At 39.1% G+C, this 72,089-nt stretch overlaps 2 protein-coding genes and 1 pseudogene across 5 annotated transcripts; 1 reads left to right on the forward strand and 2 right to left on the reverse strand.

The window, feature by feature from the left end:
* The first annotated feature begins 6,974 nt into the window (after window positions 1-6,974).
* LOC147549112 (potassium transporter 7-like) lies at window positions 6,975-16,133 on the forward strand. Of its 4 annotated transcripts, none has more exons than XM_086669835.1 (10): window positions 6,975-8,028; window positions 9,467-9,701; window positions 9,822-10,070; window positions 10,478-10,528; window positions 11,509-11,769; window positions 12,583-12,635; window positions 13,083-13,197; window positions 13,386-13,640; window positions 14,412-14,934; window positions 15,224-16,133. In XM_086669835.1, exons 1-10 carry the CDS (start codon window positions 7,774-7,776, stop codon window positions 15,744-15,746), a joined length of 2,520 nt encoding a protein of 839 aa, XP_086525961.1. In that variant the 5' UTR covers window positions 6,975-7,773; the 3' UTR covers window positions 15,747-16,133. The 4 variants fall into 4 exon arrangements, with proteins under 4 accessions (XP_086525961.1, XP_086525963.1, XP_086525962.1 ...); XM_086669837.1 differs by having other exon boundaries at window positions 7,289-8,028; window positions 14,571-14,934; XM_086669836.1 differs by having other exon boundaries at window positions 7,289-8,028; window positions 9,473-9,701.
* Window positions 16,134-18,280: 2,147 nt separating this feature from the next.
* On the reverse strand, window positions 18,281-30,554 carry LOC147549113 (beta-galactosidase 10-like). Its single transcript, XM_086669840.1, has 20 exons — window positions 30,430-30,554; window positions 29,822-30,390; window positions 29,586-29,681; window positions 29,369-29,481; window positions 29,178-29,244; window positions 28,892-28,984; window positions 27,300-27,443; window positions 26,615-26,703; window positions 26,088-26,193; window positions 25,859-25,946; window positions 25,625-25,743; window positions 24,771-24,935; window positions 24,063-24,301; window positions 23,025-23,134; window positions 22,344-22,453; window positions 21,618-21,725; window positions 20,664-20,774; window positions 20,357-20,565; window positions 19,634-19,970; window positions 18,281-18,776 (listed from the first exon to the last, which is right to left on the reverse strand). Exons 2-20 carry the CDS (start codon window positions 30,020-30,022, stop codon window positions 18,663-18,665), a joined length of 2,619 nt encoding a protein of 872 aa, XP_086525966.1. The 5' UTR covers window positions 30,023-30,390; window positions 30,430-30,554; the 3' UTR covers window positions 18,281-18,662.
* A 35,336-nt stretch (window positions 30,555-65,890) lies between these two features.
* On the reverse strand, window positions 65,891-68,216 carry LOC147549114 (uncharacterized; annotated as a pseudogene).
* Between the last annotated feature and the right edge of the window lie 3,873 nt (window positions 68,217-72,089).

Genomic DNA, 72,089 nt, shown 5'->3' on the forward strand with positions numbered 1-72,089 from the left:
GTTTGGCTATAAATATATTATCTATCTCTGTCTGTTAGTTTTATGTTTTGTGGTTAGTCAGATTCAGTTCGATCTGGTTTTCTTTTACTTGGTTTACTTTGGATGTTGGTTGTTGTTTTTATATAGCTTTTCTTTGTGTTAGCAGCAGCTTTCATTAGTCCGACTAATAGAAGATAGTCGTGCCTAGTCTTTTGTGGTTGGTTCAGTTCTGTTAGTCAGTTGGTGGTTTTAGTGGGTTTACCTAGTTGCTGCTTTGCCCTTTCTTGATAGAGGATATAGAATAGCCTACTTTGTAGTTGTTAGCTGTTAGTATATAATTATACTCTATTCTCCTTTATCTTCTTCCTGCTTGTCCACTTTTCTTGTGCTCTGGTTATTAGCTCTGTTTTTTTTCTCGTTTTTCATCTTTGGATGCCTATAGACAATAGTGGGGGTACTTTCATATTTTATCTTTGTCTGGGCTGTTGGGCTTTATTTTAGCTATTTTACTATGTATAATAACATCCCCACCAATGAGAGCCCTACCATCCTAAGTTGGAATGTAAGGGGAGCCTCCTTTTTCCTCACCAAAAAACATATTCTTAAGCTTATTACTAAGAACCAGCCCGATATTGTCTTTCTTTCCGAGATAAAAAACAAATCTAATAATATGAACAAAAACATACCCATCAGTAAACTTTATGCTAGCCATTTTGTTGATCCGATTAACAAAGCTGGTGGGCTAGCCCTTTACTGGAAACATCATCTTAACATCAACATCAAGTTTTCTGACAATAATATTATTCATGCGGAGATGAACACGACTAATTCTGCCAACCCCATTATGATTACTGATTTCTATGGTTCTCCCTACCATATAAACGAAATTAAACCTTGGAACACTCTTAATCAGCTCAACTCGAATATTGACAACCTCTGGATAGTGATAGGAGATATGAACTGCATTCTGGATCCACTTGAAAAACGCGGGGGTTCAAGTGTTTCCAACTCCCACATGCCTAAAATCATGGACATTATCAACAATCTTGGATTACTGGATTTGGGGTACCAAGGTAAGCCTTATACGCGGAGCAACAATCAGTTTGGAGAACATCTCATTCAAGAAAGGCTAGATAGGGCAATAGCTAACCTCCAGTGGCTTCAACAGTTTCAAACTTATGGTGTTACCCATCTAGAAGTTGTGGGCTCATATCATCTACCCATTTTTCAAGACAACAAAGACCTCAGCCAGCTTAGCCCTAAACCTTTCAAGTTTATCCGCACTTGGATGACCCACCCAGAGTGCCATAGCTTTATTGCTGAGAATTGGATTAACAACAAAAGGATCCAGGACACTAACAATATCCAACAAGATCTCAAGAAAATTAGCAAAAAGCTTACGAACTGAAACAAAAGTGTTTTTGGTAACATTGATAATAATATCAACCAGATCATTAAGAAACTTCAGAATAGTAACACCAAAGAGGAGTATATCCATCTTAATCACAAACTAGAAGAACTTTACCAAGAAAGCTTATGGAAGGAAAAATCGAGGAACAACTTTATTTCCCTAGGAGATAAAAACACCAAGAATTTTCACTCCCAAGCCATTCAACGTAACAGAACTAACAGGATCAGTGCCATCAAAGATAAAAATGGAGACTGGAAGGAAGATATATAGGATATTCAAAGCATTTTCTATTAATCCTAAGGAGGACCCGTCTATTCTCAACCTCTTCCACTCTGTGATTACTTATGAACAAAATCAAGAACTGCTAGCCATCCCTAGTAAGGAAGAAATAGATCAGGTTATTCATAGCCTTAAGAAGGAAGCTGCTCCAGGTCTAGATGGTTACCCCCCTTTTTTCTTCCAATTAAATTGGGAGACGGTGAATACCGATATCTACCTTATCCCTAAAACACCCATTCCTCAAACCCCTGCCGACTTTCGTCCCATCAGTCTTCTCAACACTACTTATAAAATTATCACCAAGCTGTTGGCTGACAAGCTTAAACACACTTTGAATCCCATCATTACACCGTTTCAAGCAACTTACATCCCAGGAAGATAAATAACAGACAACATCATCATGGGCCAAGAAATCATCCACTCTTTCAAGAAAATGAAAGGAGCAGAAGGTTATTTTGGACTCAAATTAGACATGTCTAAAGCTTTTGACATAATCGAATGGAAGTTTCTTACTGACATCATGAGGCAGCTGGGTTATGACGAGCACTGGATTAAGATGATTCACATGTGCATTTCTACTTCATCTATGTCCGTTCTTGTTAATGGTCGTCCGGGAAGTGTCTTCTACCCATCCAGGGACATTAAACAAGGCGACCCTCTCTCTTCTTTCCTCTTCACGCTTGCCATGGAAGGCCTTAGCCGCAAACTGATGTCGAACAATAGCGATAATAGATTCTTGGGTTTTCCTACCACTAACTCTGATCTAGAGATATCCCATCTTCTCTTTGCTGACGACTGCATTATCTTCGGGCAGAATACTATTGATAACATTCATAACCTCAAAAATATTCTCCAAGAATTCTGTGAGACCTCGGGGTAAATGATAAACTATACCAAATCCAACATCTTCTACTCCACGAACTCGCGTCCTGAATTTAAACGCCTCATTATGCGTACCCTCAAAGTCAAATATGCCTCCACCTCTGAGAAATACCTGGGTGCTCAACTTTTTATTGGTGCTAAAAAAACAAAAGTTTTCAACCACATTCTTGATCAGATCAAGAATAAGCTCAATAAATGGAATCACTCATTTTTCTCCCAAGCTGGTCGCACAGTGGTCATCTCGGCCATTGCTGCAGCCGTACCCCGATACCAGATGCAATGTTTTGCTATTCCTAAAGGAGTTAGCAAATGTATCCAGTCCGCTCAAAGGACTTTATGGTGGGGTAAGTCGAAAGGTATTTGCACTAAAGCCTGGTCATCTATCTGCCTTCCGAAGAACCTTGGAGGTCTAGGAATTCACATGCCTGATCTGGACAACACTGCTCTGCTCTCTAAGAAGGCTTGGAGGCTCAAAACTGAACCAAAAGCATTGTGGGCTAAACTTCTTAAAGCTAAATACTTTCCCCACTCGGATAAACCTGGCCCAGCGAAACCTCACCATTCTTGGAGTTGGGAAACCATCAGGAAACACTACAATCTCATTGATGACCTTGCCACTTGGGAAGTGCACTCTGGTGTTGATATTAACATTTGGGATGATAATTGGATCCCTGAAATTAATGGAACCGTGCCGAACAACAATCAATCCAGTCTGAATAAGGTAGCCGAACTTATTACTAACAACAACTGGAACAATGAGGCTCTCAATGCCAACTTTGATGTCCCAACTCAAAACCTAATCAAAGCGATCCCGGTAAACGACGAAGGTAAAGATCAACTCAAATGGAAGCTTATCAAATCAGGTAAATTCACAGTTAAATCCATGTACCATCATCTTAGCACTAACAATATCACTCACACTCCTAATTCGCCTAACTGAAATTTCACCTGGTCTCTTCCAACTATTCCGCGAAAAAAATCTTCATCTGGAAAATCTGTACTAAAGCTCTCCCTGTGAGAGATAGAATAGGAAAATACATTGACAATAACACCACATGCCCGAATTGTATGAATACCGAAACATTTGAACATGCACTCTTACACTCTGCAATGGCCAAAAACGTTTGGTTTAACTTTAATATAATATCTGAGAACATTACATCAATTTCAGATTGGATCTTCTCGTGGCAAGACAATACCCAACAATGTTACACTAATGATGATATTCATTTTGTTAGCACCCTTTGGATTTTATAGAAAGTAAGATGTGATCACTGTTTCTAGCACGAGATAAATGATCTTAACAAGATCATCAGAATGATCAAAGCATTTCCAAAAACCAACAAAAAACCTGAGAAAAACAAACAAAAACCTCCAGGAAAATGGCAACCGCCAACAGATCCTTTCATTAAAATTAATGTTGATGCATCCTTTACTAACGTAACATCCAATATGGGAATTAGCCTAATTGCACATAATGAAGATTCCAAATTTATAGCAGCCCGGCGAAACCCTCAAGGGCAAGAAATAGTGAAGAAAGTGAAGTTATAGCCATCTTACATGGCCTTGAATGGGCGAAAGAAAAGAATCAGAAGTCGATAATTATAGAAAGCGACAACATGAATCTCATCAAGCATATCCAGAATAAGAGACACACGGTGCAATGGAAATCTTTGATACATATCCTCAGAATTCGAGAAATCAGTAGAGACTTTGAAATAGTTTAATTCAAGACACCAGTATAGAACACAACTCGCATGCAGACAAGCTAGCAAAATGGGCAAGAAAAAATAATAGATGCAAAGAGTGAAACAATGTTCTTTGTATTTTAGTTGATAAATATTGTAATAACGTTTATATTAATTAACGTAAGGAAAATTCAATTAAAAAAAAGTCAAACTATTAAGTCAAAATATCATTCAACAACTTTCTTATGCTTCTTTTTTTAACCTCTTTCTCGCAAATGTTTTCAATGTAGGTTGTCTCCTCTGGCTCTGTGAAGGTTCAGATTGTTGAGTTGCCTGAGGGATTGTTGGACTATCAGGAAGGGATTTTTGAACCTTCATCATCTTCAACGTTTCCCGAACGTGTGTGTAGTTATTGAGATTAAGTGAAGTGAGACACCTGTTAACCCCATCCAACTAAAAACAAGTACGAATACAACAATTCAATATCACCACATATACGAATTAAAAGAACGAAAACAAATGATACTTAAGAAAACTTACAAAATAATTGGTCAATCCTAAGTATTGTTTCTGACCCGATTTCCGAAAGAGAGGGGTTTGTACCCTCAGGTGGAAAACAATACGAAACCAATCCAAGTAATCTACATTCGATTCCCATTGAGCTAGGTGGCACGATTTAGATCTATCATCAAGAGGGAGTATATGATCCTCCCAACACTTCCAACGCCAAGTACTCGGACAATAGTTCTTCGTTCACCTTTCCCCACCACCTTCTTCGGTCTAATAGGGTCCTTAGAAATTTTCTGAACCAACCCCAGTTCTCTTAAAACCCTGCCTGAGTTATACGACTCCGCGATGTCGTTCGCAACAATACATCCTGTGTGGAACGAATATTCGGGTGGCCGGGAGTTCCAAATCTTCATCCATGGGCCGATATGGGTCCCAAATGACCTATATAATATATTTGTAAAAGATATGGACAAAAAATTTGAAACTGAAAACGCAAACAGAAAAAAGTTCTTACATCTCTTTTCGTCAGATCGTCTAATTGCTCCCTGAGATTAGATAATGCACTATCTTGGGTGCCTTTCATAATGTGTTCCTCCCACTTGTGCATACGGGGAATGTCAGCCTTAGCAACGTATATATGATTGAATTCCGATAAATAAACCCAAGCTAAAGTGATCATCTATCCAAGCCTACGAATGCAAAGTAAGAAGATATTAAATTATCAAACTAAAACTGCACAATATATAAATATTAAGGTAGATGAAGTATTACCTGCAAGACGGTTAGATAACCCACCAACTGAGCCCCATTTGTCGAGGTAGACCCAAGTTGTCTGTAAAGAAATGCAGAACCCCATGAGAATTGTTGAACCTTGTCGAGGTTCTTCAAGAACTGTAGGTATATAGACGGGACCTTAAAACCACTTTTATCAGCAAAAAGTGTGGAACCAAAAAGATGAAGTAGCTATCCTCGAGCACAACAAGTCTTTCGATATTCAGTGTCTCCAGCTTTAGATCCACTAAAATTTTGTCTCAACCATTTCAACCAAACTGATCTTGAAGTACCCATTTCTTCTTCAACATAATCATAGTTTATACCTAGAAGCTAGGTCACCAAAACTATATATTGTTCATCGTCCTCCTCTGGTACACAAACCACATCACCTATCACCGGAAGACCACATAGACAATTCACATCTTCCGACGTGATCATCATCTCTCCAAAGGGCATATGGAAAGTGTTGGTGTCTTCGTACCACCTCTCCACAAATGCCGAAAGCAGGATTCGGTCCAACTTTTGGTACAAATACTTGCCAATGTGAGCCAGTCCCGTCTTCTGCACCATTTCTTGAACTTCGTTGCACTCCAATTCTAAGTCCCACACTTGCGCTTTTTTGATTTCATACATTGTCTCGTTAGATAGAGATCCAGTCTCAATAGCAGAAGCATGATTGTGTAATTTCAAACGCAATCTCTCATTAAAAACTAAAATAACAAAAAGGAAATAAACATTAACAAAAAAAACTAAATTCATTATTCTATGTCAAGACTAAACTTCTAGTTTATTCCAAATTAGGAACGCAATGTGTTTCTCGAACCCTTGAAGCAAAGATCGATTTGACGGACCTCCAAGATAAGGGTCTGATCCAGGTTCCTTCTGTTGCTTATTCTGCGTAGGTTCAGCACTACTAGTTCCTTCTCTCTCAATTTCTTCGGTCGGAACTGAAGTATTAACCCCCATTCGACTATGAACTGTACGAACCCTCTCGCTCCCGGTAGAACGAACACGCTCAGTCATGGAAATAAAGGAATAACTTAATGTGTGGAGAATAAACACTACTAAGAAAAACAAACTAGGGAATGAACATTACACTATCTGTCCGGACCGACCTATCTGAATATGTTCAGATGGGATAGTCCGACAGTTCTCATTACATAGTAATCTGATAATATTCGGATTGGGTAGTCCGAATCATTTCAGATTGGATAGTTCGAATAGTTTCGGAGTGGTTCGATTCCGAACTTACACATATTCACAATCGAAATTACCGCAACCCAAATCACTACAAATCTTCCATAAACATACATCATACAAGTACTTCCTAGTATTATGAACATATAAATCACAAATAAGCTTCCTTTACTTAGATGAATCGAAGAAAAACTAAGAATTTATTATCTTACCTAAAATAAAGATTCAAGGTCCTGGATCTGTTCTTCTACACCACAAATGAAGCAGTGTGTGCAAGAGAAAGGTCGAGAGGCGAAGGAACTTCTTCGAGCAAGAAATTTGGAAAGAAGATAAAGAAATCGAGTTTTCAAATGTTCGGGTTGTATCTCTTTCTCGGTAGAGCAGCTAATAGCGAATTTAGGGCAAATGATTTGGGCGCGAGATTTTTCAGATTTTGACTTCGGTCAATATATCTGGGGGCTGGGTGCTCTCGGGTGCCTTCTCACATCAGTACTGGGTGCCAACATATAGCGGGGGCTAACAACACTTTTGAACGGGTGCTATTAGCCTCTCCCATCAAATATATAGGTGAAGTCTCCAGGTTTTGAGTGGATCACGTCTCCTATCCGGAATTATTCTGGCCATGGTCGTAGTCCTCGGTCCACCATGTCTTACCGGCGCGGTAAATCAACAGCATCATCCATTTTTTACCTTGTCCAGCCGTGCGCCCATGCCAGCAGGACAAGAACCTCTTCTTGCAAGTTGGTCGTTTGATTTCAGAATATTTGGCTTATTGCTACATGTATTCATCGCCCCCTCTCTCTCTCTAGATTCCATGGACCCCGAACAAATTCTTCGTTAGTAATTCCACATTCCTTTCAGTTTTCACTCCCAATTTTGGGCCTTCTTCTACCTTTTATTCCCTTCCCTGAATTTTCTTCTTCTTCTTCAAGAAAGCCTAATTCTGTTTTATTTGAAATGTTCCTGTTCTGATTCGATCTGCTTGAGGTTCGATCTGTTTAATACAAGATTTTTTGTCTAATGAGGTGATATTTGTATATAATTAAACAATTAATGGCGGAAGGAGGTTATTTAGAGAGAGAAAATGTTGGATTAGGTTCTATGGATTCAACTGAATCTAGATGGGTTTTTCAGAATGAAGATGACTCAGATTTCGACGAAGATGAAGAGGATTTGCTTCACCCGATGAGTATTGATTCAGAAGAAGATGAAAACGCGGAACAAAGATTAATCAGAACAGGCCCTCGGATTGATTCCTTTGATGTTGAAGCTCTTGAGGTTCCTGGTGCTAATAGAAATGAATATGAGGTAAGTAACTAAGTACAGTGTTCTATTGATTTTCGATTTAATGGATGAATTTCAGTTTATTACATTACTCTATGATTTATATAAACTTGGGGATCTATTAACTGTAGTTAAGGATTTGGAGGTTTTCATTATCTCTCTAATTCACTGATTTTGGGATAAAGATGATATTGATCTCTGGTTTCTTAATTGTATTCCTCTTCTAAGCTACAATTAAGATGTGAAAACTGAACCAATCTTGGTAACCCTTGCTAGTTGCTACTTCATTTTTATATCTATAGTTCTTTTTCAGTTTTCCTATAAATAACTTGAATTCCGTGAAATAATTCGAGTTACATAATAGAGCAACTTACGGAACGTTGTAGTACACTTGCCTTCAAGTTAACCCCCTCTTCGTTAGCCCACTATAAATAACTTGAATTCCAAGTAAATTATATAGGTTTTGAAACCTTCCACTCACATTTCTTTGTATCTCTGGTTGGAGCATAAAATATAAGATTTTATAGGGAACTTCGCTAACAACTCATATAGAGTCATTCCGAATATAAAATCTTTGAAAGTCTTTGAAGGCTTGGATCGTTTTAGTTACATCACATGGTAAAACATTGCTAATTATAATTCTACTTCATACTTTTCGAGTGCATTTTTGTAACTATTCTACGGTTTCTCGACATCATTCAATATATTACTTTTCTCAGAAAAGTATAGGCTCGTTCGAGTACATTGTGACTATGCAGTTAATTAAGTCTTTTCCACCATACATGCCATTTGAAGAAAATGAAAAAAATGGAGAATAGATTCTCGATGATGATTCTCTTGAAGTAATAATAGTTATTTAAACGATACGTTTTTGTGGTCCTCCACTTTGGAGACATTGCAGAACTAGGATTCCAGGTTCTTATGTCTTCAAGGATTGAATTTGATAACACTAAGGTGTTAATCGTAAAAGAGCACTAGGTGTCGACCGTCAAATCCAAATTTCTTTTTGGGCTAAAAGGTAAAATTCGACAAGATTTGTCTGTTTTGGGGGTTTTATGACGAATTTTGAGGGTATTTTTGTAGCACTTTAATGTGTTTTCGTTTGGTATGTCAGAGCTATAGTGGCTATTGTACTTGTATATTTATATTCATTAGTATAAATGCTTTTCTAGTCAAGAAAATATGGCATGGTTAGACTCTGAAAGTGAAGCTATGACTCTTGTTTTGAACCCTATTTGTTTAGTTTTGTCCGACCCTGATCAATTCCTACACAGAAACGGAAACTAATGAATAGTGACCTCTATCTTCTTTTCTTGCTTGATAACTCTTCTTTCATTTGCTATTTTCTATAAGAAGAAGCAGTTACCGAGGTAGTGACAGAAAGAACCTATTCAAGTATGAGAATGTGTTGCTTTGCAAGCCACAAAGGAATAAAAATTTGGTCTGAATTTTTTAGATTTAGATGCAGGACTTCACTATGGGAAGGAAAATTATTCTTGCTTTTCAGACACTTGGCGTCGTGTATGGTGATGTTGGAACAAGCCCTTTATATACGTTCAGTGTGATGTTCAGCAGGGCTCCTGCTCAGGATAAAGAAGATGTTCTTGGAGCTTTGTCACTGGTTTTATATATCTTAGTTCTGATCCCACTGATCAAATATGTATTTATTGTTCTTTGGGCCAATGATGATGGTGAAGGTATGCGAAGAAGTTCCACAGCAAATACTTCCACACTATGTTTTGTGGTTATTATCTACACTCGTTTCTTGTATTAATAAATGGACGATATGAAACTTACTGGTTTTGTAACTAATGCAGGTGGTACATTTGCGTTATACTCGTTAATTTGTAGGCATGCTAAGGTTAGTCTTCTTCCAAACCAGCTACCTTCCGATACTCGCATATCAAGTTTCAGACTGAAGGTCCCATCTGCTGAGCTTGAGAGGTCACTAAAAATTAAGGAACACCTTGAGAATTCACTTGCACTGAAGAAGCTTCTTCTCATATTGGTGCTTGCTGGTACTTCTATGGTCATAGCTGATGGAGTTGTTACCCCGGCGATGTCAGGTCTTCATATATGCTGCTCTCTTTTGCCTTCTCTGACTCTGTTGTCTCAGACACTATATAGCAGTTAAATAAGTACTAGGTGTCAATATGATTAACATAAAAATGTAAGTAGTAGGCATTCAATACCATAACCTAAAAAAGGAAAAGTAGTCTAGGGGTTAGTTTTTTCTCTATGAATGTCACACTATTGCTATGATATACTTGGAGAAGAAAAAGTTTGAGTGATTATGAATTCGATGTCTTGGCTTTTGTCAGTTGATATGTGAGTATGAGTCAGTACCTTGAAAGTCCTAAAAATAAATGTCCTAGTTATGTAATTCCTGGAAGATTCTAGTTACACATCTATTATTCCCACAAGACTCGAGTCGAATTTTGATCTGATTTTTCATTTATTTACTGAAACGCAGTCATGTCGGCAGTGGGTGGAATAAAAGTTGGAATACCTGGAGTTCAGCAAGGTAACACCCATGTTCTATTGATTAGTTTATTACCTCACTAGTTATGTCATTGCCCCACTTTATCTATCCATCTTGCCTAATTGGTTTCCATGGTTGCTCCCCTTTAGAAATTTGATTTATTTGTTTAGCTACTATATGTACCAGCACAGTTTCACAATTTAATTTTTCCAAATTCATCCATCTCTTATTCCTCGATTTCCATTTATACTTTTCCATTATTTTGATTGTTTTATTATGGTTGCATTGTTTTTAAAATATAATTAACTCAAAAATAGAATGATAATCTTGTAACACTGAATGTTTTCTTCTTCTCAAGATGCATATGTGCAGTTGAAAGTTTCTGAAAACTTAATGAAGCTTGAAATTTGAATGCATAGGCCGGATAACAGATGTCTTGTTTCCAAGACAAGGAGCTATACAAAATTAGGCGGGGAATTGTGCGAGGAAATCGACAGACACCAGGATTAAATATTTAAGGCTACCCCTAGTGTCCAGCTTTTTTGTAGATGTTAATGGAAGCAGTGACTCTGCAAAAATCAGAAAGATATGAATAGAGGAAGCTATTAGCTATATACATGTGCGATAAAATAGCATCTAAGGGATTGTTGAATAAGATATGCATAAGTTCTACTAGATGCTTTGGCACACACCAAAATCACATCTCACATTTAATATTGAAGAAAGTACCAACGATTAAGATGAAGTTGAAGGTCCTAGCATATGGTCATATTTTTTCTATACGCTAACATATTGTAATTAATGGTCCTCTTAGTCATGTATATGCTGAAATCGAAATTTAATACCTTCTTGGAAGTTAACTGATGATTTATACCATTTTAGTTTCTCCCTCTTTTATACTTTTGGATATTTTTGTCCTTGTTTACAACATTAGACTGAACAGATAAAATCTACCAATTTAGTCCTTCCATCATGTATATTTATTATTTATTTTTCCTTTTTTTATTTTTTCTAATTTTCAGATCAAGTTGTGATGATTTCTGTCGCGTTCCTTATCATCCTATTCAGTGTACAGAAGTTTGGGACAAGCAAAGTTGGAATTGCAGTAGGTCCTGCTTTATTCATATGGTTTTGTGCACTTGGGGGCATTGGAATCTACAACCTTATGAAGTATGGCTTTACAGTACTCAATGCATTTAATCCTTTGCATATCTACTACTTTTTCAAGAGGAACTCAACCCAGGCTTGGTTGTCCCTTGGAGGTTGTCTTCTATGTGCCACAGGTAAGAAGCGAATCGAGAAATATTTTTTTTTGGTCATTAAAAAACTCATTTGGCTCTTTGTAAACGGCTGCCACATGAAAGTTATTAAGATATGGAAATCCAGTCATGCAGAATGCGAAATTCCTATGGTAATTACTTTGTAGAGCTGAAGGCATGTAGTCCTAGACAATTATGTAGTCCATTTACTTGTTTTAGTAAATGAAATGGAAGTCTCTTCTGTCCTTTTCCCTTTTGAATAGATTTTTTTCGAGTTAGTATGTCTGTGAAATAAACAATCTTGCAGAAAAACGAATACAAAAACATTATTGGATACAGAAACATTATTGGACATAAGTAAAAACACTTAAGTAGAAACCCTGATTCTAATTTTCCTCTTCATCTTGTAGGCGTTGGATTGGGTGGTGCCCATGTCTGGTTATAAGAATAACATGACTGAAAAGCCAAGGCAAACTATAAAATTTTTTTTGGTGCCAAATAGAATAGCTGAGAAAAAAAATTTAGCTTTTCTATTCACTTCTTTTTCTGCGTCATCATACTGATCCATGGTTCTTTCATTCAAACTCTCAGTGATAAGTCTTGATGTGTCATGATTTATCCCCCTCTAATGTTTTCAAGTTGGGATAACTTTTGCAGCCTCTTTCTTTAAACGAGTGGATTCATTTCCAACCATACGACCAATGTCTTGTTATCACGTCTTGATCACCAGATTTGCTTCTGATATTTGGAGATTTTGTACCAGAAATTAGCTACCAAGTGCATAAGATAGCATCCAATTTCCTCTGTTAGCGTGACTAATTTCCTACTGTATTTCAGGTTCAGAAGCAATGTTTGCAGACCTTTGCTATTTCTCGGTGAGATCAATTCAGGTAAAGGAACTACATGGGGATACCGAACATTGTCTGTTCCACAATTTTTTTGCTATATATATGATATGAGAAACTTGAAAAGGTGTGGAGTATGCGGGTACACACGAGGATGATGTTATGAGTTTATTGTTTGTCTGGAGATACCGTGGTTATGTGGTGCATCCACACAATAAGATCAACCCATTCTAAAGCCTCCGGCGAATATTTTTTCGTACCAAAAATGACTTGTCTATTTTTACCATTTGATTTTGAACCAAAACTTTGGGGGTTGGAGGATATTGAACTGGCTGGCTTAGGCCTTTCATCATCCTTTGTGGGCCCTATGACACCCTGATTGTTTAGGAACTTTTAACCGGGGTCGAGTATGCGTAATAAATATAGTTGGTGCTCCTTATTTTTTGTTTTGTTAACTCGCATTTGCTGATTGTTTTGTAATGATAATCTCAGCTCACATTTGTGTTTCTGGTACTGCCTTGTCTTACTTTGGGATACCTGGGTCAAGCTGCATACCTTATGGAAAACGAAAGCAACTACGAACATGTTTTTTTTTCATCTGTTCCGAGTAAGCTCTATGTGCCTATCTTGTTTCATTTTTAGTATAGTAGCCTCTGTTGTTTGCTGTGGTATAATCCACAAAACCTACAAATATGGTCATTGATGCTTAAGTGCCAAGTGACAGCAGGACATTCAGTAGTTAAAAGCGGAAGTGTTCGTAAAGAAATATTTATGAATCGTACTTGATATCTATAGGTGGTGTTTTCTGGCCAGTCTTCTTAATTGCAAACGTTGCAGCACTGATCGCCAGTCGGACAATGACAACAGCTACTTTCTCTTGCATTAAACAGTCCACAGCTCTTGGTTGTTTTCCTCGTCTTAAAATCATTCACACATCTCGGAAATTCATGGGTCAGATATATATACCTGTCATAAACTGGTTTCTACTGTTTTTCTGTCTGGTGTTCGTCTGCACCTTCGCAAGCATAAATGAGATCGGAAATGCATATGGTAACTCTAACCCTTGAGCACTTATTCTTTTATTCTTCTTCGTACTTCATATTCTTATGTCTTTGTTTTACTTTTTTACTATGCAAGTGAACTTCAATCATCATGTAAGGATGCTGGTGAAAGATTATTATCTGCATAGATGTCAATCATTTGACAACCAGACATGAAAATATAATTTTAGATAATTTTCTATTCCCTAAATAGATAATTTTGTTCTCTTAAATTACTAAACACATTTTAATTTTCTTTCCTTCCAATGTAGCAGCGAAACTTAACATGAACTAGTTCTTGAATTAAGAAGAAAATCTAACTACCTTATCAACAGCAATGCTATAAACAATGAAAATAACATTAGGGTAAGAAATTCTTCGTGGAGTAGTTGAAACTGAATGACAATCTTTTAAATCTTGATAAGAGAATAAGAAACACTAAAGTGCTTTTGAAGTTTAAAGCAATCAGCAAGACAGAACACCCTAACCTATAGACCAGACTAGGATAAAAGTGAATTTGTAAAAAAAAATCAAGATAAAAGTGAGAAAGTTTCTATGTCCTTTTTTCTTCCTTGAGCGCTGTGTACTCCGCAGGAAGTTTCTTTAGCGAAATACCAAGTTACTGTAATTCGATTTAGGCCTTCCTATCTAAACTACGGCTTTAAGAGACTGTTCTATTGGGGTTATTAAATTACTGTTTCTACATATGCATTTCCTGCTTTCTTTGCGTAGGGATGGTGGTAACTATTTTTTCTCTGATACTTAATATTTCTATTTAAAGGCATCGCGGAGCTCGGCGTGATGATGATTACAACAATATTAGTAACTCTTGTTATGCTACTAATATGGCAGATAAACATTATCATTGTGCTTAGTTTTCTAGTTTTCTTCTTGGGACTAGAATTGACTTTATTTTCTTCGGTGTTATGGACTGTTGGAGATGGGAGTTGGATTGTACTAGTTTTTGCTGTGGTTGTGTTGTTTATAATGTATATCTGGAATTACGGGAGCAAGCTTAAGTATGAAACCGAAGTCAAACAGAAACTTTCAACAGAACTTATGCGGCAACTAGGTTGCAACCTTGGTACCGTCAGAGCTCCTGGCATTGGCTTGCTTTATAATGAGCTAGTGAAGGGAGTACCAGCAATATTTGGCCATTTCCTGACTACTCTTCCGGCAATTCACTCTATGGTCATATTCGTGTGCATCAAGTACGTTCCAGTTCCTGTAGTACCTCAGAGTGAAAGGTTTCTTTTTCGACGTGTTTGCCTAAAGAGCTATCACATTTTTCGGTGTATTGCTAGGTACTTCCTCCAAACTATGTGAACCTTTTGTTTATTAATTTCATATCTAGAAATGGTTGATTTAATAGGTAACTGAGAATTTATGAAGATAACATTATTTGAGAACAACCTCCCATCTTGAGAAATAACAAGTCATGGGCTCTTATTCTCAACAATATCAGAGTCCAGCACGTATCTGCAGTCTAAAGCATTGGTTGCAGATTAGTGGAGTTAATGCTTGTAATCTTATTCGAAGTAATCACTTTTCTTACACCTCGCAACACTGTATAAAACTGATTAACATCGACAGGTATGGCTACAAGGATATCCGAAAGGAGAATCATCAGACATTTGAGCAGCTATTAATTGAGAGCCTGGAGAAGTTCATCCGTCGAGAAGCCCAAGAACGATCATTAGAGAGTGATGGCGATGAAGATACTGAATCTGAAGATGAAGCAAATTGTTCGAGGCTTCTAATAGCACCCAATGGAAGTATATACTCACTAGGAGTCCCGCTAATGGCTGATTACCACTGTGATAGACCCGTCTTAGAAGCGAGCACCTCAGCAGAGCAATCCGAAGACCAAGCAGCAGATGATGCTGACCAGAGTCTTGAAAGGGAACTCTCATTTATTAGAAAGGCAAAAGAATCCGGTGTTGTTTATCTTCTTGGTCATGGAGATATCAGAGCAAGGAAAGAGTCTTGGTTTATCAAGAAACTCGTCATAAACTACTTTTATGCATTTTTAAGAAAGAATTGCAGGAGGGGAATTGCAAATCTTAGTGTTCCTCACTCAAATCTGATGCAAGTAGGAATGACATACATGGTCTAATCTTCCATTATTCTGCTGATACGCAATTTTTCAATTACTTCAATATCAAAGTTCACAGAAGAATATGGTTTTCGAAGCTCGGAACGGCTCTTAGGTGGAAGAGTTCATTCAGATTTGAGGTGTCACAAGAAGGCCAGGTTACATTCATAGATTTGATAACAAGGAAATGGGTTGTTTTCGTTTGTCTGAATATATACTGTTGGAGTTAGCGCACAGAAGTCTACCACTTGAAGACTACTCCGTTTTGTTAAATGAGATGTGTTCCTGTATTGCATTTGATGTATCAGTATTTTTGCAGGCTTTGTTGAAGAAAAAACCTGCACAGAAAAGAACTGCAATTACAATATGGATGTTAGCCAATTCATAGTTCTTTATTTTGATCTAAAACCCATCAGCATTGCATGATTTTATTTCAGAGAGGAATTAAGATGAAACTTTTGAAGATATAGAGAGAAAGAGGGGATGCCATATTATAGGGTCTGATACAAAATTAAATATAGAGTTGATCATAGTTTCCTTCTGTGTTATCATAAGAAAGAAGATTGGGCACATCTTTTCACCCTGATTACTTTCCACCATCTTCCTTTTACGAATGGTTTAAGGAGATGGTTCATATAGATCTCAGCAACGGAAAAGAAGCTTCCCTTCTTGCAATCATCTCACGGCCAGTTTGGAAAGCCAAATGCAACTTCTGATTTTTTTTTTTTTAAGGGAAATCCCTTATTTGGAAACTTTACAAAGCCAAGTTGATTATTGGTCTAAATTGTCTTCTCTCATTACTATCACTAAAGTTAAGAAAGAAAGCAGCCAGCAACACAAGCCAAGCTACCAATTTCAGAATATTACATGTTTGATGTTTCTTTTATAACTTCATCACAGTAGACCGGTATAAGCAATATGGTACTTAATTAACAATGGAATTTGCATTGCAGGTTCAACCCAAACAAACTCAGAAACCTCTCCGATGCTCTAGTCAATAAAGGCATTTTTTAAGTTAAATGAATGAGTATGAAATTCTGAGTTTAAGAATTGGACCTTCGGCTGATTGTTTGAGATTCAGCCTGTGATTCTTGAAAATTTTCGCTTACTCATTTGAGGCGAGCTTGTTGCTTTTTATAGGCTTGATTGACCGACTGCCAAGAGGTGGTTGTGATGGGGCGGCGTAGATATCGTCTTGAGAAGAAATTACTATGACGCAGTCGTAAGATACTGAAATTCTTCTTTGGCCTTATCTCGTATATTTATGAATGTAAGTTCTTTTATTCAAGGATTTTCAGTATTTTGAGTAGATCGTGTTACCGATCTTGTGTATTTGAGGAGGAAAATAATTTAATACTTAAGATCCTAACCGCCTAATATATGGGATCGGTCTAAGAAAAACATGTGTTGAAGGGACAAAAATCATATTGAAGCAACAAAAATCATATCTACTAAACACCAAAACATGACAAATATCAAAACGAAAATGACCAAAACCATTGAAGCAATGATGAACAAAACCACCTTAAGTTGGTTGTTTTAATTTGAAGATGAACATGGTTGCTTTGCGGGAGAAAATAACCAAAAACGAATCTTGAATTCCAAAATAAAAATTGGTGGAGAAAAAAAATCAATAAAGAAGATGAACTATGATTTCGGTTGGAGAGAGATAATGTGATTTTTTTTATCGGAGAGAGTAATGAGTTAGAACTAATGAGAAGAAATCTAAAAGTTTCTAAAGGGTTGTGGGATAATTATAGAAAGAAAGAAAGGATTTGAGTTAATTCTTATTTGGCCCCTTATTTTGTGACCAGCTTCCTTCTTGCCCCCTATTTCTTGTAAATTCAAATTTGGCCCCCTTTTTAAGATAAATTCCTTAATTGCCCCTCTTACAAATTATATGTTTCAAAATAAAAAAACCCTCCCCTCACCTCCCTCCACCTCACCTCTCTCTCCACCTTACCTCTCTTTCTCCCCACCTCACCCTCTCTCTCCCCACCCCTCTCTCTGTCTTCTCCGACAAAATCGCCGGCCAGAAAATTTTCCGACCCGACAACCTGATCGGAGAAGATAGAGAGAGGGGTGGAGAGAGAGAGAGGTGAGGTGGGGAGAGAGAAAGGTGAGGATGGGAAAGAGAGAGGTAAGGTGGAGAGAGAGAGGTGAGGTGGAGAGAGAGTGAGGTGAGGTGGAGGGTTTTCTATTTTTATTTTTATTATGAAACATAATTTGTAGGAGATGTAATTAAGAAATTTATCTTAAAAAAGAGGGTCAAATTTGAATTTACAAGAAATAGGGGCCCAAAAAGAAAGCTGGTCACAAAGTAGGGAGCCAAATAAGAATTAACCACAAATGAAGTTATTATGGGCAAAACACCTAAAAGACGAAAAACCCATTTTGTGGCTGGATAGAACTCTAAACCCTTTCAGATTTTTATTTTGGAGTATTCCACCATGGCCCCTTGATTATTTTACTTGGAAAAAAAAAAACATCTCAAAAGGGGACGGAATGAATTTTGCAAAAGCTCTGATCTTGTAATGAACCACCCAACTTCGCCATTTTCTTTTTCTTAAAGAAATATTATGCTCTATATTCCAAATATAAGATAAAGTACTCCCAACATTTTCATCATACTCACAACATGACAAAAAAATAGCTTCAGTTTTGAAGCTTACAAGAATAAGACAACACATTTTAAATATGATTTTCATCTCTAATTTACTCACCATGTCATTTGCTTCTTGACTATTTAATACCCAGAACGGCAGGAGGAGATGGGTAAATGATAACTGAAGAAACTGCAGTCTCGAGCTATAAATTTTCTTCTGACCTTTTCAAGTAGGAGGCTAAACGATTATGCTAATTAATAAATAGAAGACACTATATATCTGGATATATCTGAGGGGTAATCAACCCTTGGTTGCTTCTTGAGCTGAAACATCAAGTACTGCATACAGCTTCAACAGCTAGCTTCTTTGTCAAGCCCGAGCATATGTTCATATTGAAGTTCTTCTCTGACAGTGGTACTTTACAACTTTGTTTGTTTAAGCAGACCTATGGATATTCAAGCAACATTTATAAAAAAGCACAGGAAGAAAAAGGAGGTATCCTCTAACAGGTTTAACTGCGAGGATAGACGAAATAATGATTTAGAGGTGTATATATAAACAATCTCAAACTCTAAGATTTCTAACCCTATCAGTTGGTGACTTGGTGTTTTACAATTAAAAGACTTTTTGGACTTCCCATACTGATGGAGGGGTATCTAAACTAGAGGGAATAAACAAATTAAATCATGTATTTACCATATAGAACTTTAGTTCATGACATTCTACTATTTCGGCTAAAAGAGGTCCACTGAGCACAATGAGTAATAGTACAAGTGTACAACTGTTTACTTCCCAAAACTAGGAGGTCATGGGATCAATACTTGGCGGCTGTGGTTTTACTGTCAGTGTATTAGTCCTCTATGTAGTTTATAGATGTAAATAGAGTAACTATCATGGAGTATCAAGCCTTTGCAGTTAGTTTCTATGGCCTTTTAAGGTCCATTTCCCTGGCAGTACATGTGCTTATTCCACCCTTTGATGTGTCTATGCCTTGTGATGTAAATAAGGATGTACTACAATGATCCTTAAAAATGAAAAAAGAGGTTACTAAAGTAGCTGACCCGTAGATTAAGCCCATAAGAGTTTTATGGTACTTTGGGATTACCATGTAAGGCCGTGATACTGTTATATGTAAGGGTCCATTCTTGTAGTTCTTTTGCAGTTATTTGTTTGCTATTATCTTCTTCTATACTGTTTTTGGGGTTTAACTTTATGGTTCATAGTTAATTTTTTCTTAAGTCTCTACGCATCTACACCACATATTGTCGTTACAAATTGTATTAGACAAATAATGTTACTTACCTTCTCAACAACAAGAAGCGAGTTTGGGTCATCGCAGGCTCCCTTGCTGTAAAATCCGCACTTTCCACTTGGAGTTCCAAAACTTGCAAACGTTATTTTGGAAATCGAAGTGTTATCTGGGCACTTCAGATGGAGAACTGCTTTGGTTCTATTATTTTCTTTCACGTCCTCATCCCAAGATTCAAGACCGATAGAGGGATAATCCTCTGAAATAAGAGCACAGACACCTTGCACAGTTCGTCGTGAAAATTTAATTTTAGTTGGATCTCCACCTTTTTCCTCGAAAACCACAAGAATGTTTCCTGATGGCTTAAACCATGACCTCGGAACATGGTACCTGTTACATTAAGGATATATGACATTACTAAACAAGTTAATAACTACAGTAAAATTCATATTCATTGGTGCACATGGATTAACATTTGCTTCCTATAGAATAGAGACATAAATTTATTAGGGCATGATTCCAGACTGCGGCAAAGCGAATATAAGAAGTTCCAAAAGTGGGTGTAGCAGCGGCAGAATTATAATTTCTAGCTCTTATAAATTGTTAGAGGAGAGTACCAAAATTCCTGAATTTTAACTAAGAACTCCGTTATGTGATCGAATACTTGTCATATTTCCTCAAAACTTTATGCATGCTTGTATTTTTGTATCAAGTCAAAAGTGATACTGTAAAAATAATTAGTATATATATGTATATGTATTTTTTTTTTATCATACCATCTTTGAGTTGGTTCACCACAACCAGTGCTGCATTTGTTTGGATTAAATTTACCCCTGTAATTGCATTCAGTGACACACCCGTATATCGAGCTTCTTCTTGGCCAGTATCTTCCAATTTCTTCTCCATTCAGCCAAGCTAGGCCTTTCCCCATACCTATCATGTCCAACCCAATTGGTTCATTTCCGTTTGGAGGATCCACAGTAGCCTGAGAAATGTTGAGAATTCAGCAAAATATGGTCCTGAATATGTAACCTTGCAAAGTATACAACAATATTGAGCTAAGAAGTCGAGGCATGTACTCACCTTATACCATGTGAGAGGCTGATTTTTCGGTGGATCTGAGGCTGACTGCCACTGCACATTGTTAAGACCATTGGGCTGGTAGATCCTAAGGTGCTCTCCTTCTAATCCAACCTGGGAGAAGAAAGAAGAAAAAACCAGAATGAACTTCCAAAACTCTCTAAAGCTGTTTCATAAAACATAATTTCCAACACGCTATTGAAAAAACCTGTTTTTGCTAAGTTCGTTACAGTTTTTTCAAACTCTAAAATCAATATGGTGAAACAACCGTGAGGAGCTACAAAAGACAGGGAGGCTAGGTTACATGTTACGACATCCAAGCCTCTCCAATTATTATACAAAATCGTCAAACAATTAGCAGAAGATAGGTTTTTGGACCAATGGTAGAAGACACCTTTTACATCCTCTTCTACTAAGTTGATACGGCTGTTTTCCTCCGTGATAATTTTGTTGTTTCTATCTTTCCAAATGCTCCAAATTATGGTTTTTGTAACCATGTTCCAGATTTCTTTGCCCCCTTTTTTAAACCTTGCCACTATTCAAGAATTTGGCTAACTGTCTTTGGGCTACAGCAGCTTACCTCGAGTGTACTAATAAAGTAGTTTGTTACTTTCTTATCTCAGTCGTTTATGTTTATTGTTTTATAACATCTAATTGAATCACAACTATAATAACTCAAGTCTGTACTTTTTTATTATTTCAGTCGTTCATGTTTATTGTTTTATAACATCTAATTGAATCACGACCATAATAACTCAAGTCTGTACTTTTTTATTATTATAATTTTATATATATATATATATATATATATAGAGAGAGAGAGAGAGAGAGAGAGAGAGAGAGAGAGAGAGAGAGAGAGCTTAAACTAGACACAAATTTGAGAAGAAAGCATGCTATTAGGTTAGATGTCTACTTCCGAACACCGAAAAAAAAGAAAATGTTAATGGATATAATCACCTTATAGGTCCAAGCACTTGATGACAAATCAATGGTTCCATTGTTGAAGCCTCGTAACTTCACACTAGTTGGTCCTGCTCCAACCCATTCATAAAATGGACCTGCATTCTGATGTCAAAAAAAAGCAGAAGGATCAACAAAAGTGAGAACAAGAAACACAGAATTAATGTTGTACTACAGAGAAGGAAAGGAGAGTGGCCAGAGAACAAAATCCTATATATATATATATATATATATACATATGTATTTTGTCAAGTAAGTGGGGAACGAGGGATTACATAACTCCATTGAGAGAGATGTCAAAAATAAATGCAGAATTTCTAGTTACCACATTGGTAAATCTCAAGAGTTACTAATAACAAATATCCGTAAAGAGATTGAAGTACCATGTATTCCCACATTACTTATAGAGCTATCTGACGGTATTCTGGACTCAGAAAGCAGGCACTGAGACACATTTGCTTAGTGGTTTTCTCTTAGTGACACATATTTGAAACCAAATACAGTATGATGAGGAGATTATACTCTAGCTGCGAACTCGTGATTAGTATAAGGAGACCAAACATGTTTTAACTTGGATCTGGAAGGTCCTTCTAAGCGTGGAGGGGCCTAGTGCCCTTGCACATGAAAAAGTTCCCATCACTATGGGTGCAAGAAACTCGTAGAAGCAAGGGGCCTTCAAAACATATGAACAGAGATATTAACTAGTGAATATCAAATACTTACTTGCAAGCCCACAGTCATGCAAAGCAGAGCAATTTCATTTTTGCCTGCTTTCAACTCAATTGGACTTTCAAATGTAAAAGCTGAACCGGAACCACCTCCAGAGGCACTACCTGTAATTGGATAGAGGAATAACCTCGGAAGCTTAATAATGGATTTATAAGAATTTACTGGAAATAATCATATACTAATATATAAAATAATGAGAGTGAGAAGATGCACAAGCAAATGAGAAATGAACTATGTTTCTTCTATGGCAGTTGTCTCAAGACCAATGTGAAGATGGTTTTACTCGTAATATGTTGATGTCACTCTAGGTCAATGCGTGGAGCTACGCACCTTATATTCCTCTAAGTAGAGAAAACTGAGTTTAATGTGCTTTAGAATGGTAGCATGTCTATATAGTTATTGTTATTATTATGTCCACCGAATTGTGGTTTGAATGTGCTACTGGATTTTGAACCACTATAAATGGGCTTTAATGTCTTCACTTCTTGTTGGTATAAGAAGTTTCAGCAATCACATATTACTTCTACAAAAGTTGAAAATAGAATATACCACAAAAAACTGAAAAATGCAGCTTTTGGGTTTTCATCGAATAAATGTCTTTTATAACCACAATACGAGAATGAATATGACAGCATATTTATAGTACTGCTCAGTTTAACAACTAGACATATATACCTTCAAGTTTCTGATTAACGAAAGCGTGGAGAGCATGACCCTTTGAAGAAACCACAAGCACTGGGTTGCTTTTGTTGCTCAAGAACCCCTCATTTTCATTAACATCCAAACTGTGAATACAAGGTTATTTGAAAACTTATAAGAGTGGTATTTCATGTGTATACAAACTGTGTTTATGATTTACTGGATATATTATGTGTATTTAATTTCCTAAATGATCGCAAGCTACAAGAACTAATATGTGCAAATCACATTCATTAGGAAATTTATCTAACCAAGTAGAACCACAGGAAAACATTCAGTTCAGGTTGAATTACTTAGTTTCATCCAGTGGGTGTTATTTCAATGTCGAGAGCAACAGAAAGAGATAAAATGGCTATACATCCTAGTATTTATCTGCGACCTTCAATCAATATAAAAAAGGGTGTTTCTGTTTACATATTTTACTCCTGCTTGCTTGATAGAAAGAGATATTTATTGATGAAAGTGGCAGTAATGGCTTCATGAAACCATTTCTTATCTTTGTGATTCTGCAAGTTTTACTCGTAAGCTTGAGAAGACTTTGCAAATCTGTTTCAAACATAATGAAATTGCTTAAAGCTACTCCTTGTTTTTCACTCTAAGTTGGAGGATATTTTTACATAACTAGTGGGTTATTCTATTCCTGGCCCTAGATATGCTTGATAAATTTATACATGGCCACATGGGTAACATTGATATTTACTTCTGATTTGGACAGTCACCCAGTATTATAATAATAAAAGGTAAAAGGTCTCGTGAGATCACGCTTTACTCTAGTTGTGTCATAAACCCATGCTTGTGCAATTACAATCTAAAGAATAACTAAACATAACAATCCATGGCCTCCTATTATATGAAAGGAGCGACAGCAAGTCAGCATCATATAACTAGGCTGGGCCTATATATAGTTTTCACATCCAACCATAATTTTTCAGAATAATACAGGGAACCGGATTTGTAAAGTTTAAACCAATCGAAATGCACTCTTTACTTTTCTTCATATATGAAAAGACTGACCTTGTTGTATACCAAAGATAATCAGTAGTATCTTTTGTTGTGTTAATGTGATCCACAAAACCATTTATAGAAAAGTCAGCTTCTCCCCAGACCCCCGCCTTCTCTGTAAATACATCCCATTTCAAACTGCTTGAGCCTTTACCTGATGGCGTCATTACTTTCAAAAATAAATCTGATAGCGTCACTGATGCTTGCAAACTTTCTGGCACCATTTCCACAATGGAAGTTTGGAAACCAACCTGTTGAGAATTACTTTTGTAAATCACAAGCAGCTGAACGGGTTAAAACTTATGCAGAAGAAGAAGAGTACTAGGAATCCATCTAAAACACCCTGCAAATATACTAATGTTTGCATGGGACTACGGGGATAACTGCATAAAATTAGACGTATAAGTAGACATGGATCAATTGCAACTCCAACGAACTAAAGTACCGAATATGCATTTCTCCATTCTTTTCTAGAAGGTAACATAGTCATGTGTAATTTCACTAATTAGGTTCATTGATAATTTTAGATGTCTAAACCAAAAGTACCAAATGCATCACAAACGCTTCTAACGTTGTCCCCGTTATGCTAGTATTTAAACTCATGGAGTCAATTTCTCTTTTGCTTCGTCAGAGTACGTATAATGCAATAGTTAAAGCAATAATAACACTTATTTTAGTAAAATTTAAGAAGAAACATATGTACTGTAAACTAGAAGAGACCTTTGCTGTGTTAAATGCAACATTCTTGCAGTCTGGCAAGATGCTAACTGACCAAGCTGGAATGTGATATGATACATTGCGAAAGGTCACTATTTTATCATTTTCTTCATCGTTGTTGGCAATGAATGCAGCGCATGCCCCTGAAGGTTCAGAAAATACATCCACCTGCAAAGAGATAGAACTTCAATCAACATTTGCACGAGCAGAGTTGACCTGGGTTAAAAATGAATTATGTTTCCATTAGACTATGTTGACTGAAATTTAGGAGAATTTTTTTTTCCGCAACAACAAAGGCTAACGTAGAATTCAACAGTTAACGATCATTTGTATCTACACAGTCAATATTTCAAGAGGAATCTGGCTTGAGTTTAGCATGTAATATATGGCTTCTTCGGCCTAAGCCTACTCCAAGAGGAGATACACTCTGAGGTAAATGCGTCAGTCCTGAAAAGTAAACACAAATACTTTTGCTCTTCTCTTTTACTTCGTAAGAACCCCAATTAGCTTATGCTCCAAACTATATTCAACCTCATACGTCAACACATTAAAGTTACGAATATATAAAATATAAATTTGTGGGAGAACCAACAACTTATAATCAAGATCATACTAATGAAATAAATTGCAAAAATTAATAATCTCCTCAAAATGTAGGTCCATCTCCATTAAATATATTGACAACCCTAAGTTGCAAATTTCTATTGAGATAAAACTCAATTTAACCAGTTAGACCAACAGAATCAATGCTGTGAATGAAAACTAGAACAAGACATACAGAAACATTAAAGGTTGAAAGATTAGATAAGCTTCAGCATATAATATGTATCTACAATTCAAAAGGAGAACAGATTCACCTCTTGAGAAGGACCAAGAGACTCAAGAGTTGGTTCACCATGAAGCAGTGCATGTTCGCACAACATTATCGCTTCATGAAGTTGCTTGAGGTGTCCCCATTTTGGTAGCCTAGCCATTCCTGTAATCCATTAACATATTTTTTTTACTTATCAAAATCTAAAAGCCTTTGCAGGTTGCTGCTTCTGCGAGAATTCCAATACACTTTTAAACTAAATGCCAAAGAAATTGCTAACCATATTCATCAACTGGTGCATCGTAATCATAGCTCGTAGTAATGAATGGCCCTCCTGAAGTTCGCCCAAAATTTGTACCACCATGATACTAACCAAACGAAAGAAGATTCAAATCATGTTTGAAATAGTAGACCAGGATAAAGAAACAATCTTATGCTACACTAAGTGAATAAAGGATATAAGTAAATAACAGGATATGTCTCGGTACTAAGAAAATATAATTAAATACCATGTAATAGTTATGCACACTACCGCCTTTTTGAAAGAAACGAGCAACAGCATAAGCAACATCTTCAGGTGGTCTATGAGGATCGTTGGACCCAAATGTCTTGAACCTGAGATGAAGAAAAACAAAATAATGAAGGAACGAAAAAGGAAAAAAAGTGATACTAGTGCGGCCGGCTTAAACATGACACTAGAAAAGCCATTAAATAAGAACAATAAAAGCATAAAAAGAAAAAGATCAACAAAACTTGTTGCTTCATACACAATGGATGACTATGTCACTTAATAGAGGGTCAATAACCATATGCTTGAAAGCAATATTTTTCAGCAGTTCCTTTCCTATCTAGTTCCCTTAATTATAGGTAAAAAAAACACAAGTTTGCTTATCGAATGACATGACATCTGAAAACTGTAAAAATACCATACTTTTTATGTTTGTGACCATTACCAACTGAATAAGTTATCAATGCCACAAAATTCAGAAAGTGATCTTGGAACATAATAGAAAATGACATTAGTGTGAAGAGTTACCATCCAGGCCAGTTCTCAGTCCAAATTTTTGGCTTGTTGGCAGAATTGGGATTGAATTGATCACAGTAAAAGGAATTGCATGTGTTGATCTGCAAATGCATCAGGAGAAGAGCATACACTAAGTTTCGAACGTTTTATGTGGGTTAAATTTGCAAAATCGATGTATGGCAGCTTTGAAGTGCAAAAGTAAATATGCATTTCCATGTATATGTAAGCCCTTCGTAAAAGACATTACAGATTATCACTTTTCAGTTCTGAAACGGAAGAATTCCAAGAAAACACCAGAAGCAATTCACTAGCATGAAAAGAAAATATTCCTCAACTTTGGTAGTAGGATAGTTTTAAGAGGGCAATAGTGCAATAAAAACAAGAAACAAAGTAACAAACCAGGGGTTCATTAGTGGGAGGAATTTATGTTTAAAGCTCATGGATATGAAAAATAAAGAGAGAATTGAGAGGAAGGCGCAGTGTCCTTTAGTACCATCCCAATGCCTGATAGGTTTCATTGCGCGTCTGATTCCTCACACAATAATACAGTTCTCACACGAATACTGCACTTTGACCATATTTTTCTCTCTTTCGAGAAATGTACTCTATTATGAAGCTCGCAGATTAACCCATCTTTTCAGCCCAAAAATAGTTATTACGACTACAAAAATAAAACAACTTTTTTAGAATATTTTACCACAGGATCCGGTGCATCATACTGCTGACACATAATCCAAGGTACACCTATATCTTGACTAACAGCCATGCTTGCAGCCCACATGGCATAGGGCTTGCCCCCTTGCCCATACACCCTTTCTATGTCTCCATATTCATTTTCTACCTGAAATCAATAAAAACATATTAGCTTTAACTTAAGAATTAACTTGCGCTCCTGGCATAAGAAAAAAAAAATGAATGGCATAACATAATCTAGAACACATGAAAAGTTACAAAAACAATTACATGCTTACAAATCCAACTAAATTAAGTAGCAAAAATAGATGAAGAGTGAGAAAGCACAAAAACAAGATGGACAAGCTTACTGCCCTACTACGAAATAAAAAATTTAGATGCAGGCTATAGGCACTTGAACAGGAAGAATGTCAAACGAATTGTTTAGGTGATGCGAGAAGTTCCTCAAACAATGTACATACTAACAAATGACGTAAGTTATCCAATTGTAATGCATGTTATCTAGTGTTCAAATAACGGACAAAGGAGTCGATGAAATCTGGATGCCTTTGAAGAATGATATGCTTGAAGGAGCAGAATGATTCAGGTTATAGGCAATAAAAGACATAATTTTGAAAACTTATAAATAGGAAATTAGTTGTTCTAGTTTTCTAATAATCTAAAGAAAGTTAGAAATGATCAATGGTTTGAGCTGGGAACGCTCTATCTATAGTGATCTAATCATCGTAGTCGTACATCTGTAATTTTCATGCATTATCTCTAATCATGTATGTTATATTTTTATTTATACAAATAATACTACAGCATTATTTTCAGTATATACGTACTCTTGCTTTGTTTCAAAAAGATGCACTCTAGCCTTTTCGATTTTATTAGTGTGCTATTGAGGTTTCTATAGCTTATTTATAAATTAGTAATTGCTTTTCAAAAAGGATCGTAATAGTTCAGGTCTATAACAGTTACATTTTGAATTATAGAGGGATGATGCGCAGGCTCGTGTAGTTCAGTGGGCAAGGCTAGGATTGAGGCCAACCCAACCAAACTGTTGTTCGTTCATACCAGGCTGGTCCGCCCCGTTCCATATCTTCTAGGGCCTAGTCCAGCTAGATTTACACGTGATCATACAACTTGAGGAAACAGACTTATAGACATTACGTCAAACCTACTTAAGTGAGGGTCTAGGACAGTCTGGCACGAAATTTAGGTTGACTTGTAGACACTACATCAAACCTTGAAAAAATGAGATTGCCCCAGTATTTGCATTAGAGAGGGCATAACCATTTCATCATCAACGATCATTGTTGTTTTTTCAAAAAAAATTTCCATGTTTCTTGAAGAAAGATGAATGTGCTTACAATTTTCTGGAACAGATGAAACTCCATATGTATCTTTAACTAGTTAGCATCTTTACCTAGTTATCATCTTGTTAGCTAGTTCATCCCTGATATGTATGCTACATACGTCTAAGCATAGATTGGATTTAGGGACTTGAAATTTTATGGTAAAATTATTTCAGTCAGTAGCATGATTAGATACTTCGGATCGTTGTTAAGTACTTTCACAGCCTACCGGATCTCAAAGTTAAGAAACACTCACCTGTGCCAAGATTATAGGGCCTCCCTGTGATGCAAAAAGCTTCTCACGCTTCATCATGTTTACTATATATGTAGTGAAGTTTTGCATGTGACTCTGAAAAGGCAAAACGCAAAACCACAGCCCAGTTAGGAATAATATTGATTTACCAACTCAAGATCAGAATGCTAACTTTAAAGATAACCGAAGATAGTCATTGGATAGCTAAATAAACAAATATAAGCTATTTGATAGATAACCCAAACATAGCAAGGAGGAAACAAGAAAAGAAAACCCTATCTTTACACACCTTGAAGGGTTCACTATCAGTTCGAAATGTGGTTCCTGGCACATAATGCAGCCAAACAGGTACACCACTAGGGTAGACACAACAACAATAATTCGGTTAGAATCTTAAAAGAAAGAATTAGGATATAAGAATTTAGAAAGGGAAAGTAAGATCCAGTGGTACCCAAATAATCCTAAATTCCAAAGAATTACCCAAAATTCCACTCAGCAGCAACAAAAGGACCAATTCTAAGCATCAAATACAACCCTTCTTGTTGAACAATCTTCACAAACTTCATCAAATCAAACCGACCTTCGAAATAATACTACATTTTTCCAAAAAAACATTACCAATTTTCAGTTATTCTGGATAAAAGTATCAATTCTGCTCCATAAAAATTGTCAAATATGTAAGTAATTTAAAACTCACATTGCCAGGAGAAAGTTCATGGCCATTCCAGAAAACATAAGTTTCAATCACATTAACTCCTCCTTCCTTTGCGGTCTTAATCAATCCAGGCCACATCTATTAACCAGTAAACAAACAACAAAAGAAAAAGAAACAGAGAATCAATTCGATCGATCAATTGATTAATTAATGGTAATTGAATCAAATACTGCTGAATTTCAGAAGAAGAAATGAGTGATGGAAGAAGTTAAACTTACTCCAGGTACACTACGAGGATAATGTATAGATGCAGAGAGAAAAAGTTTCCGTTTGCCATCGATTATTAAAGAACGACGATCATAAGTAACATTACTAGCTGCTAAAGATGATTCGAAGAAGAAAAGGAAGAGAATTAGTAGAGAATGTGAAATGGAGAAAGAGAAAGTGAGGTTTGTCTTTCTATTCCGTTCTTCCGCCATTTTTAGAGAGAGAAAGAGTGAACTTATCCGTTTATTAGATGATTTTCATGAATTAAAATGAAGAAGAAGAAGAAGGAGAAGTGAGGAGATTGAGTGAGAGTAGAAAACAGTGGATTTATAGTGGAAGAGAAGATGATTGGAGGTAATAATGCCACCAACTTATAAGCCAAGAAACACGCGTTGAAAATGTAAGAGAGAGAGAGAGAGATCCGGTAGGAGGATTTTTAGGGTTTCAGAGAGACCAAAGATGATCGTAAAATTTACAGCAAGAGAGTTATCCAGGATAGCTTAACTACGTTTTTGTCTTGTTTGTTCATTTACGCGGGGAAACAATAATTAATAAATTGAGGTGAGAGAAGAGAAGTACGCTGTGACGTTAATCAACATTTTTTTTTTTTTTTGCTGACAGGTGACGTTAATCAACATGAACAATCAATTATAACAAGTTTTTTTTTTGTTGAAGAATCAATTATAGTTAAGATTCTTGAGTAAATTGGACAAGATTAAGGAGAACATGTGAATCTAAGTCAATGGAAAAAATTAGTCGTAAAAAAGTGTCTTTACAAACAGTCAAAGACACTAAAAGTGAAACGGGAGCGGCTACTAACATTTAGCTCCCTGTCTCTATAAGCACCCGACCCGCTAAAATTATTGTTAGCTCCCTGTCTCTATAAGCAACTGATACGGCAGGGTGCCTACTAAGGGGCACCCGCCTAGCCCCTTCTTTTTTGATCTTTTTCTTCACATTCTTCTTCTTCATCTCTTCTCATTCTTAGAATTTTCATCAACACTTTATCATGGAAACAACCTGTTTCTAAATCCATCATCATCAATCAACAAGGAAGAGTTAGAGAGAACCTTATTTTAGAGAGAGAAAGAAAATAAAATCATTATAGGAAAAACTTTGATTTCAAATCAACCTTGATCCATGATGAGAAGTTAAAGAGAGAACCTTGATCCAAAACCACCAGTAAAAATACTCCCAAGAATCCTACTCACAGACTGATTTCAGACCAATCTGAAAGGGTTTCGAACAGGACAGTCTGAACCCTAAAGCAAGGGCTCAGACTATCCTGTTCGAAACCTGTACTGATCCGAGTCCGAAGCCTTTCTTTAGGTTAAGGACGGGTTGATCCGTGGCCAGATGACTTTTTTGCCTAGTTATACATGTGCCCTAGTCGGCACAAATGAAATGCAAAATATGACAAAATTGTCAAAATTACTTCTGCTTGTACACAAGTATTTGTTTGCAAAAGATTTTTCAATGGTTATAATCATTTTTAGCTCACATAATCATTTCGATCTTTTTGTTGTTCATTACTTGGTAAGTTTTCTTTAACTTCTTACCAAGTTCATCCACATTTTTTATTTAACTGAACAAATAAAAAGATTTCACTATCTAACTGAATTAAATTTAGCTTAAGCAAAACACCTAATATTCGATAGACACATGACTTAAATTCCTGTGCCAAACAACCCATAGAGTTTTAATCGTAACTGAAGTTGAACTAAGAAAACCTTACAAATGGTTGGTTGTTTTCTACAAATGATTGTTTGTTTTCTATAAACTGTCGTTTGGTTTCTACAAATTGTTGTCTTTATTAGAAAATCAGATATTTTCTGAGTTATGATGAAGTTTTTCAATATGTTTTCAATTTTGATTAAGCTTTAGTATTTATCTGTTTTGATCTATGTTTGATGATTCTTTTTATTTTTTTTGTTGTGTTTTGATATATATTTGATGTATTTTTGTGTACGTTTGTGATGTTTTGCAAATTATATATGTCTGGAAACATTTGTATGTTCGATATAGGCAGTTGTTTGTTTTGTATAAGTCGTAGTTTGTTCGACACAAATGATTGTTTGCTCGATATAAACAACAGTTTGTTCAATACAAATAATTACACATATAGGACAAACAAGTTATTTGGAAAAGAACGAAAAGAAAAACGAAAATAAATAAACGAACAACGGTTTGTTCAAGACAAACAACAGTTTGTTCAAGCCAAGAATTAGTTTATTTGAGAATGTTGTTTTCACCAAACATCAGCATGTTTCAACAAAAAAGTGTAATATAATATGAAACAAATAATTTTTTGTATGCACCAAACGAGTGTTTGCTAGTTTATATCATGATAAACACAAACTACTGTTTGATTTCAGCAAACATATGCTCGTATCAACAATAAAATGAAGTAAACTACTTTTTGTTTCAAACAAATCAAACATTAACCACACATATATTTTTCCTTCAAGAAAAAAAAAATCACACATATACTTTGGACACTATTGAAAATAATTGGTAATTCGTTGCTAGAACTAGAATCTAGACGAAAGAATTGATGGTGTGTTTGGATGACGGAATCATGAATCTGCGGATTCATGAGTCCTTGGAATTCATGATTCCACGGATTCATGAATCCAAGTAATATTTTTTGGTTTGTTTGGCAACTAATAAGAATCCTATGATTTATTATTATTTGAGTATTTTTAAACGTTTCCTTAGAAAAAAATATTGAATAACCCTTGTTCTTGAAACTTGTTTTTTCAGATATCGTTTTATTCGAGGAAATATCAGATTTTGGAAAAAAACGGGTTTTGGAGAAAAAAAATTTGAAGAAAAAATGAATTTCGAGAAAAAAAAAATGATTTTTCGGGAAAAAAAATGATTTTCATGGAAAAAAATGATTTTCGGGAAAAAAATGATTTTCAGGGGAAAAAAATGATTTTTTTGGGAAAAGTAATGATTTTTGAAGAACATAATATTTTAAAATAATTATTTTGTTGAATGAAATATTTTTTTGTTGATTTTAAGTTTGAAATTTGGATAGATTAATCCGAAATCCTAGCAAATCCCAAGGGATAGGGTGGGATTTTGATCCAATACAAATTTTGGAATTAGGAATCCTTAGGATTCAAGAGTCCTAGGATTCTTAGTAGCCGAATAGACCAAGGATTCATGATTCCTACCAAATCCCACTTTTGATAAGAATCCTACTTAAGAATCCTGCGACCAAACACACCATAAGATTTATATACAGGACTCACAGGTCATTATTAAGTTTCTTATTTAGTCGTGGTTTCTCAACTTGGTTGCCCAAACCTATCTGCCTTTGCCCCATAATAAAATCCTGTTCACAGAGCCTTCTAAGTTCTAACTAAACCTTTGTTCACAAAGTACTGTTAGAACTTAACAATCACTCATAATTCATAAAGCTAAACATAACAAAATATAGAGTTTGTGAAATTCACTCCAAAATTTATTGAACTTTGAGATGCTTTAGGCCCATACTTTATGGTAAACTCTTGGATATTAGGACAGTATACTCTCATCTCCAACTGTCTTGGAGTGTATTAAAATCCACCATAAAACTAAGCAATCGTTTTTCAGCCTCCTATTTGATAAATTAAAAGTTCCAACAATAAATGAAAGATCTATCTTTGAAGACAAATGAAAGATCTCCGGGTGAGGCGATTAATTGATTATGGGGAAAAAGGTATGGTCTCCTAGGACAATGAAATCCGAAGCCAGATCAGAACCAGAACATTTTGTTCAAGGAAGAGGAGTTGGGTTATTGGGCCCCAGCCTTGAAAAGATTTGCCCTATCCCTAGTTCAGCGCCCACATATCTTTTCCATGGATATCACATGTGGCTTGTCTACCGTGCTATCGAGCAGTCTCCCTACGGATGCCAACCCAGCTTGTGAATGTGTATTTATGACCATGTGGTATGGCCTTTTATTCTTAATTTGGTTGATGGCAATAAATCAATTTCTCGAGGAAGTAATTATGGATAAGAATATCTTTTAGAAGGTTTTAAGAATTCTCAAACACATGCATCATGCATGCTATTTTAAATTTATCTATCCTGAACATGCAAAGAAGTGGCTCCTATACCACTAGGAAACACTTGAATAGACTTATTAAACCAATAGTCCCGACCTCATTTTCTTATCTGCAACCAAGATGAAAAGTGATAAATTAATTAACGTACGGAATGTTTGTAAGTATAAATATCCTTGCGTTGACCCTATCCAAGACTCAGTGGGACTTATTTTTTTCCTAAAAAGATAATATATGTGTTAACATGACTAACTGATGCAGAACATACTATAACATGAGGTTTTAACTAAATAGGTCAAATATTATTGAGTATGAGTAGAAAATCACAAAATATTTGATATTTTATATTGTAATAGAGAGAGATGAAGACAAAGATTGAAACTCTATTAATCTCATAATCAAGTATGATTTATCTATCTAACTCTATTGATAAGATAAGATTTTATTTCTCAAATTAAAAGAGAGTATAAACTAGAATGAGAAGATGGGAAAGTACAAGTACTGAAATAGAAATGATGGGTGTGCAGTGGCGTATCCAGGACTTTGTTTGAGAGAGGGGGGGGGGGGGGGGGTCCAAAAATTACTAGTATTAGTGACATGATCACCACCCAAAAAAACGCTCAATAACTTGCCCACGTAATTTATAAACTTAACCCATATCTACAGAAAAAATCATCAATTGATTTCTTGAGAGTAATAACACTAGTATCAGTGATGCTGATGTCAAAAAATGGCTCTCCGTTAATCAGCAATAAATCGATACTTGATGCATGACAACGTCTGTGATGAATGGATATTCCGTCAGGTAGATTGATTCTCCTTCTTCCTGCTCCCGCTCCTTGCTCCTAACTCCTTAGAAACCCGTGGGAAAACCTACAAAGGGTTTGGAAACCGCTCTGATGCTCAAGACAGTCAAATTGAACTTTGCAGTAAAAGATTGAATACTGATCGAACCTTTTGGGAATTTATTGATTTTACTCAACGTAGGTTAAGTTAGTAACCTTGAAAAAGGTGATGTGTTGCCCTTTTATAGGACGTATTGGACCGACTGTAATTAGACGGTGTAGATGAGGCAGTCGTGATCCACCATTTAGGGAAGTTTCCTACTGTTCATAGTTGGGGTTTCTCTTTTGGTTTATCTCGTATCTAGGATAAATAGAAGTTCCTATGTTCAAGGATACTTCGTAGATACCCTGCCGAGGTGATAACTCTTCTAGGAGATGTTTCCTCCTTTGAGACTCTTGAAGTCCAAGCTTGCTTAAACACTTAAGATCTTTAACCGACTGAGATCTTTAGGCAGATATCGGGATTAAGTCAGTAAGCACGCGGCGCGCTTCTGCCTTCCTAGTTTAGGGCGTAAGGCATCGGCTTTGCTTACGTGAACCCCCTTACTCCTTTAGAGAATCTCAGGGCTGACCTGATTGTGTTTTAGGCGAAGCAAGGTTGGAGCTCCATAGCTTATCCTTGCCAACCTCTCAGTTTTCGGCGTAGATTGCGGAGCGTTGCGGGTCCAACAGTCTTGCTGCCTTAAGCCGGGTTGACCCGTTGTACTTCTGGTTTATTCTTGATTTATTGACGTTAGTCAACGACTGAACATTTTGTGCATCATCATGAGTCCCACAACTCCTTAGTTGAAAGTAGAAAAACCAAGTAGTAGAAGTAACTCCCAGGTTCAAAGCATTAAATAACTTAAATAACCCTGAAGACAACGGGTATACCTGGACCAGAGCTGTTTCGTGAAGCTCGGTCATTCTTTGGATTTTTGATCTCATGAGGCTCATGTGGCGTAGCTGGTTTTAGCTTGGGTTGATTTCCATGTGACTTGATTCCGCATTCCAGAACAGATTTTGGCTGAGTTGTTTGGCTAATGGTGAAGCTGATTCTCTTTTAGCTTAGCTCGGGTATCCCTTCGTTTGTCAGGGTTGTTTCTTCAAAACAGGTCGGGTGATGAATTCTAATCGACGCATCCACGTATCGATTTGTGCGTGACACGTTTTGGTTTCATGCATTGGTAGAGGGATTTTCTTCTTGATTTTGTGACGTCACAGATCTGATCTTTTGATCACGCGCTTTCGGCTTTAATCCTTTGGGTAACTGCCCAAGGTACCTCTGTTGGCATGCCTGAGGTACATGGCGTCTTTTGATTTGAGGAACGAATGAGTCTTGTCGAGTCTCATTAATTCCCTTCTCTGACTTGGTCAGCCTTCAGCCGCGGTTTGACGCCCAGTCATTATGACTTGGTGTTACCAAAGTGTTTTATTCCTTTGCTTTATGCCATCTCCTCTGTTGAGGGGATCCTTTGATCTTCTTCTTCCACTATAAATAACCTCCTTTATCTGTGAGCTTTCTTTCAAACACAACTTCCTCTAGTGGCTTTTCCTTGGATTGTCGGGTTGTTTGGGCTTGTGCCTGCGAGGCATGGCTTCGTTTTGTTTGTCGGGTTATCACTTGGGCTACCCGGGCTTATGTTTTGATTTTGAGTATCGATTAGGAGACTTCCTTGGTTTGTTTTGAGTTTCGCATAGGACTCTTCCTTAATTTTTTTTTGAGTTTTGACTAGTGCTGATGTCGAAAATTGGCTCATAGTTAAATCAGCATGAAAAAGGGAGTTGATGCATGACAGCCTCCGTTATGATGGTATGTTCTGTTTAGAGATGAGAGATTCCTCTGTTCTGTTATGTTCTGCTTCTCCGCTCTGCTCTGCTTCTTTGCTCCTGTTCGTCTGTTCCATAGGGGGGAAAACCTGCAAAGGGTTCGAAAACCGCTCCGACGCTCAAGACAGTCAGGGTGCTCTTTGCAGTAAAAGAATCAATATTGATCGATCCTTTTGGGGGGCGAGTTGTGAGAACTTTGAGTATGGGGTAATCTTTTCTGGGGTGAAGAGATCGTGTCCTGTGAAGGACGAAGTGGGGGGGCTTTTATAGGCGAAGTTAAACCGACTGTGATTAGTGGCGGTGGTGAGGCGGTGGCCGTCAAACCATAAGGGAAGTTACCTCTTTTACGTATCTAAGGTTTCTCTTCGAGTCTATCCCCGATCTAAGATAAGTGAAAGTTCCTAAGTTCAAGGATGCTTTGTATATATCTTGTCGGAGTGATAGACTTTAAAGGAGAAGTTTCCTCTTCTAGATACGTGGAGTCTAATCAGGCTTAAACACTTCAAGATGTGAGGCCGACTGAGATCTTTCTAGAAAGTCCAGGATTAAGTCATTAGGTCGCGCAGCGCTGATATCTCCCCAGTTCTGGGCGTAAGATATGGGCCGTTTAGTGCAGAGCTATCCATGCCAACCCGTGGAGACCCCCCTTATTTCTTTTAAGATCCCAGGGCTGATCTATCCATGCCAAGGGCGTTTAGTGCAGAGCTGATTTCTTCCGGCCGACCTCCCAGTTAGGGGAACGTATGGTGGACCGTCAGGTGTTTAGCTGTCCTGCTACCTTAAACCGAGTCGATCCAAGAGACCTCAGGTCTGATCTTAACTCTTCAGACGTTAGTCAATGTCTGGACATTTTATGCATCATCAACTAGGACTCCTCCTTAGTTTATTTCGAAATTCGAATATGACTTCTCCTTAATTTGATTTTTGAGGTTCCAATAGGACTCCTCCTTAGTTATATTTTTGAGGTTCAAATAGGACTCCTCGTTCTATCTTGGCAGGCAATTACCATTGCCTTGTAAACGGGTTGGCGGGTCGTAAATCGAGTTCGTTACCAATCCATATTCGAGTCACTTCTAACACATTACGCCTTCTAATTGAACCAGATTGATTGATCTTCTAATAAAGTCATCATTATTTTATGAGCCAAATCGTACGCATTGCCATCTTGTTCGAAGGACATTCCTTCGGAAGGATATACCTTCAGACTCCAAGGACAGATATCCTTCAGTCTCCTACTTGTACTAAGAACAAGTGCAATGCTCGATTCCCATGTCTTTTATATCTCATCTAATACGTCATACTTTATTAGCCTTTCTTGGTCTGGGGACAAACTATCAAATCAATTGATTAACTTTTAATCCATTTGAGCACGGCCATGCATTTTCCAGATGTCACTCCTCAAGTGGCCTAGAGATGCTTTATCCTAACTCTCGTTAGGAAGACATATTCCATTCTTGTACTCCCACTCAGCTTCATGTCTATCCTGTTTCACCCGACCTTCGTTTTCATAACCTCCTGTTATAGTGCGACGTTTGACGGGACCATGGCTTGACATTCCTTACATAAGATGAGTGTGTACTCATGTTTTGAGGAATCTCTTTGATTTGCTAAATGAGAGTTATGACGTTCATATCTTCAACTTCTTGAAGTACTCTCACTTGGTGGGTTCCAGTGTATCTTTATACACCCATGAAGTTTGACTTGAATTCTCTAATTCATATAGCCCAAGAAACAACGCTATCTTGTCAATCACTCCTACTAGTCTTCTTAAGTCATCGGTGTCCAATCAATGTTCTGGATTAGGGTTATTTTATATAATGGAATGCTTTCATGTTCACCCAGCAGGGTTTCTTTCATTAGATCACGTATCTAATAAACCTGCCTGTAACTTTTCATTATTTTTGGACTGTCGTCTAAATTCTAAACCACAATTTAGATAACGTTAATTTATTTCGGATAACAAGAGTTTGTAAAAGTGAGTTTCCTACGTAAACTCTTTTACGTGCCCAATTTTTTAAGTCTCTTTGGGCAGTCCTTCATGACCTGAATTCCTTAGATTCATACATCTCCCATGGTTGATCTAAGGTGACAGTTTAGTTTTGTGGATTCAATCTACTATTCGTTTTCACTTTGCTTATTGCTGATGTCGAAAATTGGCTCTCGGTTAAATCAGCATGAAAAAGAGAGTTGATGCATGACAGCCTCCGTTATGATAGAATATTCTGTTTAGAGAGGTTAGATTCCTCTGTTCAGCTCTGCTCTGCTTCTTTGCTCCCTGCTTCTTGCTCTAGCTGCTGACTCCTAGCTCCAGCTCCTGATTCCTTGCTCCGGTTCGTATGTTCCCAAAGGGGTGAAAACCTGCAAAGAGTTCGAAAACCGCTCCGACGCTCAAGACAGCCAGGATGCTCTTTGCAGTAAAAAAATGAATATTGATTGATCCTTTTGGGGGGAGAGTTATGAGAACTCTGAGTTTTGGGTGATCTTTTTTGGGAGTCGAGATCGTGTCTTGAGAAGGACGATGTGGGGGGCCTTTTATAGGCGATGTTAGGCCGACTATGATCAGTGGCGGTGGTGAGGCGGTTGCCGTCAAACCAATATAGAAGTTACCTCTTTTGCGTATCTAGGGTTTCTCTTCGAGTCTATCCCGGATCTCTGATAAATGAAAGTTCCTAAGTTCAAGGATACTTCGTTGTTATCTTTGCCAAAGTGATAGACTCTAAAGGAGAAGTTTCCTTCTTTAGATACGTGGAGTCCAACCAGGCTTAAACACTTCTAGATGTGTAACCGACTGAGATCTTTCTGGAAAGTTCGGGATTAAGTCATTTCGATTGTGCAGCGCTGATATCTTCCCAGTTCTGGGCGTAAGATATGGGCCAAACCTATGGAGACCCCCCTTATTCCTTTAGAGATCTCAAGGCTGATCTATCCATGCCAAGGGCGTTTTGTGCAGAGCTGGTTTCTTCTGGCCGATCTCCTTGTTGTGGGAATGTGCGGTGGACCATCAGGGGTTTTAGCTGTCCTGCTGCCCAAGCCGAGCTGTTCGAAGAGACTTCTGGTCTGATCTTTGACTCTTCAGACGTTAGTCAACGTCTGGACATTTTATGCATCATCATGAGTCTCGCCACTCCTTAGTTGAAAGTAGAGAGGCTAAGGAGTAGACGTAACTCGTGTGTTTTACTTTGAAGGCCAGAAGTCGAAAGTTTTACCTGTCCCAGAGCTGTATCGTAAAGCTCTTTGGGCCTTACCTAGACCGTGGCTGTTTGGTGGAGTTCTGTTTTACTGTCATTATTTCAAAGCTGGTTGGAGATTTTCTTTGATTGTGTATTAGCTCTGGTAGAGCTGATCCGGCTGTGTTTTTATACGTGGCTTATTATTCCAGGGCACGTTTTGTCTTCTGAGCAAGTAATTAATTCCTTTCCATGCGTGATTTTGTGACGTCACAAATTTAATTCTCTGATTGCCTATTTTCGGCGCTGATCCCTCTGAATTGTTATTCAGGGTAGCGCTTTTGGCATGCGTGGACCCGTGGTATCTTGCTAGTGGGAAAGCGGGTACGTTCCCTAGGGTTCTATTAATTCCTAAAGCCATCTTTGGGCTAATCTGGACCGTCGATTATCTCTAGCTATTGATTGAAGAGATGTTTAGGGTTTTTCCAGCTGCGACTGCTATCGCGTGTCTCTTTCCCATTGGCTCGGTGTGTGTTAGCCTTAACCCTCAAGCTGAGTCTTTTTAAGCCTCCGGATTTGTTTATATTTCTTTCTTTTTCTTTCTTCGTCTAGTCAATTATTCATTTCTTGGGTTGTGCTCTCCTTCCTCCTCTGTTCTATTTCAAGAAAATGGTAACTTCTTCTCCCGCTGCTGATTTCGCTGGTCAACACTGCTTCTCGAGCCAGATGACTAAAGGTGATCTTGATACTCTTCGAAGTGATCATGCGATTCCTGCTTCCGTCGAACTCCTTTTGCCTTCTCCTAATGATAAGATCTACCTTTCCGATGATCGTCGTGTTGGCGTATATGAGGTTTTCTTCAATCTAGGGTTGATGGTTCCTTTCCCTGCTTTTCTTGTTGATTTGTTGAACTTTTATGGATTGCGACTCTTTCAGATGAGTCCCAACGTCGTTATGACCATTATGGCGTTTTACTTCCTTTGTCTTCATCTTGGTGAGAAGGCAAGCTTGTTTGCTTTTGATAAGACTTTTTCTCTCAAATTCAGTGACAAATGTTGGCATTATTTTTCCTCTCGCGTCGGTCCGTTTTTCTCTGCTCCGACTATTCCGAAGGTTTATAAGGGTAGGTTCTTTTTTGTTCGTCCTTCTCTTGTGACTGAAAAATATGATTTCCGTTCGCCTGATCCTACCTATACCCGTCCGACTCTTGTTCCTGATGAAGGAGATGTTAAGTGTTTAGCGGCCTTAAATGCTCTAGTCGGAGACAAGGAAGGTCTTATTCCTGAGAGCGTTGCTGATATGCGGGGTCTTTATCAGCAAAAGAAGCTCCCTTTTGTGCCTAGTAAGTCTTGGTTTGAAGATGTCTCTTTTTTTCTTTTCGGTATTCTTTGTACGTCTGATTTCCTTGATTTCCTTTTTCTTTTTTAGCTTTCTTGGGAAAACGGAGTATGACTGATGACATGCCGTCCTCCTCAGGTGTGAAAAAGTCTCGTACCAAATCTTTGGGTAAAAGAAGTATGACTGGTGTCATTATTCAGGAACCTGTTGGTCCGGCTTCACCTCTGGTTGCTACCAGCTCTTCCCCTCCTGTTCCTCTTCTGATCAGTCGTGGTGATGTTGCTTCCAGGACCAGGGCGAGTGTTCATTCCGTGGCCGGCAAAGGGAAGTCCTTGTCCGGCCTAGATTTATCGGCGAAGGTGTCTTCTCTGCCGAAAGATGTCCCCCATCGTGTGTCCCCCCTGATCGATAGTCTTTATTTGTATTTTCAGAATGAGGTACTTCCGGCACTATTTTTCTGTCTTCTTTTCTTCCTTATGCTCTTTTTCCCAATCTTGCGTATCTTCTTTGCCTTTTTCGGAGTTATCAAGTTAATCACAACGTCGCATCTCAGTTATCCTCGATCGAGAGCCTAGAATCCCAACTTGCGAAGGCCGAGAAGGATGCCTTGTCTTACAAAGCTGAAGCCGAGATTTTGGCCAACGACGTGAAGATTGTCTCCGCTGAACGAGATTTGTGGAAGTTGGAAGCGGAACAATCTAGGACCAGTGCTGAACTTCGGTCTTCTCAATCTGATGCTCGTGTCGCTAATCTGGAAGAGAGGCTTCAAGCCCTTCAGGAGAAGGAGGCTACTCTGATTCAACAGAGGGACAAAGATAAGGCCGCTCTTCAAGCTTCTTACAAGAACATCTTTGAGATGACCGACGTGAGCCGTCAGAGGGTGATAACGACTTTCAAAGAGGGGGATGAGTTCTCGGCGATCTTGAGGCGGCAACGTAAATCCGCGTTTCAGGTTGCTTGGGATGCAGCTCGTCGTTTCTACGTTCCTAAGGAAACTACTCCCCTGCGTCATCTTGATAAAGAGCGAGTCGCCTTGTCCGTCAATTCCGCCGTTGTTGATCGAGGGTTGGAGAAATACTTTCCCTTTAGTGAGAACGAGAGGGACCAGGAGGTCACCAATTCTGTGGTCCATGAGGGTGACGATTCCGACGAAGGCTCTGTTTTCTCTGTTCCTGGTCCTGATGGTCATTCTGGTCCTATCGTTTCTAGTGAAGAACCGTAGTTGTTTTTGTTTTTCTTTTGTCTTCAAGATGCTCTTCCTTTCCTTGTCCGAATGGTGACCTTGATACAATGGCTTTTTTTTTGTGTTTCAATCTTAATGATTTTGATTTGCTTCCATATTTTGCTGCTGCACACATAAGAACCTCCCATAGTAGAATATAGTTAGTCCATCCTAACTTACTAATGCAATTTCCTAGGCTTACTACGCATGCTCCGAATGATCGCTCCTGCATAACAAAATAAAGTCAGACCTGTTCTATCATGACCTAGGCTTACTAATTCCCGCTGCAGAAATAGAACCCAAATTAGCCCTGTATAAAAGTATCGAATATTTTATAATCCTGAGCTCTACCCCTCATTGTAGCTTGCGCTACCAGGGCTGGTTTCGTTGGCCTAAGCACAACTAATTTAGCTAGGTCTTCTCCTTAGACCTCTGGTTGTAGCTTTTGCTACCAGAGCTGGTTTCGCCAGCTTGAGCTTGGCTAGTTTAACTAGGACTTCTCCTTGGACCTCTGGTCGTGACTTTCGCTACCAGAGCTGGTTTCGCCAGCTTGACCTTGACTAGTTTGACTAGGACTTCTCCTTAGACCTCTGGTCGTAGCTTTCGCTACCAGAGCTGGTTTCGCCAGCTTGAGCTTGGCTAGTTTAACTAGGACTTCTCCTTAGACCTCTGATCGTGGCTTTCGCTACCAGAGCTGGTTTCGTCAGCTTGAGCTTGGCTAGTTTAACTAGGACTTCTCCATGGACCTCTGGTCATGGCTTTCGCTACCAGAGCTTATTTCGCCAGCTTGAGCTTGGCTAGTTTAACTAGGACTTCTCCTTGGACCTCTGGTCGTGGCTTTCGCTACTCGAGCTGGTTTCGTTGGCTTGAGCACAACTAGTTTCGCTAGGACTTCTCCTTAAACCTCTGGTCGTAGCTTGGGCTATCAGAGTTGGTTACGTCGGTGCGGGCACGACTAGTTTTTGTCGGGACTCCTTTCATTCCCCTAGTCGTGGCCTTAGCTACCAGGGCCGTGTTCCTCATTCAAGCATGAATAGTTTCGCAAGGATTTCTCCTTATACCCCCGGTCACCTTCATCAGGGCAGTAGTTTAATTAGGACTTCTCCTTGGGGATCCACAGGGTCGACCACGTTTCACTCGAGTAAAGGGTTGAGTTTGACTAGGACTCCTCCTGGTGAGGCCTCAGGTCGCAGCCGTAGCTACCGGAGCTACCTCCTTTGCCGGCTTGAGCCGATCAGTGTAACTAGGACTTCTCTTTAGGACCTTGGTGAGGGGTCGATTTTTACTCGACCAAAGTTCAGTTTAACTAGGACTGCTCCTTAGGGCCCTCGGTTGTCGACGTAGCTACGGAGGCTATCCTGTCCCTGATCGTGGCTTTCGCTTAGCAGGGCTGTTTAAATTAGGGCCCTTGGTCGCTGCTCTCACCTACCAAGGCTGCCTTTAGGTCCCCTGGTCGGTGCTTTCGCTGTTAGGGCTACCTGCTCGATTCAGAGCGAGATGAGTTTAATTAGGACTCCTCCAGAAAATATTTTATTTTGCTAGATAAAATAGGTAGCTAGTTGCTGAAAATATTTTATTTTGCTAGTTAAAATATGTAGCGAGCAGCGCTACTTTTCTTGCCTAGAGGCTAAAATAATATATATATATATATATATATATATATATGGATATATGTATATAAAAAATATAGCTAGTAACACTACTTTTCTTGCCTAGCAGCTAAAATAATATATATATATGATGGTACTCTGTGTGAGCAATACTGACCTTGGTGGCGCTATTCCTGCATGTTTGCGGCGTGATCGAAGTCAGTGATTTTTCCAGTGTTGGGTAGGGTGGGGACCACTGCTGGCCATCGACAGTGTCGAGCTGAAACGGCGTAACATTCCCTGGCTGCCGCTTGATCTCCTTTTATTGTTCCTACCAGATTCGTTCCCGGAATTGGGAATTTCAGAGTTAAGTGGTTCAAAGAGATCACAACTCGTGATTCCTTCAAGAAGTTCCTTCCCAGAATAATGTTGTACGCGTGTAGTTCGTCGATGATCACGAACTCCATCATTAGTGCTCGACTGGTCGTTCCTTCTCCGATGAGTATGGGTAAAGTGACCTTTCCCCCAGCTCGTAGTCGATCTCCGCCGAAACCTGTCAAGTAACGGTCATAAGTCTCGGTGTGATGTGCTCTCACCTGGAGTTTTTGGAAGCATGCTCGGCTTATGATCTCTGTGGAGCTTCCCGTGTCCACTGGGATACGCCCTATTCTTCGATTGGCAACCAACGCTGTTATCACTAGGGGGTCTGCGTGAGGTGCGATCACTCCTTTCAGGTCATTGTTAGTGAATATTATCGGAGGTGTGGCCTCGTTTTGTACCATCGTGATCTGCAGGTCCTTTCGTCGTCGTTTGTTACTTTTGTTCTCTGCCTGAGTTGGCCCTCCAACTATGACGTTGACACTTTCTTCGCCCTCGGATTCGGATTCTGTTTCTGCCTCGGTGAATATTTTCATCAGAGTTTCTGATATTTCGCCGAGCTCTTTCGCCAGTACTGTCAAGCGCCTGATTGTTGTTACTGCTAGGGTCGTGTCTCGAGCTCCCTGGCTCTCAGTCTGGTCTTTTTGACGTGAGTTGGCGGCCCTTTCGTTGGAGGGTTTTCCGAACGTGTAGAGGAGAACTTGGGTGAGATTAGTAAAGTTTCTTGTTTCTGAGAGCGATCCTATTCCTGAGAATGTTGGGCCTCTCAGGTCGTTTGCTGTTATGGGATTTTTACCCAGCAAGGATTTCAACCTAGACTCTGCTACGTCTAGGTCGCTCTGAAGCTTCGTTATTCTCTCTACTTGTTTCCTTCTTTCAGCTTTAAGTCGCTCGAGAGCTGCTGAGATCATTATGAGGTACAGAGATCCTTCTCGGTCTTCACCGGGTGTTTGTTTTTCTGCCGGCATGTCTACCGGAAGGTTTTTTAGGAAAAGATGATTAGTTTTGAAGAAGTACTGAGTAGGATTCTAGTTACCGAATGTGATGATTTGCTGGAGAGATCCCCTCCTTCTAGCGCCAAATGCTGATGTCGAAATTAGCTCCCGGTTAAATCAGCATGAAAAAGAGAGTTGATGCATGACAGCCTCCGTTATGATAGAATATTCTGTTTAGAGAGGTTAGATTCCTCTGTTCAGCTCTGCTTCTCTGCTCTGCTCCGCTTCTCTGTTCCCTGCTTTTTGCTCCAGCTGCTGACTCCTAGCTCCAGCTCCTGATTCCTTGCTCCTGTTCGTCTGTTCCCAAAGGGGGGAAAACCTGCAAAGGGTTTGAAAACCGCTCCGACGCTCAAGACAGTCAGGTTGCTCTTTGCAGTAAAAGAATGAATATTGATTGATCCTTTTGGGGGGAGAGTTATGAGAACTCTGAGTTTTGGGTGATCTTTTTTGGGAGAAGAGATCGTGTCCCGAGAAGGACGATGTGGGGGGCCTTTTATAGGCGATGTTAGGCCAACTATGATCAGTGGCGGTGGTGAGTCGGTTGCCGTCAAACCAATATAGAAATTACCTCTTTTGCATATCTAGGGTTTCTCTTCGAGTCTACCCCAGATCTCTGATAAGTGAAAGTTCCTAAGTTCAAGGATAGACTCTAAAGGACAAGTTTCCTTCTTTAGATACGTGGAGTCCAAACAGGCTTAAACACTTCTTGATGTGTAACCGACTGAGATCTTTCTGGAAAGTCCGGGATTAAGTCATTTAGGTTGCGCAACGCTGATATCTTCCCAGTTCTGGGCGTATGATATGGGCCAAACCTGTGGAGACCGCCCTTATTCCCTTAGAGATCCCAGGGCTGATCTATCTATGCCAAGGGCGATTTGTGTAGAGCTGGTTTCTTCTAGTCGACCTCCCTGTTGTGGGAATGTGCTGTGGACCATCAAGGGTTTTAGCTGTCCTGCTGCCTCAAGCCGAGCTGTTCCAAGAGACTTCTGGTCTGATCTTTGACTCTTCAGACGTTAGTCAACGTCTGTACATTTTATGCATCATCACTTATCATTATTATGTTGAAGAACGCCTTCGTCAGCTTTTACAATAATGGCGGTTTTCTTAAATTGAAACTAACACTTCCCAAGTCCTAATTGTAATTTCTTTACTAGTAGAGTTTGCAACGACTCCCACGGTGAAAAACTTCATTTCCACCTGGTTGTCCTTTCTAAAAGATTCCTATCTTTATTTCCGGAAGATTGCTTTATGACTTTCTTCAACTTTTACTTTCAGAGACACTTTCTTAGATACTCCAAGTATCCTAGAACTTCTCTGTTGTTTATGGGCGACGACATCAAATACTTATGTATTTATAGATGTGCGGGTAAACATCGATCTCATGTCTCGCGACATTAGTATTTTCCTCATGTGTGCTTTGGCCTTTCAATTCTTCATCAATAAAGTTTGAAAGACGATTTTGGGGGTGGTCCTTCTTCAGGCGTTGTTTTCTGATTTCCTTCTTCCTGCTTTCATCAAGGATTCGAGATGAGGCCTTTGTTCGAGTTTATACCAGTCGCCTACTTTGAGGAATGTTTCTTCATAATGACCATGATAAAGGATGAGTTTCTTCATACTGGCCGTGGTAATCCCATGAGCTATTTTGGAGGATCCCTCAAGGTTGTTGATATGCTAGTGCTGCATTCAAATGGGAGGCTCTGGGCAAGGTGATGATGACAAAGGGGGTTATTTTTCCCTTGGTTGTCTTCTTGTCGTGGCAATTCTCTTGAAGGTGGCTCTCGGTAATTTCTCCATTTTTCTCCAACAGAATCGCGGGGCTGCTCTCCTAGTCTTTAGTGCTCTTTGGTTTTTTCCTTGCCCTGTCTCTTCTTTTTGCTAATTTTTCGTCCCATTTGCAATTTCTTCTGTAATAGATCTGAATGGTCGTACTCTTCTTGATATATTCGTGTTGCAATTTTTTTTTTCCTGTAATAAGCTTAGTTAAGTAATTGAATACAATCACCTGTTAGAGCTCTTTCCTTACTGTTTATTATTTTCCTGATATTGGCCACCCTCTTATGTAAGAGCGATGATGTATCTTCAATACTGACTGTTCGGTTCATTTTTCCCTGACCGACCCATCTGTTCGTTCTGCCTTCCCCTGACTTAAACCTATAAATATTACTTGAATTGGTGGATAATTCCATCCATTTCCTTCATGGCCAGTTTGTCCATCGAGGGGCTTCTTCCCCGAGATAACCTTGGGATTAGTTTTCGCCTGACGCTTCTTGTTGAAAGTTTTTACATTCGCCGTTATCAGATAAATGTTGAAGGTGAAGGTCCGGTCAGGGTCCTTCGGTTTATCGGCTTGTCCGTTTTTTAGAACTTTGAAGCGATTCTGTTCGGTGAACCCTTCTGTCCCTTGCAACTCTCCCAGAGAGGGGTATTGGACGACGGTCGGCGAGTGACTTTTGAAATAACGGGATATTTGGTTTATTTGCTAGACGGTAGTCTCGTGGCAGTGGTTATACGAACTTCCGTAGAACTAATTCCTCCTGATGTAATCTCTCTGTCTGCCTCCTCTCCTGTTTCTTCTTCTTCTTCGTCTAACCTGTAAATAGTTGATGATGGGCGTCTCTTGATGCTCTTCTTTTTTACTCTGTTTTAATCTGCAAATACTTAAATGTGGAATGGTTATTTATCTAAAGCCCTAATCTTACTAATGCATTTCCTAACTTACTACGCATGGTCCGAATAATCGCTTCTGCAAAATTTAAAGAAAGTTAGGTTTAATCTATCATACTCTAATCTTACTATTTCCTTCTGCAAAAATAGAACCCAAATTAGCGCGACTCTGTAAATCATGACGATTTCCGAGCCTACCTTTGCCCCTGATCACGGCTATTGCTCCCAGGGCTGTGTTTTATTTAATATGATTTTGAACCGTTTAGCTAAAATTTCTCCTTGGACCCCTGGTCGTTGCTTTCGCTACCAGGACTGGTTTCGTTGGCTTAAACACAACTAGTTTAGCTAGGACTTCTCCTTAGACCTCTGGTCGTGGCTTTCGCTATCAGAGCTGGTTTCGTTGGTTTGAGCACAACTAGTTTAACTAGGACTTCTCCTTAGACCTCTGGTCGTAGCTTTCGCTATCAAAGCTGGTTTCATCGGTTTGAGCTCGACTAGTTTCACTAGGACTTCTCCTTAGACCTCTATTCGTGGCTTTCGCTACCAGAGCTGGTTTCGTCGGCTTGAGCTCGACTAATTTTCGCCGGAAATCCTCTCGTGCCCTAGTCGTTGCCTTAGCTACCAGGGTTGTCTTCCTCATTTTAAGTATGAATAGTTTCGCAAGGACTTCTCCTTATACCCCCGGTCACCTTCGCCGGAGCTGTAGTTTAACTAGGACGTCTCCTTGGGGATCCTCAGGGACCACGTTTTACTCGAGTAAAGAGTTTAAGTTTAACTAGGACTTCTCCTTGCGAGGCCTCGGGTCGCAGCCGTAGCTACCGGAGCTACCTCATTTGCCGGCTTGAGCCGATCAGTTTGACTAGGACTTCTCCTTGGAACCTTGGTGGAGGGTCAATTTTACTCGAGCAAAGTTCAGTTTAACTAGGACTGCTCCTTAGGTCCCTCGGTCGTTGCCGTAGCTACAGAGGATGTCCTGTCCCTGGTCATGGCTTTCACTAGCAGGGTTGTTTTCAAATTAGGGCCTTTGGTCGTTGCTTTCGCTACCAAGGCTACCTTTAGGTCCACTGGTCGTGGCTTTCGCTATCAGGGCTACCTGCTCGGTTCAGAGCGAGGTGAGTTTAACTAGGACTCCTCCTTTGGGCTTCGGAGCTGGAGGTATAGGGTTTCATGCATATCTAATACATTAAATCTAGTGTTCAAAGCGGAATCTCAGCATCTATATGTTAACACTAGATTACCAGGATCGATTATACATGAACTAAACAATGAACTAGAAGAGAGATAAATACCTTTTCGCGTTTTTCGCTCGAACCATTCTAATTCGCGTGTGAAGATCAAGAGCTTCAATCGTCGCTCCTCTACTTGAGACACCGAGTTGGTTAACTTGATCTCCCTTCTTTAATGTCTGCCAGGACTTAATAGAAGGTTGAGAAGAACCTTTCTCCTTTACTAGATTGATAGAATGGGAGCTTTTTCTCTACAATCTTCTCTCTCCACTAGTAGTATATTGTGAGAGAGATGTGTATTCTTGAGAAAATTCCACACCTTCTCTGAACTACTAATGAGACTATTTATAGGCATTACCTTAGTAGAGTCATACTCAAATAAGAAATCCAAAAAAGTCTCCTTCAGAAAAGATAAGCATAGAGGAGTTTTAGTCCTCTGGGATTCCCTAATTAGAGTTTTACCCTACTTAGGGCATCCCCTAGTGTGGCCGTCCATATCAGCCCATTATGGGCTTTATGTGGCCGGCTCACTATGCCTTTAAGCCATTACATGGTCGGCCATAGTAGCCTTGCTTAGGGGCACCCCCTTTTATGCCCCATTGTTTCTATCTTTTTCCGAATCTCTATTCGAACCCTTTTGGCGTATTTAGTTGGATCCAATCCATCTTTAGCCTAATCCAATCTAATCAAATCTCTCTGATCAAGTTACCACTCTTATGTGTAACCCGTTGTAGGATTCGGTCCATGTTAGCCGCGAATTACCTAAGTAATCCGACGATCGTAGTTGGCTTCTAGCAAAGCACTATTTCCCCTAATTGGACCGGACTGGATGATCTTCATAACTTATTCATCGTTATCCTAACCGACAAATTGATCGCATTGTCATCTTGGTCGAAGGACACTCCTTCGGAAGGACATCTCCTTCAGACCGAACGGATATATCCTTCAGTCTCCCACTTGTCCTTAGAACAAGTGCAATGCTCGATTCCGATGTCACTTCGTATCTCATCTGATACGTCATATCCTTTCAGACTTTCTTGATCTGGAGAATAACTGCCAAGCTAATGATTAATCTTTTAATCCATTAGAGTACGGCCGTACATTTTCAGTTGTTTCTCCTCAAGTGGCCCGGAGATACAATTCCTAACCTAGTTAGGAGGACATAATCCATTCTTGTACTCCCACTTAACTTCATATCTATCCTGTCTCTCCCAGCAATCCGCCTTTATAACCTCCTTTTACGGCGCGGCGTTTAACGGTGCCATAGTTCGACATTCCTTATAGAAGATTAGTGGAGTACTCATGTTTTAAGGAATATCTCCAATCTTGTCTTATGAGAATTCCTGACGTGTTTCAATCTTCATTGAAGAATTCTCATTTTTGGATTGTCCAGTGTATATTCCCCAATCATACACCCATGTAATTGACTTAAATACTATATTCCTATGGCCCATGAAACAGCGCCATCAGTCAAACTCAGATGCTAGTCGTCTTGAGTCATTGTTGTCCGTGCAATGACCTAGACTAGGGTTTTGATAATGAATCTTTTCCAAGTTCACCTAGTAGGCTTTCATTTACCAGATCACGCATCTGATAAACCTACTTGGTAGAAGTTTCATTATTTTGGACTGTCAATTAAATACTAAACCAATATTTAATGACGAAATAATTAAGTTTATTTCTTTTATTGGACGTAGCTAATCAAATTACATAAAACTCCTTTTATTAATCTGATTACAAACTTAAAGTCATTATGCAATGTGCTTTATCCCCATCCCCTTTGTATGACTCTCATGTTTGGGCTGAGGTAGTGGTTTAGTTAACGGATCGGCAATGTTGTCATCCGTATGGACTTTGCAAATTACCACTTCCTTTCGCTCAATGATCTCCCTTATCAAGTGGTATTTCCGTTGGATATGTTTGGATTTCTGGTGTGCTCTTGGTTCCTTAGCTTGGGCGATTGCTCAATTGTTGTCACAATATAGAGTAATCCCTTTTTCGATGCTAGGAACGACACCAAGTTCGGAGATAAACTTCTTCATCCAAACTCCTTCCTTTGTTGCTTCTAAAGCGGCCAAGTATTCTGCTTCTGAGGTAGAATCCGCTACAGTAGTCTGCTTTGAGCTTTTCCAGCATAATGCCCCTCCATTCAGACAAAAAACATGTCCCGACTGTGATCGGTAATAATCTTTATCCGTTTGGAAGCTCGCGTCCACATAGCCTTCCACGATTAGTTCTTCTTTCCCGCCATATACCAAGAAATTATAATCCTTTGTCCTTCTTAAGTACTTAAGGATATTCTTAGCTGCGGCCCAGTGATTTTCACCTGGATTTGATTGGTACCGACTACACATGGTCAGAGTATATGAGACGTCTGGGCGAGTGTAGGTCATGACATTCATGATGGATCCTATTGCCGAAGCATAAGGTACCGTTTGCATGATTTCTAGCTCACGTGGGTCACTAGGACTTTGGGTCTTCCTTAGCACTGTGCCATGAGCCATGGGCATGAATCCTCTCTTAGAGGTTTTCATTTTGAATCTCTTAAGAATCTTATCTATATAAGTTTCTTGGCTGAGTCCAATCATCTTCTTTGATCTATCTCTATAGATCTTGATGTCTAATATGTATTCTGCATCTCCTAGGTCTTTCATTGAGAAACACTTCCTAAGCTATTCTTTTACAGAATTAAGCATCAGAATGTTGTTTCCAATGATTAGTTTGTCATCTACATATAAGACCAAGAAAACTAGGTTTCTCCCACTAACCTTCTTTTATACACAAGATTCTTCTTCGTTCTTCAGAAAGCTAAACTCTTTGATTTTCTCATTGAAACGAAGATTCCAGCTCCAACTTGCTTGCTTCAATTCATAAATGAACCTTTGAAGCTTGCAAACCTTTCTAGCATTATTGGAATCTACAAAACCTTCAGGTTGTGTCATGTACACATCCTCTTCCAGATTCCCATTCAGGAAGGCGGTTTTGACATCCATTTGCCACTCATAATCATAATGAGCGGCTATCGCTATAATAATCCTAATAGATTTAAGCAATGCAACAGGGGAAAAGGTTTTGTCGTAGTCTATTCTATGGACTTGTTTGTAACCTTTTTCCACGAGTCTTGCTTTGAAAACGCTCACGTTTCCATCCATGTCAGTTTTCATCTTGAAACCCCATTTGCATCCGATGGATGTTACTCCCTCGGGCAAATCTACCAAGTTCCAAACTTGATTCTCGTACATGGATTCCATTTCAGATTGCATGGCTCCAAGCCATTTTTCGGAGTCTGGGCTCGTCATAGCTTCTTTGTAAGTGCTAGGTTTGTTATCTTCTACCAACAGTGTATCTAACCGTTGAGATAACTCGATTAACCTTGCTGACTTACGTCGGGGTTGAACAACTGGTGAGACATTCTCAATTTCTTGAGAATTTTCTTGCGCGGGAGGATCTCCGAGATCTACTATCTCTTCCTCACTAATCCTTTGTATCAGCTCAGTATAGATAGGAACCACGACTTCTGACATCGGTGCATTGGTGTCAGCTTGTTGCTCGGATCGAATTTCTTCGATTTCCATATTTCTTCCACTTGTCTTCCTGAAAAGGAACTCCTTTTCTAGGAAGACACCATCACGAGCAACAAACACTTTGTTCTCTCATGCGTTATAGAAGAAATAACCCCTAGTCTCTTTTGGGTAACCCACAAAGAAACATTTGTCTGATTTGGGTGCTAGTTTATATCCTTGTAGACGTTTTACATAAACGTCGCAACCCCAGACTTTGAGAAAAGACAACTTTGGAACTTTTCCAAACCATAACTCATATGGCGTCTTTTCCACAGCTTTTGACGGAGCTCGGTTAAGTGTGAAATCAGCCGTTTCAAGAGCATATCCCCAGAAAGTGGTAGGAAGATCGGCTAAGTTCATCATTGATCGAACCATATCCATCAAGGTTCGATTCCTCCTTTCGGACACACCGTTCATCTGAGGTGTTCCTGGTGGAGTGAGTTAGGACACGATGCCGCAACTCCTAAGATGATCCTCAAATTCTTGACTCAAATACTCACCACCTCGATCCAATCGAATGTCTTTTATTTTCTTGTCAAGTTGATTCTCTACTTCATTCTGAAATTGTTTAAACATTTCAAACGATTCTGACTTATTCCTCATAAGATATATGTATTCATATCTAGTGAAATCGTCAGTAAATATGATGAAGTAGCCATAGTTACCTCTTGCGGGTGTACTTATAGGTCCACATACATCTGTATGTATGAGTCCTAATGGTTTACTAACTCGGTCACCTTTCCCTTTGAAGGGTGATCCTGTCATCTTACCCACTAAGGATGGTTCACATGTATCGTATGATTCTAAATCACACGAACCCATTAGTCCATCTGTATGAAGCTTCTGCATGCGTTTCATGTTTATGTGGCCTACGCGACAATGCCAGAGATACCTTGGTTCGAATCATGAGTGCGAAGCCGTTTAGTGTCTATGTTCAGGATTTCATCTTCTATGTTCAAAACATAAAGACCATTACAAAGTCTAGCACTAGTATATCACACATCATCTTTGTATAGAGAACATTGCCTGTTTTAAAAAACAGTATGATATCCTTCTTTGTCCAGAACAGACACAGAGATGATGTTTCTTGAGATAGTAGGTACATAATAGCATTTATGCAGCACTAATATCAAACCAGTATCTAGACTGAGCTTATAGGTTCCTACAGCCGCAACAACAACTTTTGCTTTGTTTGCGACTCGTAGAACCATTTCGCTATTTGACAGACTTTTGATTCCCTCTAGCCCTTTCAAATCCGAGATTATGTGAGCTCCACATCCGGTATCAAATACCCATATAGGGGAATCAGCTGTGTTTGCCAAATTGACCTCTATAACATAGGCGCTAATTTCCTCTCCTTTTCTTGGTTCCTCTATTACGTTTTCTTTCTTCGAAGTATCGAGAAGTCTTCTCTGATCCTTCTCCCAATATAGAAAGTTATCTAAATCTGAACTAATCGTGTGTGCCATTTCTACTCTACATTAACAGAAAAAGGAAATTTGCTAAGTACTACATTCAATTGTTGTGCAAAAGCGACTGTTTTGCCATATTTTTCAATAAAAAGCGTCCCCCTTTGAAAAATATGATTCCAAGATCCCATTGCTACGGGGCTAAGCGTACTAGGGCACTGCCCTTAACTCCGTAATCCTGGGTTAGCAAACTCTTTGCTGATCATACACTTATGACTCTTGGTTGATGAATAACACTTATGTGTTAAATTCATCCTTTTGCCTCGAAACCAAAACCTTTTTGCTGACTCGTTGAGAATAACCATTTAGACATGTAGACCTCTGCTACAAATCTACCCGTATCGTCCCGAGGTAAAAGATGGCACTCCGTGAAGGCTGACCCACCATCGATGAACAAGGGATCAACAGGTGTCTTAGTCTGGGTAGGCATTTTTTGGGGACTTTTACATAATTTATCAAGTTACGTTAATGTGAACTCTGGCATAACTAACTGTGATTTATTACGTAAAGATTTTTGTGAGTTTGCGTAATGTTTTTTTTGTTCGCCTAAGGTTCGTTTGGATTCATATCCGTGAACCACCATTGAGTACTCCCACTCGAATCATGATCTCATCATTCGATTTGTCAATGGTTTCTCTAGACCCTATACTCTAAGTATTATTTGGGCACATTACGCTTGTGCTTAGAATCAAGAAACGTTTACCTATCTAAAGGTACATTACACTATGCAATCACATACATGTACATACATTCATAAATATGACAATCATAGAAAAAGTATGTGTCCTAGATTCGTTTCTAGGTTTGCTATTCGTGGGAAATTGTGACATTCCTATGTCTATCATGGATTCTCAGTCTATTTTTCGTAAAATACAGACGAATTTATGTCACGTTTCTTCCTTAATGATTTCTAAAATCGTTTTAAGGAAAAACTCCGTTTAAATTATCACATAATCCGGGTCAATTTCGGAAAAATTAAGGTTGAGGTCGGAAGAAGAACAGACTAAAACTCCCACTCGGATCAAGGCCCAAAAGGTACCCGAGTCAAACTCTGAAAATCCGGGTCAGACTTGGTCAGGGGACCTTTGACCAGTCAAAGATGGAACCAAGATAGGTCAAAGTCAAGGTCCGGACTCTGGCCGGACCCGGCTCGGCACGTTCCGAGTCGTGCCGTGTCCCTCGGGTGGACGCTTCCTGGCCCTAGGCCAGATGCGTCCCCAAGCAACTGCATCTCGGATCGCATCCGAGATGCATGGGAGCTATCGGTCGCGTCCCTAGGACGCATCCTTGGTCGTCTCGGAGTTCTCATGGTCGCGTCTGATGACGCGACCTTCCGAGATAATCTCGGACTTCCCAGTTCGAGTCGGACTGGGACCCATCCGAGATATTCTCGGACTCCCAGTTCGAGACGATTGGGAGACGTGCCAGCGCACGCGACTGACCGGACGCGTCCAGGTCAGTCGGGCCTGGGACAAACCCCTTCTTCCTCCTAAAAACTTGTTGTTTTTACTGTTTTCTTCCTGTTCCAAGCTGCTATAGCTGTTGTTTTTTTTATGGAAATCCATCAAAAAACAACACTTTTTGAAAACCCTTTTTCAAAAAATCAACCTTTTTCAATCGTCCTTTCGAACACGTTTTTCAAAATTCGATTTCTTTCTATCCGATTAGTTCTAAACTAATCAATTCTATGTCAAACATGAAATTATATAATCAATTAAGTTCTAATTCGACTAGTCAAAGTTAGTTTCATGTAACCGGCTCGTGATGCCACTGTAGGGTTTCATGCGTATCTAATACATTAAATCTAGTGTTCTAAGCGGAATCTCAACATCTATATGTTAACACTAGATTACCAGGATCGATTATACATGAACTAAACAATGAACTAGAAGAGAGATAAATACCTTTTCGCGTTTTTCCCTCGAACCATTCCAATTCGCGTGTGAAGATCGAGAGCTTCAATCGTCGCTCCTCTATTTGAGACATCGAGTTGGTTAACTTGATCTCCCTTCTTTAATGTCTGATAGGACTTAATAGAAGGTTGAGAAGAACCTTCTCCTTGACTAGATTGATAGAATGGGAGCTTTTTCTCTACAATCTCCTCTCTCCACTAGTTGTATATTGTGAGAGAGAGATGTGTATTCTTGAGAAAATTCCACACCTTCTCTGAACTACTCATGAGACTATTTATAGGCATTACCTTAGTAGAGTCATACTCAAATATGGAATCCAAAAAAGTCTCCTTCAGAAAAGATAAGCATAGAGGAGTTTTAGTCCTCTAGGATTCCCTAATTAGGGTTTTACCCTAATTAGGGCATCCCCTTGTGTGGCCGACCATATCAGCCCATTACGGGCTTTATGTGGCCGGCCCACTATGCCTGTAAGCCATCACATGGTCGGCCATAGTAGCCTTGGTTAGGGGCACCCCCTTTTATGCCCCATTGTTTCCATCTTGTTTCGAATCTCTATTCGAACCCTTTTGGCCTATTTAGTTGGATCCAATCCATCGTTAGCCTAGTCCCATCTAGTCAAATCTCTCCGATCAAGTCACCACTCTTATGTGTAACCCGTTGTAGGATCCGATCCATGTTAGCCGCGAAATACCTAAGTAATCCGACAATCGTAGTTGGCTTTTAGCAAAGCACTATGACCCCTAATTGGACCGGACTGGATGATCTTCATAACTTATTCATCGTTATCCTAATCGACAAATTGATCGCATTGTCATCTTGGTCGAACGACACTCCTTCGGATGGACATCTCCTTCTGACCGAACGAATATATCCTTCAGGAGGTGCTTTACTAGTAAAAGCTCATAAGTTTGCTAGGACGTAGTCAGACTCTTTATGGATTCCTTATTTAGCATAGCGTCTTATATAAGTAAATCTATGTTTCAACTCCTTAAGTCTGGTCCACCCCATCATGTTTATGGTACATCGGTGTTTCTATTTTGGAAGGCGAATTTGAGGTGTTCCGCGTTCCAGGGATGAGTGAGGATGTGCCCCGATGCATTCTCTAACCTGTAAGTGTCGGGTCTTACGACCTCTACTATCTTATAGGGCCCTTCCCATGTGGGAAAGAGTTTGGCCGCTGATGGTTTCTGGGTGAATTTATAGTTCCTCCATACCATGTCTCCGACGTCAAACTTTCTTATCCTCATGTGGAACCTATGCTGTTTGATCATAGTGTCTTTGAAGGCAAGGTTCCGCAACTCTGCTCGATCTCGGACCTCGTCGACTAAGTCTACATGTTTTAACACTAGCTGTTCATTGGTTTCGGGATCGAAGTGTCTTATCCTTAGACTTGGCTTGCCTATCTCTACGGGTAGTACGGCGTCCATGCTGTACACCATTCGGAAAGGCGTCTCCCCCGTGGCTCTCTGTGGTGTGATGCGATATGTCCACAGTACGTCGGGGAGCTCGTCTACCCAGTTTTTGTTTTTATGGCATTTGGTTTTAATGTATTTGACGAGAGTTTTGTTGGTTACCTCAACTTGTCCGTTTCCAGCGGGGTGTGCGGGGCTAACGTAAGCCGGCTTGATTCCATACTCCGTCAAAAACTGCTTCATGGCGTCATTGTTGAATTGAGGTCCGTTATCCATGACCAGGATCCTCGGGACTCCAAACCTGGTTATTATGTTCGTCCATGATATACTGGCGATCTCTTGCGTGCGAGTCCTAGCTACCGCTACTGCCTCCGCCCACTTGGTGAAGTAATCCACCATGACTAGTAACATTTTCTTTCCTCCCGTGCCAGCCGGGAATGGTCCCACCAAGTCGATTCCCCATTGTGCGAAGCGGCAGGGGCTTACGATAGGTGTCAGCTCTGTGGGGTGCAAGCGATAATCGTTCGCATATACCTGGCATGGCGTGCAATGTTTGGTATGGTTTATGCAATCTTCCAACATCCCTGGCCAATAATATCCGGCCAAGGCCAGCTGTCTGTTCAAAGTTCTTGGGGCTACATGATTCCCGGCTGCTCCTCCGTGTATCTCCTTCATGACGTATTCTTGTTCGTCTTTTGCTAGGCAACGCCGCAGAGGGTGAATCAAGGATTTTTGGTATAGCAGTCCTCCCAGTAGGGTATACCTTGCAGCATTCCTGCGTATTTTCCTGGCCTCACTGGCGTCTTCAGGTAGTTTCTGAGTCAGCAGGTATTCGATGTAGGGCTTCATCCATGTATCCCCCTGGTTTATCCTGATTGCCATAATTTCCTGTGCTCTATCGACGCTTCTTTCCTCTGAGGTGTGAAATATTACTCCGGGGATCGTGGGTTGACCGCTGATCATCTTTGACAGCGCGTCGGCCAGAGTGTTTTCCTGTGTGATATGATTAGTTCTGAAAAGACGTTGAATAAGGTTCGGGTTACCGAGTCTGATAATTTGCTGGAGAGATCCCCCTCCTTCTATCGCCAAATGTTGATGTCGAAAATTGGCTCCCGGTTAAATCAGCATGAAAAAGAGAGTTGATGCATGACATCCTCCGTTATGATGGTATATTCTGTTTGGAGAGGAGAGATTCGTCTGTTCTGCTCTGCTCTGCTTCTTTGTTCCTGTTCGTCTGTTCTCGAGGGGGGAAAACCTACAAAGGTTCGAAAACCGCTCCGACGCTCAAGACAGTCAGGGTGCTCTTTGCAATAAAAAAATGAATATTGATCGATCATTTTGGGGGCGAGTTGTGAGAACTCTGAGTATGGGGTGATCTTTTCTGGGGTGAAGAGATCGTGTCCTGTGAAGGACGAAGTGGGGGGCCTTTTATAGGCGAAGTTAAACCGACTGTGATTAGTGGCGGTGGTGAGGCGGTGGTCGTCAAACCGTAACGGAAGTTACCTCTTTTGCGTATCTAGGGTTTCTCTTCGAGTTTATCCCAGATCTTTGATAAGTGAAAGTTCCTAAGTTCAAGGATGCTTTGTATATATCTTGCCAGAGTGATAGACTTTAAAGGAGAAGTTTCCTCTTCTAGATACGTGGAGTCCAATCGGGCTTAAACACTTCAAGATGTGAGGCCGACTGAGATCTTTCTAGAAAGTCCGGGATTAAGTCATTAGGTCGCGCAGCGCTGATATCTCCCCAGTTCTGGGCATAAGATATGGGTCGAACCCGTGGAGACCCCCCTTATTCCTATTAAGATCCCAGGGCTGATCTATCCATGCCAAGGGCGTTTAGTGCAGAGCTGATTTCTTCCGGCTGACCTCCCAGTTAGGGGAACGTATGGTAAACCGTCAGGTGTTTAGCTGTCCTGCTGCCTTAAGCCGAGTCGATCCAAGAGACCTAAGGTCTGATCTTGACTCTTCAGACGTTAGTCAATGTCTGGACATTTTATGCATCATCAACTATGACTCCTCCTTAGTTTATTTCGAGATTCGAATATGACGTCTCCCTAATTTGATTTTTGAGGTTCCAATAGGACTCCTCCTTAGTTTTATTTTTGAGGTTCAAATAGGACTCCTCGTTAGGTTATTTTGGGTTTCGAATAGGCATTCTCCTGAATTGAGTTTAGACTCGAATCCTCCTTAATTAGGCGTGGTCGTAGCTTAGGCCACAAGGGCTTATGCCTTAAGAGTAGTGCTTCTTTTGATTTCTGGGTCCTTCGGGCTACTTAATTTATTTTGGTGCCTCATGATGACCGTTTATGTAACTACACCTTTTTATTTTAAAATTCATAATTTGTTTATAAAGTTTCTGAATGACTAAAAACATATTGAACCCTCTTAATGATCTCCTTCATAGTAGGCGGTTCATCTTTGGCTATCTCCCTTGGATCCTGTCCAGTCGCAATCCTTTTCTCAGAGCTATGTGAATGACTTTAGAGTCCTAGTAAGGTATTTGGACCATTATGTTTTGAAACCTTTACGATAGTCAGTCAATGATTCTCCCTTCCACTGAACAATTTTGAACAGGTCTTCGTCAGTTTTATCCATTATTCGGCTATTCTGAAAAGCTCAGTAGAGAGCCGAAACGAGCTCATCGAATAGGTGGATGGATCCGGGTTCGAGAGCTTTGTACCATGACTGGGTCGGTTACTTCAGGACTGTTGGGAATACCAAAGCCCAAACTGATTTATCAGTGATGGTCATTAACAATATTTAATCTCGCACAAATACATTTGGGTCGTGGAAACCATCATAGTTCTCTAAGTGAGGACATTTGGAATTTTTGGGTCTCTACGTGTAGGGTTTTACATGTATCTAATACACATCTAACTAGTGTTGGTAGCAGAATCTCAAACATCTAATGTTTAACACTAAGTTATGCAGGATCTATACATTAACTAACTAAATTCCGACCAGTATTCGGAAGATAAAGAGCTTCAAGTTGAGCTCCTCTACTTAAGACACGGAATTGTATAACTCGAACTCCCTTCTTTCAGTCATCTAGGATCTTCTTGAAGGTTGAGCTGAAAAACTGCTTCTTCTAGACTTGATACATAGAATGAGAACTTTTTCTCTAAAATCCTCTCTCTACAATAGTTGTGTGAAGAGAATGATTTTCTTCAGAGAAAATTCCACACCTTTTCTGAACTCATAATGAGGCATTATGTAGGCATTACCTTAGTAGAGTCTCACTCAAATAAGGAATCCTAAAAGTCCATCAGAAAAGATAAGTACAAGTTAATGTTTAAACCAACTGAGACTCCTAATATAGGGAAACTCCTAATTAGGGTTTTCCCATGGTGTCGCCGGCCAGAGTAACCCTTAATGGGCTTACTCTGCCAGGCCCACCCTCTTAAGCCGGCCAGGGATCTCCCCTTAAGGGGATCCCTTGTTGCCCCCTTAAAGTGGGTTCTTGCCTTTTCAGACTTCTCTTTTGAGTCTGATTCTTTCTATCTCTTAGACTGGATCATATCCTTCTTTATACTAGTTCCCGTTAGTCTATTCTCACTGTTCAAGTTACCAATTCTTATGTGTAACCCCTTGTAGGATCTGGTCTATGTTAGTCGCGGATAACCGAAGTGATCCGACAATCGTAAGCGGCTTCTAGCTAAGCATTATGTTATCCCAATCGGGGTTAAGGTGATCAATACGAGTAATCCAAGACAAGCAATAGGAATAGTAAAGAACAATCAAGAACAGAACACAGAGATTTACGTGGTTCGGTTGGTGAGACCTACTCCACGGCGACAACGGCGCGATGATTTCCACTATGATAAGCAAACAAGTTTACACAAGAGATTCGTGAGATTGTGCTTACTGATATCTCCTTAGAGTTTAGTTTTTATAGCCACTATACCCTAATCCCACCGCCTCACCGACTCTCTACAACCGACATTAAAAACGGATAACACTAATCATCGACATAAGCCTAGCTTCCGCATTCCAGCTCTGTCTCGGAGTCCAGCTCTGCCTCACAGCCCTGCTTCGCATACCAGCTCTGTCTCAGCAATCAACTCTGCTAACGGGTCCAAAATTCGGCGCTGAGACCTTCGGTCTCGGTAGGCAATTACCATTGCCTTGTAAACGGGTTGGCGGGTCGTAAACCGGGTTCGATACCAATCCATATTCGAGTCACTTCTAACACATTACGCCTCCTAATTGAACCAGATTGATTGATCTTCCAATAAAGTCATCATTATCTTATGAGCCAAATCGTACGCATTGCCATCTTGGTCGAAGGACATTCCTTCGGAAGGATATACCTTCAGACTCCAAGGACAAATATCCTTCAGTCTCCTACTTGTACTTAGAACAAGTGCAATGCTCGATTCCCATGTCTTTCATATCTCATCTAATACGTCATACTTTATCAGACTTTCTTGATCAGGAGGACAAACTGTCAAATCAAATGATTAACTTTTAATCCATTTGAGCACGGTCATGCATTTCCAGATGTCACTCCTCAAGTGGCCTAGAGATACTTTATCCTAACTCTCGTTAGGAAGACATATTCCATTCTTGTATTCCCACTCAGCTTCATGTCTATCCTGTTTCACCCAGCCTCCGTTTTTTATAACCTCCTGTTACAGTGCGACGTTTGACGGGACCAAGGCTTGACATTCCTTACATAAGATGAATGTGTACTCATGTTTTGAGGAATCTCTTTGATTTGCTAAATGAGAGTTATGACGTTCATATCTTCAACTTCTTAAAGTACTCTCACTTGGTGGGTTCCAGTGTATCTTTATACACCCATGAAGTTTGACTTGAATTCTCTAATTCATATAGCCCAAGAAACAACACTATCTTGTCAATCACTCATGCTAGTCTTCTTAAGTCATCGTTGTCCAATCAATGTCCTGGATTAGGGTTATTATATATAATGGAATGCTTCCATGTTCACTCAGCAGAGTTTCTTTCATTAGATCACGTATCTAATAAACCTGCCTGAAACTTTTCATTATTTTTGGACTGTCGTCTAAATTCTAAACCACAATTTAGATAACGTTAATTTATTTCGGGTAAGAAGAGTTTGTAAATGTGAGTTTCCCACGTAAACTCTTTTACGTGCCCAATTTTTTAAGTCTCTTAGGGCAGTCCTTCATGACCCTAACTCCTTAGATTAATACATCTCCCATGTTTGATCTAAGGTGACAGTTTAGTTTTGTGGATTGAATCCACTATTCGTTTTCACTTTGCTTATCATTATTATGCTGAAGAACGCCTTCGTCAGCTTTTACAATAATGGTAGTTTTCTTAAATTGAAACTAACACTTCCCAAGTCCTAATTGTACTTTCTTTACTATTAGGTCATGTTTGGCGCGCGGGAATGGAATGTCATTCCCGGGAATCACATTCCCGTAATGCGATTCCCGGGAATCAGATTATTTTGGTTTAATGTTTGGTTAGACCAGGAATAGAAATTCCATTCCCGATGGATTCCTAACTTGTTTGGTTTGTGTAGGAATAGGAATGTAAATTTTACGAAAGTCCTGTTATATCCTTTTACTTAAACTACATAAATTATAGGTCAACTTGGTTATATATATTTTAATTCGTATTGTCTATTCAAATTTACAGATATGAAATAGTATCGTAATACACTAATTTAAGTTGTATTTAAAGATTTATTTAAAATAAATAAGCTCGACTAATTTTTTTTAAACGTTATGAAATCAATTTTTAATGAACAAAGAGCAAGAGAGAAGAAAAAAACTAGAGATATGGAGAGAGAGATACGTTCGAGCAAGAGAGAGGGTGGGAGAGAGTGTGTTGCTATGGTGGTAGTTGAAGCCCTAGGTTTTTAATTTTTTTAGTGAAAATATCATAAGAATGACAATTTTAATATTAGTCATTCTAATATTTTATCAAGGATTATTTTGTCCAGAAATATTAAATCAAATCATTCCCGGGAATGGGAATCACAAACCCACCCCCTCTCTGGGTTTGCTATTACCCCATTTGTGGGGAATCCCATTCCTCCAGGAATAAGATCCCCCCTGCATTCCCCCGAGCCAAACAATAGTCGGGAATGTGATTCCCAAGAATCACATTCCATTCCCACGCGATTCTCGCGTGCCAAACATGGCCTTAGAGTTTGCAACGACTCCCACGGTGAAAAACTTCTTTTCCACCTGGTTGTCCTTCCTAAAAGATTCCTATCTTTATTTCTGGAAGATTGCTTTTATGACTTTCTTCAACTTTTACATTCAGAGACACTTTCTTAGATACTCCAAGTATCCTAGAACTTCTCTGTTGTTTATGGGCGACGACATCAAATACTTATGTATTTCTAGATGTGCGGGTAAACATCGATCATCTTCATAATCGATCTCATGTCTCGCGACATTAGTATTTTCCTCATGTGTGCTTTTGCTCATCAGGACTTCCAAATTCTGATTTCTTACTTAGCAGTGATTGATAAGAGATGGGTAAAATCTCTCTCTTAGAGTATTTCTAGTCAGACTTTTCAAAACTTCTTTTGAACAAGTCTTATCATCTGTTAATCTGTAACTCTATAGATTTCGATGCCTAATTTATTTATTTACCCTTGTCAGGTGTCCTATTGAGTCAGTTCCTTAATTGTTTTTCAATTCTAGTATGTCTCACATACAGGACGTGAAACTAACTTATTTCACTCCCACTTACCCTTTTGTCAAACAAGAATCTAATCATTCTTCTCAGAAAATCAACTCTTGAATTTCTTTCATGAATGTTTAGATACCAACTCTTACTTTTGATCCTATTGACTTTAAGCCAATTTTCGGAGTCTGGTTCTGCTATAGTTTATGTGAGTCTTCTGAAGACCCAATGGGGTTTCTGAACAATATTTTAGAACCTTCTTAACTCTTTTAAGAAGTTACTAGGTGAGTTCTCGTACTCCTACTGTGTTCTTTTGTTGCTCGGTTCGAATTCGATTTGAATATTTTCTCCCACTTGTCTTCTTGAACGACTCCTTTCAAGGAAGACATCATCGAGAACAACAATCTTATTTTGTTTCGATGTTGTGAGGAAAAACCTTATATTTCTTCTTATGAAGAAGAAACTATGTCTGAAGTTATCAGACTATAAATAAAAGACTACATTAGAATCTTTCAAAAATCCATACTAACATGTAGGCCTGTAAACGGTAGCTTATCGGATCGGATATAGGCATATCCGTATCCGAATCCGATAAGCTATTCGAATATCCGAATCCGATAATTATCCGACGGATATTAGAGATCAATATTCGAATCCGAATCCGATAATATTAACGGATATCGGATAATATCCGATATCCGAAACTTTAACAAAATTTCAAATTTGTTCTTTAAATTTTTAACCATTATATCTAAACAATAAATCTCAACCATACATTTTATATATTATTATGAATAAATTTAAATTTTTATTAATTTTTTATATTACTTATCGGATACGGATATTTATCGGATCGAATATGTCCGTATCCGATATCCGATATCCGATAAGCAGATATCCGATAAGGAATATCCGAATCCGCATCCGAATCCGAAATTTCGGATATTTTTTTGAAATTCGAATACGGATGTGGATCGGATGTCGAATATTCGGATATCCATTGACAGGCTTACTAACATGGTATTCTTTCATTTTCTATAGCAGTTATAGGTTTAGTGGTTATGCAGCTTTTATTTAGACACTATCGTTTCGGAAGACTTGTTATGACTGAGATTATTGATTTTATTAAGATATTCAGTCATTTCGATTCATTACTTGATTTAGGTCAAGTTTCTAAAACCTTTTCCTAAATTCGAGTACCTAGTTGATTCTAGTCATATTAACCATAATCTTATGTTTAACATAAGTATTAATGATTAATTGACCTTTGTTTTGTCATAAAAGATCTTGTCAGACTAATTAGTTTGAACCATGTTTATTCTTTCGAATTTGATGTTCATCCTAGTTGGCTGACTAGATTATAATAACTAATTGTATCGATAGGTCTTAATGTTTGTGAGTTGAAATAGGCACCTTTTTGAGAACATCATAAAATATTAAGGGTTATTTCCCAAATGGCCCCCAACTTTGTGACCAGCTTCCTGCGTAGCCCCCTACTTTATCAAAAATACCCAGATGACTCCCTTTTTTAGATTCTGTTATAACACCGTTAAATAGTCATCATTTCTCTCTCCTCCATCTCATAACCTCTCTCTGCCACCTCATCTTCTCGCCACCTCACGTCTTCATCGGTGAAGGTCGCCGACCGGCCAATTTTCTGGCCGGCGACCTTCAAACATAATTTTTTTTCTCTCTCTCTAAAAAAATGCTTTTAAAAAAAAACTCCCATCTCTCTCTCTCTCTAGATCTGGTCTGAAACCATGGTAGATACAAAAACTAGTTTTAAAGAGTTAATTGATGGTTGTTGTTGTTAAAGATGATGATTGTGATGATGAAAATCTGTAAGAGAGAAACACCTGGTTGGTTTATAGCTCTTGATCTTCCTTTCATGTTTCTTTGACAAATAGTACACATTATCTTCTTCATCTTCTTCTTTAATGTTGTTAATGTTTTTATCAGATTCATGATCAACATCACTTTGTTCATCATCATCTTCAATAAGTGTAAGAAGAGGCATTGAAACTGGATTAACTAAACAAGTATAATATGTTCTTGATCTTCTTCTTTTACAAGCTTCTCCTTCTCTTATAAAATGGATTCTCAATCTTTCCTAAATTTCTTACTGTTGTTGCTTCTGATAAATTTGCAAATGATTATGGTTTTCCTGTGAAGTAATTTGACAATCCTCTCCTACAAAAAAAAAACCCTAAACTTACTTAGTTATTGAATCTTCTTCACAAAAAAACAGAAATTACTCAATCACAAACTTCCAAATCTGAACTAAAATCAATTATATGTATAATCAAGAAGATCATTAATGAATTTTCAGATCAGTTCTGCTATTTTTGAGTTAGATCGGGAATAATACTTACTTGATAGGAAGAGTCCAAAGAACATAAAGAACCTTTGAATTTACTCTGGATTTCAGTCTCATCATCTTCTCCAACCTCATCATCATCAGTACTTGTTGATCTACTCTCAACATCATCAATAGAAGAACTATCAGAGTAAGAACCTAAATCTGGATCTACAGAGAAACAAGAAATCTTCGTCTTATAAGATGATGAAGGAAGTGAACCGGCGGTTTTTGTGGTGGAAGGAATAAGTGGCGCCACCGATTTGTTTACTTTGAACTGTATGACAGACTCGATCTCAACGATCTCGCTTCCAAAAAAACACTAGTGTTTATATCTACCATGGTTTTAGACCAGATCTAGAGAGAGAAAAGAGAGCTCTTTTTAAAAATATATATATATATATATTTATTTATTTTTTTAGAGAGAGAGAGGAGAGAGAAAATAAAAAAAATTGTTTTTTTTGTGTTCGCCGGAGAAGATGATGAGGTGGCGAGAAGATGAGGTGGCAGAGAGAAGAGATAAGATGGAGGAGAGAGAGAGATGATGACTAGTTAACGGTGTTGTAACGGAATCTGAAAAAGGGGCCATCTGGGTATTTTTGATAAAGTAGGGGCTAGGCAGAAAGGTGGTCACAAAGTTGGGGGTCATTTGGGAAATAACCCAAATATTAAAACTGAATACTTTATTTCTCGTAAATCCAATTCTAGAGAAGATGTTCAAAGAAAAGGAAAAATACTGATATCTAATAAAAGTAATGCCGATAGGAGACTAAAATCCTTCTGGAGCCTTCTCATCAACTTTGGCTTCTTCTGCTCTTTAACAGGTTCTTCTCCTTCCAATTAAATACTCAACTCCCACTTGCTCTTGTCATTCGTAATGAAATGAGCGTTAGGTATCCAATACCTTTAAGGGTATTTAATTGAATCAACTTTTAACATTTTTACCTTTCACGGAAACCACAGTTCCGTTTTTCTTGTCTTCCAGGAATTTAGGACAGTTTCTCTTCCAATGGCCTATGCCATCACAATAGAAACACTTGGAGTCAGAAGAGGAATTCTTGGTTTTGGCAACTTGTTTGCCTTTTGTTTTGCCAAATTTCCTCTTGTTCTTCTGTTTTCCATCCATTCTAAATCCTTTATCCTTCTGAACCATAAGAACTTCTTTCTTAGGTTCTGCTACCACGATATTCTCCTCGGCTGTCTAGAGCATTGCGTGTAGATCCTCCAAAGATTTATCCCATCCATTTATATTGTAGTGCATTCTAAATTGATTGAACCCATTATGAAGGGAGTGCAGGATGATATCAGTGGCGAAATCTCGGCCATGATCGACTCCAAGTCGTACTAGTTTCTCAAAAAGACTGATCATTTTGAAAACATCCGGCCCTACAGGCTTACCTTTTTCGAGGCGACAATCTAGTATTGCCTTTGACGTCTCGTACTTTCCATTCCGGCCTTCTTTTGGAACAATTCCTTAAGTTGTCATGTCATAGTGTAAGCATCCATTTGTATGAACTTATCCTGAAGATTAGGTTCCATGGTTGCTAACATTAAGCACGTTACGGGTTTGGATTTCCTACGAAGCCTCTTTTCTTGCTCCTTCTCCTCATTAGTCGATTCTTCAGTGAATATCGGAATAAGAGTTTCTAAAACAGCTGCATTATTTTCGGATCTGAGGACGAGACCCAAGTTTCGTTCCCATACTTTAAGGTTATCTCCGTTCAGCTTCTCCTTCTCTATGAGCCAGCGGATGTTGAAGGTTTCTTTGTTTGTCATAATTAAACTACATGTAAAGAATGCAAAGTGACTTAAACTTGTGATCCTATCAAAATTCTAATTTTGCCATATCATTCAAAATTCTTTATCCCTTGTTTGAATAACACGATTCCAATATCCCAATTTTTCGAAGTTAAGCTTACTAGGGCACTGCCCTTAACTCCATTTTCCTGGGTGAGTAACAACTTTACTGATCATAATCCTATAGTTCTTGGTTGATTAGTTTCACACTTGAGTGTCAAACTTTCCTTTGCCTCGAAATCCAAAACCTTTTTGCTGACTCGTTGAGTAAAACTAGTTTAGACGCGTAGACCTCTTCATAGATGTACCTGTATTGTCCCGAGGTAAAGTTTGCACTCTGCGGAGGCAGGCCCACCATCGATAAACAAGCTGGTATCAACAAGTGTCTTATTTGTGGGTAGGCTTATACTCAAAATTCTTTTAGGGATTATTACGTATTTTATCAGGTTTGCGTTACTGTGAACTCTATCGTAACCATTCGTGACTTTTATACGTAAGTTTTTATTTGAATTCTCGTAAGGTTAGATAAAACCTTAGTAGAGCCTCCTAAAAGATCTTTATCTTTTAGTTTATTCTTGTTTGCCTAATGGTTCTTTTGGATTTCATCCTTGAACCACCATTGATTACTCCCACTCGAATCATGATCTCATCATCCGATTCATCAACGGCTTTTCTAGACCCTATAACTCTAAGTATTATTCAGGCACATACTCGTTTGTGCTTAGAAACAAGAATCGTTTACTTAACTAAAGGCAATACAATACTACGCATTCACATATACATACAAAATATATGACAGTCATAAATAAAGTATGTGACCTAGATTCGTTTCTAGGTTTTGCTATGTTTCGTGTAGCCAATTGTGGGATATTGTGACAAATCTATGTCTAATGGGCTTTCTAAGTCTATTTTCGTAAAATTCGGACTAATGGCACATTTAGTTTCTTCCTTTATGATTTCTAAAATCAAACTCGGAAAAACTCCGTTTTGGGGTTTCGGATAGCCCGGGTCAATGTCGGAAAAGTAATGTTTCGGAATCGGAAGAAAAAGTAAGAAAATCTCTCATTCGAGTCAAGGCCCAATGGGCTCAAGTCAAACTCGAAAAGACTCAAGTCAAACTTGGTCAAAAGTCCCTTTGACTAGTCTTGGTCAAGGCTAGTCAACAGTCCGGATTTTCGAGAAATGGGTCCTAGACCATGTTGGATGGCACGTGCTAGTCGCATCCTAATACGCGTTCTAGCACAGCATGGCCCTAGGCCATGCTCGATTGGAACGGGTTGGACAGGTGCCTGGACATGCCAGACGCGTCCTAGACGCGTCTGGATGCTTCTAGACGCATCCTAGATGCTTCTAGACGCATCCTTGATGCATGTGGTTGCTCCAGACGCACGTCCCTGGTCTCGGTCCTAAATCGAGACCAGCTGGGAATCCCAGACGCATCTGGGACTCCCGAGATGCGAACATCTCGGACCGTCCTAGTCCAACTCGGACTGGGACTTCCCAGACGCGTCTAGGACGCGTCTGGGATTTCCAAGATGTGAACATCTCAGACTCCCAGTCCGTCCGGGATTAGGAATCCCGGTCCTAGACGGACCAGGACTTCCTGTCCCGTGTTTTATGGTCTCGAGACTCTGTCCCGAGACCTGCTGGTCGGTCCGGACGCATCCTGGCCGGTCAGAACCTATAAGGCCTTTTGATTTTTCAAAATTCCTCCCTCCAACTGACTTTTACCTTCTTCTTCCTACTGTTTTTCATGAAAAAACTGCTGTTTTTCTCATATTCAACACCCAAAATCCATGATTTTAAAATCCGTTTTTCAAAATTTTTGATCCGTTAGATCCGTTTTCGAAAACCCTTTTCAAAAACATAAAATTTTCACGATTCTATGCATTGAAACCCTTTCAAATACATGTTTGATTGTGTATAAAACTTTTTCAAACTAATCAAAGTTTTGTCCGAATCTCTATTCAAACAATTTTATCTATCAATCTTAAGTTCGAATCTAATTCGTTCTAGCCAAAGATAGTTTCATGCAAACGGCTCGTGATGCAACTGTAGGGTTTTACATGTATCTAATACACATCTAACTAGTGTTGGTAGCGGAATCTCAAAAATCTAATGATTAAAACTAAGTTATCCAGGATTTATACATGAACTAACTATGAACTAGAAGGAAGAAGAATACCTTTAATCGCTTCCCCACGAACTAAATCCCGACCAGTATTCGGAAGATAAAGAGCTTAAAGTGGAGCTCCTCTACTTGAGACACCTAATTGTATAACTCGAACTCCCATCTTTTAGTCAGCTAGGACCTTCTTGAAGGTTGACCTGAAGAACTGCTTCTTCTAGACTTGATAGAAAGAATGAAAACTTTTTCTCTAAAATCCTTTCTTTTCAATAATTGTGTGAAGAGAATGATTTTCTTGAGAGAAAATTCCACACCTTTTCTGAAGTCATAATGAGACTTTATATAGGCATTACCTTAGTAGAGTCCCACTCAAACAAGGAATCCTAAAAGTGCCTCAAAAAAGATAAGTACAAGTTCGTGTTTAAACTAACTGAGACTCTTAATATGGAGAAAACCCTAATTAGGGTTTCCCCATAGTTTGGCCGGCCAGAATAGCCCTTAATGGGCTTACTCTGCCTGGCCCACCCCCTTAATAAGGTCGGCCAGGGATCCCCCCTTAAGGGAATCCCTTGTTGCCTCCTTAAAGTGGGTTTTTGCCTTTTCGGGCTTCTCTTTCGAGCCCGATTCTTTCTATCTCTTAGACTGGATCATATCCATCTATATACTAGTTCCCATTAGTCTATTCTCACGGTTCAAGTTACTAGTTCTTATGTGTAACCCGTTGTAGGATCCAGTCTATGTTAGCCGCGGATAACCGAAATGATCTGACAATCGTAAGCGGCTTCTAGCTAAGCATTACGACTCCTAATTGAACCAGATTGATTGATCTTCCAATAAAGTCATCATTATCCTATGAGCCAAATCGTACGCATTGCCATCTTGGTCGAAGGACATTCCTTCGAAAGGATATACCTTCAGACTCCAAGGACATATATCCTACAATACGCTCCAAGTATTTCAGAGCTAAACGAGTCAAGTTAATACTGCTTTCCTAGACGTGTTCTTCTCCTCGTACATTCTGGTAAGCTTAGACACCTGATGGATAATCAGACCGCTTATCCATGGCTCGTCCCACTCCTCTATTGTTACATGGAACAGTTGGTCGCCCTGAATCAATCTCTACCATCGGGTGATCTCACCTTGAAGATCTTTGTTTCGATCCTGCTCTAGGAGCTTGGCAATCCTCTTAGCTTCTGAGATGCTTTGTCCAGAGGAGGTGCGAGAGCGATAGCAAGGGTCGAAAAAAGTTTCGCGAGAGGGTCCCTAACTTAGTCATCTGTTTCATGCTTCCTGAACCCTCCTTATGGACGCCGCCTCTTTTCATTCTTTCGAGAGGCTTTCTTACAAATATCGTATGTTTTCGACGTCTCGCAGTTTTTTGGCTTTGAGGTGTTCAACCTCTGCAGCCAGCTCTTCGACTCCGAGGTGTTCTACCCTGTTTTTTGTGTCTTTTGGGGAAGACATTCTAATCTTTTGAAATAACCTTAAACCAAAGTGTTAGGGGAGGGTCCGAGAGGAACCGAGTTGTAAATCATAGTTACCGAATGATGATTTTTGCTGGAGTCAACCCTCTTTCTAGTGTCAATTTGCTGATTTCAAAATTTGTCAATGTGGTATCAGTCAGAAGAGTGAACCTGTAATGTTGGATTCTGCTGCGATTGATGAATCTGCTTCGTTAAATCCCTATCCCGCTCCTTCAAACTTGGAAATAAACCTACAAGGAG

The sequence above is a fragment of the Eschscholzia californica genome, unplaced genomic scaffold (genome assembly GCF_041429995.1).
Source record: "Eschscholzia californica isolate CP2 unplaced genomic scaffold, dmEscCali1.0.p SCAF_3, whole genome shotgun sequence".
Taxonomy (NCBI): Eukaryota; Viridiplantae; Streptophyta; class Magnoliopsida; order Ranunculales; family Papaveraceae; genus Eschscholzia; species Eschscholzia californica.

Coding starts and splice junctions, on each gene's coding strand:
- LOC147549112 (XM_086669835.1), top strand. CDS start 7,774: ATGGCGGAAGGAGGTTATTTAGAGAGAGAAAATGTTGGATTAGGTTCT. Junction 12,636..13,082: donor TCTCGGTGAGATCAATTCAG/GTAAAGGAACTA, acceptor TGATAATCTCAG/CTCACATTTGTGTTTCTGGT. Junction 13,641..14,411: donor TGAGATCGGAAATGCATATG/GTAACTCTAACC, acceptor TTCTATTTAAAG/GCATCGCGGAGCTCGGCGTG.
- LOC147549113 (XM_086669840.1), bottom strand. CDS start 30,022: ATGGCGGAAGAACGGAATAGAAAGACAAACCTCACTTTCTCTTTCTCC. Junction 29,245..29,368: donor GCTGCTGAGTGGAATTTTGG/GTAATTCTTTGG, acceptor TGTCTACCCTAG/TGGTGTACCTGTTTGGCTGC. Junction 20,775..21,617: donor CAAGTGCTTGGACCTATAAG/GTGATTATATCC, acceptor TTCTTCTCCCAG/GTTGGATTAGAAGGAGAGCA.